This window comes from Macrotis lagotis, chromosome 1 (assembly GCF_037893015.1).
Source record: "Macrotis lagotis isolate mMagLag1 chromosome 1, bilby.v1.9.chrom.fasta, whole genome shotgun sequence".
Taxonomy (NCBI): Eukaryota; Metazoa; Chordata; class Mammalia; order Peramelemorphia; family Peramelidae; genus Macrotis; species Macrotis lagotis.
The window spans coordinates 273,742,656-273,814,744 of NC_133658.1; the positions used below are offsets into that span (position 1 = coordinate 273,742,656).

The 72,089-nt window shown below is 36.9% G+C and overlaps 1 protein-coding gene across 10 annotated transcripts in view; it reads right to left on the bottom strand.

Annotated features, from left to right (window-relative positions):
• Nucleotides 1-71,873: 71,873 nt before the first annotated feature.
• KCNQ2 (potassium voltage-gated channel subfamily Q member 2) overlaps nt 71,874-72,089 on the bottom strand; it is a 129,857-nt gene continuing 129,641 nt past the window's right edge. For all 10 annotated transcript variants that reach the window (XM_074227476.1, XM_074227453.1, XM_074227470.1 and 7 more), the window contains one exon: nt 71,874-72,089. This exon is cut by the window's right edge and continues 586 nt beyond it. In XM_074227476.1, coding sequence (XP_074083577.1) covers nt 71,941-72,089 — 149 coding nt within the window. In that variant the 3' untranslated portion in view covers nt 71,874-71,940.

Here is a 72,089-nt window from a genome sequence, read left to right on the forward strand (position 1 = left end):
TATACTCTAACAACATTATTAAGATGAATAATTTGGAAGAATTTTTAAGAATTCTGGTCAGTGCAGTGCTTAACAGTGATCCTAGAGAACTAATGATTTAGAATGCTGCCCATCTCCCACTTAGATATGTGCTAGACTACATATGTAGAATAGAACACAACATTTTAAATATAGTCAGTATCAGAATATGTTTTGCTTAATTATATTTAGTTGTTTTGGGGATTTTGCTTTTCTTTTTTTTCCATTTGTGAGAGAGTGGGGAAGAAAGGACAGAAACTGTAAGTTGAGGAAAAAATAACTTTTAAAACCACAAAAGGTAAAAAAGAATCCCTGATCCAGATCAGTCTGCTCATTTAGTAAATGAAAAAAACTGAAGCCCTAACAAGTTGTGATTTATAGTGTGATGTGACCCCTTCAAAATTTGAATATAGATGTTCTACTCCAAATCTAGTGCTCTCTTCAACTTTCTACCATTTGTCAGGGCAATACCTAGGTCCACTATATGACCACAGAAACTCCTGGATTTTCAGACAAGGTGCAGTTGTGTATTAGTGATTTCTAGATTGAAGATTCCATATCCCCCAGAGAAATATGAAGGCAAAATCAAGATTACAAAGAGAGGTTAAATCTAACCCAATACATACAGAAGAAATGTGATTTTAGAGTTGAAAGAATTATAAAAGGTACTCAAGTATTTATTTTCAAGCTTTCTCTTAAAAAAGAAAGATTGCAAAAGAATGAAAAAGATAATGGACTCTATTGTTAAAAGTGACTGAAGACCCTCTGTCCTATGTGTCTTTTTTCTCATCTCTGCAAAATCTTCATGAGAATAAATTATACACTCATGAAAGATATCCTTGGTAAATTCATGAGAAGGATACAAAGGATTTTATAAATTATTTTATTCTGTATACCACATGCTCATATTTTTCCCAGTTGACTGAGCTGTATAGAAAATATAAGAACCTGCTATTCTAATTAGTTCATTGATGAAGAAAATGTATTTTACTTAGGGAATCTACATGTAGCCTTGGGTGCCCTTCTTAAAACAAGATGTTTCATATCCATCTGTTAAGATTTTGCAAGCTCTTATAGCAGATGCATGCTAAGAGTAATTTTGTTATGTCATTCTCTAAAGAATTCATATGAAGAAATCATAAAATGTGGAGAAATGCATTCACCATAAATGTTTGTCAATGCCACAGAAGTTGTCTTAATCAAAGTCCAAATATAAGAGGGTTATCTCAAAATTATGAAATTTTTCTGATGTTTCTATCTAACATAATACTATGATGAAGACATCAAGCCCCAGAATATAAGGTCTATGCATTGAGAGCTATAATCACTGAAAGTAAATTGATCTAACAATCTTTATAAGAAAAACCAAGTGATTGAAAAATATTTATTGTCTCTATTATGACACAAATTTGGATAGACTGATCATTGAATTAAGCCTTCAGTACGTTCGCTACATGGCTAATGAGTTGAGTCCAACACAGAACAAAAAGAATGGATTGGACAGGATCACATTTAAGAAACTGAATAGGACTTTCTGTGATCCTGAGCCAGATCCAACTATAAATTCCATCTTTATAAGAACATTTTCCCAGAAATGTTATACAATTCTGAATGAGATGGTATCAAGATCTCAGAAAAATTAATCATGAGTGACCTAAAGGAAAATGGAAAAAATCTACAGTGAATGTAAGAAGTCTGTAACATTGCCAACAATGAATTGAATATGAGAAGTGATAATAAAAGACATTCTTGAGGAAATGTATAATCAGAAAAGGAAGTGAGTCAGAGCAAAAAATGGACAATCTTATTTCAGAGGACTGAAGGTGAAAATTCCCTCTCTTCCTTCAGAAGGATAATAGACTATAGGCATACAATTAAGCATGTATTGTCAGACATAGAAAATATGTTGGTTTCTTTTCCTTAACTAATTCCTTGGGACAGGGCTTGGGAGAAAATTCATTGGGAAATGACAAATTTTTTTAAGGCATCAATGAAAATAAAAGTAGCTACCATTTTTGTAATACTTTTAAGTTTGTGAAGTGCTTTGCAAATATTTCATTTTATCCTTATCACAGTTCTGAGAAGTAGATGCTATTATGATCCTTATTTTACATATGAGGAAAATGGAACTATCCAAGGTTAAGATACTGGACAAGATCATAGCTAGTAAATGTCTGAGGTAAAATTAGAATTTCGGTCTTTCTGTCTCCAAATCTTATCAGTGTTATAGCCACTGTACCACTTTTTTAAAAGGAGAATATAGCCACCAAAAATATTAGAAGTAGTAGTAATTGTTGTTTGTCCTTCATTCTCAAAGAATGCCATTGGTATTACGTGTGATTTGGATCTGAGTGAGGGGGTGTTGTGCAAAATGAGCCTCACTTTGTCCTCCAGAGTCATCTGAGTCCAGTGAACAGATATGAATCAGGATGACTGGAGTTAGCTCTGTATGTGAGGTAATGAGGGTTAAGTGACTTGCCCAAGATCACCCAGCAAGTAAATGTCAAGTATCTGATTTGATTTGAACTCAAGTACAATTCAATTATATTTATGAAATATGAAAAGAATCAGAGGAAGGTTTTCAATATGTAGGTTACATCCTCTGTATATGATTTCTGGAAAGACATAAACAAGTATCACAAAGGTAGGTATGCATGGGTTGAAATCTAAACTGATGGAAATATTACACATGTCAAAGGGAGAGGTTAGAAATAAGCATTTATTGAGCACCTGCTGTTAACCTTAGGTTATATGCTATCATCATCTTTATTTGATAGTTGAGGAAACTGAGTCAGACAGAGGTTAAATGACTTGTCCAGGGGTATGCAAGAAATAAGACAGGATTTTAACTTGTCTTCTTGATTCTAGGCCCAGTGTTCTATCCACCACACACTCCCTAGCTGCCAAAGAGTTCTTAAATTTCATGATGGAATTGTATTAGGTTATTTTTGTGAATTTAAGGATGGCAGTGAACAAAGGGGTGTGCACATATTTCTCAATGAATTCTGAATGTCAAAGGATAAATTTCACCCCTGCTATGAGAAAAAAAACTTGTCTACTTTAGAAATGAATGGATGCTATTTCTGTTCTATGTTTAGAATTTGACTAGACATTATTTTTTATTTTTTTCCTATTAAAGATTTTATTTATTTTGAGTTTTACAGTTTTTCCCCTAATCTTACTTCCCTCCTCCCACCCCCCCCCACAGAAGGCAATTTGTCAGTCTTTACATTGTTTCCATGGTATACATTGATCCAAATTGAGTGTGTTGAGAGAGAAATCATATCCTTAAGGAAGAAACATAAAGTATAAAAGATTGCAAGATCAGACAATAAGATATCAGTTTTTTTTTCTAAATTTAAGGTAATAGTCCTTCAAGGTCTTTGTTCAAACTCCACAGTTCTTTCTCTGGATACGATGGTATTCCCCATTGCAGAGAGCCCCAAATTGTCCCTGATTGTTGCACTGATGGAATGAGCGAGTCCATTAGGGTTGATCATTGCTCCCATGTTGCTGTTAGGGTATACAGTGTTTTTCTGGTTCTTCTAATCTCACTCAGCATCAGTTCATGCAAATCCCTCCAGGCTTCCCTGAATTCCCATCCCTCCTGGTTTCTAATAGAACAATAGTGTTCCATGACATATATATACCACAGTGTGCTAAGCCATTCCCCAATCGAAGAACATTTACTTGATTTCCAATTCTTTGCCATCACTAACAGGGCTGCTATGAATATTTTTGTACAGTGATGCTTTTATCTTTTTTCATCATCTCTTTAGAGTATAGACCAGTAGTGGTATTGCTGGATCAAAGAGTATACACATTTTTGTTGCCCTTTGGGCATAGTTCCAAATTTCTCTCCAGAAAGGTTGGATGAATTCACAGCTCCACCAATGTAATAGTGTCCCAGATTTCCCACAACCCTTCCAACAATGATCATTATCCTTTCTGGTCATATTGGCCAGTCTGAAAGGTGTGAGGTGGTACCTCAGAGAAGTTTTAATTTGCATTTCTTTAATAAGTAATGATTTAGAGCAATTTTTCAAATGACTATGGATTGCTTTGATCTCTTCATCTGTAAATTTTGACTAGACATTATTAAAGTACAAACATGTGCCTTTTTCTGTTTTAGGAAGAGGGTCAACTTGACCCCAGATAAAAGGAAATCTAATAAATTGTTCAAATATATATATATATTATATATATAATATATATATATATATGTTATTTACATAAAGATCATACCTCATAGGATTTAAAACTAGAAGGAATATTAGAGATTACTGAGTTATTTTATAAAGAAACTGGACAACCATAGAGGCTAAAAATCTGACCCAAGGGGCAGCTAGGTGGCGCAGTGGATAGAGCACTGGCCCTGGAGTCAGGAGTACCTGAGTTCAAATCTGACCTCAGACACTTAATAATTACCTAGCTGTGTGCCCTTGGGCAAGCCACTTAACCCCATTTGCCTTGCAAAAGCCTAAAAAAAATTTAAAAAAAAATTTGACCCCAGATCACATAGGTCATAAGTTTCAGAATTTCCTTTAGAGTATCTGTCTGTGAAACACTTTACACGCAAATAAAATCAGATTTAAATAACTGGGAAAATATCAGTTGCTCATGCATCAACCAAGCTAATTTAATGAAAATGACAATTCTATCTAAATAAAACTATGTATTTAGTGCCCTACCAATCAAACTTCCAAAAAATTACTTTAATGAGCTGGAAAAATATAGCTAAATTCATATGGAGAATCAAAAAGTCAAGAATATCCAGGGATTTAATGAAAAAAATGCAAAAGAAGGTGGCTTAGCTTTACCAGATCTAAAATTATATTAAAAAGCATCACTCATCAAAACTATCTGGAATTGGCTAAGAAACAGAGTAGTGGCTCAGTGGAATAGATTAGGTATAAAAGAGACAATAGGAACAGATTATAGTAATCTGCTGTTTGATAATCCCAAAGAGTCCAGCTTCTGAGATAAGAACTCTCTCTTCCATAAAAACTGTTAGGAAATTTGGAAGTTAGTATGGCAGAAACTTGGATTAGCTCAACATCTCACAACCTATATCAAGATTAAGATCAAAATGGGTAGAGGATTTAGACATAAAAGACAACATTATAAGCAAACTAGGAGATCAAGGAATAGTTTATATGTCAGATCTATGGAAAAGGAAACAGTTTATGACCAAGGAAGAGATGGAGAACATTATTAAAAGCAAATTAGATAATTTTGATTACATTAAGTTAAAAAGCTTTTACACAAACAAAACCACCGTAACCAAGATCAAAATAAACGTAGCAAATTGAGAAACAATTTTTACAACTAGTATTTCTGACAAAGGACTCATTTCCAAAATATATAGAAAACTGAGTCAAATTTATATAAAAAGTCATTCCACAATTAACAAATGGCCAAAGGATATGTAAAGACAATTTACTGATGAGGAAATCAAAACTATCCATAGTCATATGAAAAATTACTCTAAATCATTACTGATTAAATTAAAGCATCTCTGAGGTACCATCTCACACCTATCAGATTGATCAATATGACCAGAAAGGAAAATGATCAATGTTGGAAGAGATATGAGGAATCTGGGACATTTATACATTGTTGGTGGAGCTGTGAACTCATCCAACCTTTCTGGCAATTTAGAATTATGCCCAAAGGGCAATAAAAATGCACATTCCCTTTGGTCTAGTAATACCACTACTAGGTCTATACCATGAAGAGATGATAAAAAATAGTAAAAACATCACTTGTACAAAAATATTCTTTAGCAGCCCTGTTTTGGGTGACAAAGAATTGGAAATTGAGCAAATGTTCATCAATTGGGGAATGGCTGAACAAATTGTGGTATATGTATGTTATGGGATACTATTGTTCTATTAGAAACCAAGAGGGATGGGATTTCAGAGAAGTCTGGAAAGACTTGCATGAACTGATGCTGAGAGAGATGAGCAGAACAAGAGGAGCATTGTACATTGTAACAGCAACGTGAGGGTGATGAACAGCCTTAATGGACTCGCTCATTCCATCAATGCAATAATCAAGGACAATTATAGAGTACCTGCAAAGGAGAATATCATCTGTATCTAGAAAAAGAACTGTGGATATTAAACAAAGAATAAAGTCTATTTCCTTCATTTTTTTTAAAAAAAGTATCTTATGTACTACATAATTTTACTATCTCTAATATTTTATTTTCTCTTCAAGGATATGATTTCCCTCTCAACACATTCAGTTTTGATCAATGTATAGCATGGAAACAATGCAAAGATTATTAAACTGCCATCTGTGGGGAGGGGGTGGAGAGAGACAAAGAGGGTAGTGGGAGAAATGTAAAATTCAAAACCTTACATAAAATGATAGGTAGAAACTACTATTCTATATAATTATAAAACAAAATATTAAAAAAAGATGAAACTTAGAAAAGAACGCCTATTTCTGACAATTAAGTTTGCTGGATGCAGTAGAAAGATGATGATTAAGAATAAGTGATAGGAGAGGCAAAGGAATTCATTTTTGGATGTGATTTGAAATAAACTATTTGAATGGACAGTCCTTGTCTACTCATGGAAGAGGTAAGTATAGTTGATGGAAGAGTGGAACTGGATTCAGGAAAACCTAGATTTTTAATCTTGCATCAAACAGTTATTAACTGTGTGTTACCAGGCAAGTTATTTACTCTCTCTGAGCCTTGGTTCTTTCATTTATAAAAAGAAGTCAAAATAGTACCTACCTCTCAGATTTTCAGGAGGGTCAAATGAGATAAAATACCATATAAAGTTAGGTAAAGTACTATTTAAATACCGATCATTATTAATATTTGCCCTATTGTTCAAGGCTCAGTCAATTGTAGCCCAAGAAAATGAGGATAGGATGGGAAAAGCCTGCTTAACATTCCTCAGCAGACTCTCTAGTCCAGACTGAGTCCAGCAATTGGTATTCAGTCCATGCCTCTCCTTTAAAAGTGCGCAGTGAATTTCCATCCCCCCACATTGTCAGTTGTGGGCAGGGCTTTCTGATTTACAGAGTCTTTTCAAAACCAAATAAAAATGCATAAAATATTTACCAGGTCATTTCTAGCTGCCTGACAAAATAAAATCCATTTTCACTTCCTCAAACCCAATTGTCCCTTCAGTCCCCAGTGACAGAAAGGCTAAAGATATTCCTCCTCCCTGCACTAATTCAGGAGATAGAGCTTTCCCAGAGTCTAATTTGGGGAAAGATTATCATCACAGGTTCTCTGATTGGGTCTTGACTTTTGCTCTTTTTTTAATTCCATCTTCTCAGGGTATAACTGACCTGGCTCTGACTCCAACCCTGTGACCATTCATTCCCAAAAGCCTCTGGTCCAAACCCCACTAATCTAACAAGGGAAGTTTATCCAAATTCCTTCCAGCTCACATTTTATGAAGCAAAAGGGAAGATGAGCCTTCACCAAAATCAGCAGGGAAATCAGAAGGAAAATATCCTGTATTTTACCCTGTCTCCAACAGATAAAGCATGTGGAAAAAGGAGAGGCAATGAGCTGAGAGAAAGCCCTTCTGATTTAGCCATCTTGTACATTCCATGAGCTGTGGGGAAATATGAGTAGTGTAGCCTTATATAGTAAGAAGAGTCAGGTTATTTTCTTGGGTGCTAGGGGTAAAAAACAAATTATTCTCATCTTGGACTGCATTAAGATGCAATAGTGTCTAGAAAAAGAGAAAATTATTCTTTTGCTTCCAACCTTGGTCAAATGTGAAATAATGTGCTCAGTTCTAGGTGCCACATTTTTGGAAAGACATAGACAAATTGTATTGGAGGAGAAAGATAATGCAAACACTAGAGACCACCTCATATATGGGTGAGTCAGAAGGAAGCAATGGACTATTATAAAAAGAGCTTTGAACCTGGATTCAGAGGAACTGAATTATAATTTAATATCTACTAGCTATGTGACCTTGAGGAAGTGATTTAATTTCTCTGAGCTTCAATTTTTTCCTCTGTAAAATGAGAAAGTTGGACTAGATGACCTTGAGGGTAGGGATGTTGTCCTTTAAGGGTAGAGAAAAGTGTTGGGGATTTCATGGGTCTTTGGGTATTTTTAGATTCCTCATGTTGAAGAGGGTTTCATCTGGTTTTATTTGTCTGTAAAAAGACTAGAACTAGAAGTGAAGGGTTGAAATTGTAGAGAAGCTAATTTTTGGCTTCATATAAAGAAAATTTTCCTGAGTGTTGGACTGCTTAGAAGGTGATGGATTCTCCTTTGGGGTAACTGCTTTTGAAGGTTATTTTTTGGACAGGTTTAGGGCAGCTAGGTAGCATAGTGGATAGAGCACTGGACTTAGAGTCGGGAGAACCTGAATCTGGACTCGGACAATGGACACTAACTAGCTGTGTGACCCTGTATAAGTAATCCGGATTGCCTTGCATTCAGAGCCATCTCCAGTCATCCTGATTAATATCTGGCCACTGGATCCAGATGACTCTGGAGAAGAAAGTGAGGCTGGTGACTTAGCCCAGTACTCCCTTACTCAAATCCAATTCATGTGTTTATCATTCATCACCTCCCTGATGTCATAATCTTTCAAGAATGAAGGACAAAAATTATTATTGTAGAAAAATTTATTCAGAAGATGGCAGAAAGAAGACAGGCACTGTGTTAAGGTCTCCTGATTTCCCCTCATATATAATATGAAACAAACTTATCAACAGAAATTTGATCACAAAACCCAGAAAGAGAAGCTAGGAGAAAGAACATCTACCTCAAATTTTCTCTTCCATGATTGTGGGTGAGCCAGGCACAGAAAGCAGAGACTTTGCTGGGAATACAGGATTGGATGAGAGCCTGAGAGCAGAACTAGTCTGATTAGCCATGGAGTGAGAGCCTGAGAGCAGGATTAGCCTGATCAACAAAGGAGGTATGAGCCAACTGGGGAGTAGAGGCATTGACTGTGGAACTGATAATCTGAGGCTTACTGGCAGGGCTGGAGGGCAAGTTCCAGTGTAGGAGAATTGCAGATATCACTCTCTGGGCTCCTCTGGTCTGGAGGAATTCAGAGTCCATACCTTCATTTCAGCTGAAGACTCTTCCTAGAACAAACACAATTACAGCCCCCCCTCCCCCTCCCACCCCACCCTCACCCTCAGGCTCAGATGTGAGCAGCAGAGCTACCTCAGCTATGAATAGGGAGAGTATGCCTTAGGGCATACCTTGCCACTGTTCAAAGATAAAAGTATTTAGCAGCTTCACCCACCACCCTCAGGCCAAGGAAGAGAGGCCACTCCAGAGAAAGGCTACTCCAGAGAGAGGCCACTCCAGAGAAAGCAACCAGCACCCCCTATTGGCTGGCCCACTGGAGTTACTAAAACCCAGTTAGTAAAGCCTCTAGGGATTTCAATACCAAATCTCTGTCCCTCCAGAAACACAATATCTTAGGAAAATGAAGAAAAGCCAGTGCAAAGGAGGGTCCATAAAAAAAAATTCCTAGAAGGAAAAGACGTAACTCAGACCTAGAACCTCTGAGGAGAATATGATGTGGTCTCCAGAACAGAAAGACTTCCTTGAAGAAATCAGGAAGGAGTTTAAAAATCAATTCGAAAATTTGGGAGAGAAAATTAACACCTTGCAAGAAGAAAACAAATCTTTGGAAAATACAATTGGACAAATGCAAAAAAAATAATTCTCTCAAAACCTCAATTGGTCAAATGGAAAGCTCTTTCAAAAATATAGAATTGACCAATTGGAAAAGGAGTTGCAAAAAGTAAATGAAGAAAATTCTTCTCTAAAAAAAAGAATGGAGGCTGTGGAAACTAATGACTTCATGAAACAACAAGAATCTGTTAAACAAAACCAAAAAATTGAAAAAAATAGAAGAAAATGTAAAATACTTCATCAGCAAAACCACTGACCTTGAGAATAGATCAAGAAGAGATAATCTAAGAATTATTGGTCATCCTAAAACTATTGAAGAGAAAAACAATGTTACAGGATTCAGAGATGGAAAAAATACCCTGATATCATAGAACCAGCAGGCAAAATAGTTATTGAAAGAATACATTGATCAAATCACTATAACCAAGATCAAAAGAAATGCAATGAACTGGGAAAGAATTTTTACAGCTAATGTTTCAGACAAAGGACTCATTTCTAAAATATACAGAGGACTGAGTCAATTTTTTTTAAAAAAAATCTATTCCACAACTGACAAATGGTCAAAGGCTATACAAAGGCAATTTACAGATGAGGAGATCAAAGCAATTCATAGTCATATGAAAATTCTTCTAAATAATTACTTATTAGAGAAATGCAAATTAAAACTTCTCTGAGGTACCACCTCAGGCCTCTCAGACTGGCCAATATGACCAAAAAGGATAATGATCATTGCTGGAAGGATTGTGGGAAATCTGGGACACTATTACATTGTTGGTGGAGCTGTGAATTCATCCAACCTTTCTGGAGAGAAATTTGGAACTATGCCCAAAGGGCAACAAAAATGTGTATACCCTTTGATCCAGCAATACCACTACTGGGTCTATACTCTGAAGAGATGATGGAAAAGGGTAAAAGCATCACTGTACAAAAATATTCATAACAGCTCTGTTTGTGATGGCAAAGAATTGGAAATCAAGTAAATGTCATTTGATTGGAGAATGGCTTAGCACACTGTGGTATATGTATGTCATGGAACACTATTGTTCTATTAGAAACCAGGAGGGATGGGAATTCAGGGAAGCCTGGAGGGATTTGCATGAACTGATGCTGAGTGAGATGAGCAGAACCAAAAGCACTATACACCCTAACAGCAACTTGGGGATGATAATCAACCTTGATGGACTGGCTCATTCCATCAGTGCAACAATCAGGGACAATTTGGGGCCCTCTGCAATGGAGAATACCATCTGTATCCAGAGAAAGAACTGTGGAGTTTGAACAAAGACCTAGGACTATTACCTTTAATTTAGAAAAAACTGATACCTTATTATCTGATCTTGCAATCTTTTATACTTTATGTTTCTTCCTTAAGGATATGATTTTCTCTCATCACATTCAATTTGGATCAATGTATACCATGGAGACAATGTAAAGACTGACAAATTGCCTTCTGTGGGGATGGGGGGAGGGAAGGAAGATCAGGGGAAAAATTGTAAAACTCAAAATAAATAAAATCTTTAAAAAATGAAAGAAAGAATACATTGATCCCCTCCAGAAAGTGATCCCAAAATGAAAATGCCAAGGGTTATTGTGGCCAAATTCCAGAACTAGCATATAAGGATAGCCAGAAAGAAACAAGCAGTCAGAAAGAAACAATTTAGATACCAAGGACCCACAGTAAGGATTACACAGGACCTGGCTGCATCAACATTAAGGGACCTAAGGGCCTGGAATGTGATATTCCGAAAAGCAAGGGCACTTGGAATGCAGCCAAGAATTCATTATCTGGCAAAATTGAGCCTTCTCTTCCAGGAAAAAGGATGGATATTTAATGAAATAGGAGACTTCCAACTTTTCCTGATAAAAAGACCAGAGTTTAATAGAAAATTTGGACTTCAAAGAGGAGATGAAAGAGACACATGAAAAAGTAAAAAAAAGATGGGGGGTTAAAAAAAGAAAAAACTGCTATCCAATAAGATGAAATTGGCTATATCCCTACCTGGGAGAAAGACTTTAATAACTCTTGAGAATTGTAACTCTAATAGAGAGAATATATTTAGCTAGAAGGGATGGACACTCATAACTTATTCATGGAAACTGCTATTCAATAAGATGAAACTGGCTATATCCTTATCTGAGAGAAAGACTCTAATAACTCTCAATAATTGTAATTCTATTACAGAGAATATACTTAGCCAGAAGTAATTGACACTCATGACTTTTATGTGACTCAGACATGATTTAAAAACAATACCTCCTTAAAAAGGGGGGAGTAAAGAGATGGGAGGATGGAGGAGCCTGAATGGGGGTAAATTGCTTTACATTAAGAGGTACAAAGGACCTTTTACAATTGAGGGGAAGAAGAGAGGAGGTGAGAACCACCTGAATCTTACTCTCATCATATTTGGCTTAAAGTTAACATACACACATTCATTCAAGTTAAGAAACTTATCTTACCTTTCAAGTATTAAAAGAGGGAAAAAGGGAGGGTGGAGGAAAAGGGGAACTAACAAAAGGAAGGGAAGTAAGAAGGGGCAAAGGCAAAGGGGTAAGAAAGAGGAGGGGGTTGGATATAGGATGACAAATACATTGAAGGTGGTGGTATTCAGAAACAAAATACTGGGGAATAGGAATAAAGTGAAAAACAGAGGAAAGATAGCATGGAGGGCAATAAAGCGTTAGCAATTATAACTTTGAATGTGAATGGGATGAACTCTCCCTTAAAACATAAGTGTATAGCAGAGTGGATTAAAAACCAGAATCCTACAATATGCTAAGAAACTCATTTGAAGCAGATAGATACATTTACATATTTAAGAAGGTATTTAAGAAACTCATTTGAAGTAGAGAGATACATTTAGAGTAAAGGTGAAAGGTTGGAGCAAAATATATTTTGCTTCAACTGAAGTAAAAAAAAGCAGGGGGTAGCAATCCTTATCTCAGACAAAGCAGCTGCAAAAATAGACATGATTAAAAGGGATAAGGAAGGAAACTATATCATCCTAAAATGTACCATAGACATTAAAGTAATTTTAGTACTAAATATGTATGCACCCAATGGCATCCACATTCTTAGAGGAGAAGTTGAAGAAGTTACAGGAAGACATAGACAGAGAAACCCTACTAGTGGGAGACCTCCACCTCCTACTTTCAGATTTAGATAAATCTAATCCTAAAATAAACAATAAGGAAGTTAAGGAGGTAAATAGATTGTTAGAAAACCTAGATATTATAGACTTATGGAGGAAATTGAATGGAAATAGAAAGGAATATACTTTTTTTTCTGCCTTACATGGCATTTACACAAAAATTGACCATGGACCAGGACATAAAAACTTAATGATCAATTGCAGAAAGGCAGAAATTAGTGAATACATCTTGCAATAAAAATCATATGCAACATTAGACCAGTGAGATATAGATCCAAAACTAATTGGAAACTAAATAAACTCATTTTAAAGAATGAGTGGATGAAACAACAAATTATGGAAAGAATTAATTATTTCATCCTAGACAATTACAATAATTAAATAACATACCAAAACCCATGGGATTCATGTCAGGGGATATATTATATCTTTAAATACTTACATGAATAAATTAGAGAAAAAGGAAAACAATGAACTAAATATGCAACTAAAAAAATTAGAAAAAGAACAAATTAAAACTCCCCAATTAAATACTAAATTAGAAATTCTAAAAATTAAAGGAAAAATTGATAAAATTAAAAGCAAGAAAACTATTGAACTAAAAAATAAAGCCAAGAGTTGGTTTTATGAGAAAACCAATAAAATTGATAAAACTCTGGTCAAATTGATTTTAAAAAAGAAAGAATAAAACTAAATTTCTAGCATCATAATTGAAAAAGGTGAACTCACCACCAATGAGGAGGAAATTAAAATAATAATTCAGAATTATTTTGCCAATAAATTTGATAATCTAAGAGAAATGAATGAATAGTTACAAAAATATAAGTTACCCAGGTTAAATGAAGAGGAAATTAAATAACTAAATAACCATATCTCAGAAAACAAAATTCATCAAGCTATTATTGAACATCCTAAGAAAAAATCTCCAGGACCAGATGGATTCACAAGTGAATTCTATCAAACATTTAAGGAATAATTGGTTCCAATTCTATATATATAAACTCTTAGGGAAAATAGGTGAAGGCAGAACTCTACCTAACTCTTTCTATGACACCAATATGGTGCTGATACCTAAACTAGGAAGATTTGAAACAGAGAAAGAAAATTATAGACCTAATTCCTTGATGAATAAATAAAATTAAATAAATTAAATTTAAATAATTAAATAATATTTTAGCAAAATGATTACAACATGTTATCACTAAGATAATACATTATGATCAAGTAAGATTTATCCCAGGAATGCAGGGTTGGTTCAATATTAGGAAAACTGTCAGTATAATTAATTAATTAATCAATAACAAATCTATCAGAAAGCATATGATTTTATAAATAGATGCTGAAAAAGCTTTTGACAAAAGACAGCACCCATTCCTATTAAGAACACTAGGGAACATAAGAATAAATGAATTGTTCCTTAGAATAATAAACAGTATCTATCTGAAACCATCAACAAGCATTATATGCAATGGGGATAGGCTAGAGGCATTCCCAATAAGGTCAGGGGGGTGAAACAAGGATGCCCATTATCACCACTACTATTCAGTATTGTATTAGAAATGTTAGCTTCAGCAATAAGAGGAGAAAAAGAAATTGAAGGCATTAGAATTGGGAAGGAAGAGACAAAATTCTCACTCTTTGCAGATGACGTGATGGTATACCTAGAGAATCCCCAAAAATCATCTTAAAAGCTACTAGAAATAATTAGCAACTTTAGCGAAGTCACAGGATATAAAATAAACCCTCATAAATCATTACCATTTCTATATATGATTAGCAAGATGCAGCAGAAAGAATTAGAAAGAGAAATTCCATTCAAAGTAACTTCAGGCAATATAAAATACCTGGCAGTCTGCCATTGCCAAGGCAGCCTCAGGAACTTTTTGAAAACAATTACAGGGGCAACTGGGTGGCCCAGTGGATAGAGCAGTGGCCCTGGAGTCAAGAGTACCTGAGTTCAAATCTGGCCTCAGACACATAAAAATTACATAGCTGTGTGGCCTTGGGCAAGTCACTTAACCCCATTTGCCTTGCAAAAAAATCTAAAAAAAAAAAACAATTATAAAACACTTCTCACAAATAAAATCAGATTTAAATAACTGGGCAAATATCAACTGTTTATGGACAGGCCAAGCTAATATAATAAAAATGACAATTCTACCAAAATTAAACCACTTGTTTAATGCCCTACCAAGCAAAATTCCAATAAATTACTTTAATGAGTTAGAAAAAACTGTAATTAAATTCATAGGGAGAAGTAAAAAGTCAAGAATCTCCAGGGATTTAATGGAAAAAAAGTGCAAAAGAAGGTGGCTTAGCCCTACCAGACTAAAATTATATTATGAACCATCAGTCATCAACACTGTCTGGTATTGGCTAAGAAATAGAGTAGTGATTCAGTGGAATAGACTAAGTGTAATAGCAAGAGTTGATTATAATAATTTGCTTCTTGATAAACCCCAAAAGTTCAACTGTTGGGATAAAAACTGTCTCTTCAATCAAAATTGCTGGGAAAATTGGAAGTTAGTATGGCAGAAACTTGGATTAGACCAACACCTCACACCCTATACCAAGATAAGATCAAAATGGATACAGGATTTAGATATAGAAAACAATATTATAAGCAAACTAGGAGATCAAGGAATAGTTTACCTGTCAGATCTATGGAAAGGGAAGCAGTTTATGACCAATGAAGAGATGGAGAACATCATTAAAAATAAACTAGACAATTCTGACTACATTTAATTTAAAAGTTTTTGCACAGACAAAACCACTATAACCAAGATCAAAAGAAATGTAGTAAATTGGGAAACAATTTTTACTACTAGTATTTCTGACAAAGGACTCATTTTTAAAATATGCAGAGAAATGAGTCAAATTTTTAAAAAGCCATTTCCAATTGACAAATGGTCAAAGGATATGCAAAGGCAATTTACAAATAAGGAGATCAAAGTAATCCATAGTCATAAGTAAAAGTTTAAGTGGTCTGCAGTCTTTGACATTTCCTATTTATCTGTCCCAACCAAGAGCCTAATTTATTTCCCTTCCAATATTTCTCTATTTTATCAAAATCTTTTCCTGCATTGTTATCCAGAACTGTCTTTAATACTCCAAATATGTCTGGAATCTGTCTGACCAGTGTTGGAGACAATAAGACTGAAACTTTTCTCATTCTGGACACTGTACCACAGCTCATATAAGATGAAAGATTGCTAATGCTTTCCCTTGGATCAATTCAATAAGCATTATTAAACAACTGCTATGTGCAAGTCACCATTTTCTTCTGGGAAGAAATTTTTCATACATTTCTCCAGCCCTCCACATTCTGTTTACTACTCTGCACTCCATTCTACCATCTATTCTCTCTTCATTATGATAGCTCTAGTTAGAGACACCACATGGCCCATATTTCCTAGGATTAATCCAATTGCAAATATTCAAGTTCACTTAAAAATTCATGAAAATATCCTTTATTGGATCTTGTATGTATATCATGTGTCAGTTTATTTAGGGGACAGAAAGACAGCAAGTGCTGCCAATATTTCTACTTTGGCATCAATCTCTCTTCCACTTTGATCACAACTATAGGAAGAAGATAAAATCAGGGAGACACAGAGACTTGAACCATTGGTTTGGATGTGTGCCTCTTATGACTGTAGAATGAATTTCTTTGCTCAGAGAAAGATACAGATGGCCCAGTAAGACCTCTTTATGGTAAAAGAGTATTATTTTATGGAGTCTGGTTACTTAGGTGACTTACACAGTGTGTCTATAGTTTTGTTTTACTGTGTTGCAGATGTCCTATGGAAAGTCTTATGATAGATGAATGATGAAACAACAAATGACTGATTATATTGTAGTATAGGAAATACTGGATCTGGGCTCAGGGAGATTTGAGTTTGAATCCTGCCTTAGCAATTTACCTGCTGTGCCATCCTGAGCAAGTCATTTTATCTTTCTGAATCTCAATATCCACATTTATAAAATGCTGGTTTTGGAGAGCTTTCAGTTCTAGATCTATAATCCTATGATTTTCTGACTTTCTCATTTTGGTCACAAACACGTACATATCCTTAGATATGTAACTTGGATTTCTCTGTTCCAGTGTTACCAGAATTAGAAGTTATGGGACTGTTATCTTCCCAGGGATCTGGGAGACTCAATTGAAGTCTGAAAAGCACTGTAAGGAAAGTACTTCTATGTGCAAAGTGATAACTTATTTTGGACTGAAGTGTAATCACTAAAAATGGTCCATTGCTTTAGGCTTTGTCAGCATGATCTGAATGAACAGTTAGGAAGGCTAGAAACCTGATTCAAGAACATGATGGGCAAAAAAAATGAAAGGATTATATCTTTGAAGTTTTTAGGTCAAGCTTCATTTCAGGTGCAGGGGAAATGTTTGTCTGGACCCAAAACTTTGACAATTGTGGTTTTCCCAAACTTCAGGTTGGTGCATCCATAGATCAGTTCAAGGGAATAGAGCCAGTTAGACCACAGTCCAGGGTTTTAACTACATGAGGCCTTAGTATCTTCATTTGTTCCTGAGCCCTAAACCATTTACAGATACATACTGCATCTCCAGTCTTGACCATAGATTGACCACAAACACCAGCCACAGACTGACCACTAACCCTAGATGTAGACAAAGCTCTTACTGCAACTGTCAGAAATCTGTGACCTTGGTCAGTGCATCAATAGAGGAAGGGAGTGTGGATGACTTAGCACTATTCATAACCACATCTCGAAATACATCAGACCTCAAATTTTCCTTGTAGCAGGTCAGAAGTATCATCTTTCCACACAAAGATCACTAGAGTGCCATCGCTGACACTAACAGAATATCTAAAATGTAGTTTCAGGGTACTATCTTATGTAAGAAAGTGAAACAGGAGCCATTGAATGGAAGGGTAAGAGAAGGCTTCAACATGAAGCTGGCCCTCTGGGATATGGCCTCCTCTTCCCCCTCCATTTTTAATGTCTTGGTCCTTAGCTGGTTTCTGTCTATCCTGACATTTATGAGTCATAGTTCACTTCATCCTGTCCTCTTTATCCTAGATACACACATTCAGCAATGACACATCATTAACCTTCAACTCTCTGAGCACTGATAATCAATGATTGATGAACTTCCGTGAACAGGACAGATCATAGTCTTCTCTAGACTTGGTTAATAAGCTAAGTCATTTAGGGGCACACATATAAAGTCTCCTCCCTGCCCAGGCTTTGGTTGGAGCAAGGCTTAGAGCTCAGATCTTGAGCAAATTGACAATATTTGCCATAGGCCCAAACAAAAGGGAGAATAAAAACCAGCATTTCCAGATGAAATGTCAAATTTGTCTGTAGGGGGTATGGAGCATCCCCTTGAAATTCCAAGTAGAAACTCAAACAGAAAATGTCTTCTCAGGGCTTGAACAATTCTGCTCATGGGAAAATAGATGCCCAGAAATTCTGTTCTCCTGTTAAGAGGCATCATGTCATTATGGAAAGAATGCCAGATTCAGAGTTGGTCAGATGGTGTTTGAATCCTATGTCTGACACTTGTTAACCATATGATCTTGGGTAAACCATTTAATTAATCAACAAGCATTTATTTCCTAAGTGCAAAATGCTAAGGATTCAAAGACAAAAATGAAACAAACCTTGCTTTCAAGGGTACTTAGGGGAAAACAGCACATTTAACTATAAGTAAAAATGGGATCAATACATAAAAAAAATGTCAGTTGATTAGAGAGAGAGGAAGAAAATAAATTTTTATTAATCTCCTACTATGTGCCAGACACTGTACTTTAAAAATATGATCTAGTTTGATCTTTACAATAATTCTGTGAGGTAAGTACTATAACTATCGCCATTTTACAACAGAGGAAATGGACATAGATACAGGTTAAATAAATGCCCAAGGTCATACTACTAAGTGTATGAGACCTGGTTTAAACCCACTTTTCCCTGGCTCCAAGGAAACTTACCTGATGTGCCACCCTGAGCACCACCTAGCTGCCTCAACAGAAAAGGAATTGTGTAGAAGGTGATACTTGATATGATTGTTGAAAGCAGTGGAGGATTCTAAAAAGGTAAGGGTGAGTGCATTCCAGTCATAGAAGATGGTCAGTACAAAGACAAGATGCAATGGTGTGCATGGGGAACAGAGAGAATGCAACTTTGACTTTTTCATCTCTCCTGATATATAGACCTAGTAATGACACCACTAGATCAAGGGCTAGACCTGGTTTTATAGCTTTTTGGTCATAGTTCCAAACTGCTCTACAGAATTGTTGTCTCACCTCATCTCATCTAATATTTGTCACCTTTTCTTTCTGTTCCATTAGTAAATCCAATAGGTGTAAGATAGTATTACAGAATTGTTCCAACCCACATTCCTCCTAACAAGAGTGAGTTAGGACATTTTTAACCTCATCTGAAAACTGCTCATATCTTTTGATCATTTATCAATTGGGGAATAATTTTTGTATTTTATAAATTTTACTCAGTTCTCTATGTTTGAGAAAGGAGATCTTCATCAGAAAACTTGTTTCAATATTTTCCCCCACAGTTCCTATTGATAACTATATTTCTCTCCATTCTAGTACCCTCACCCTCATTTATTCTTTCTCCTTTTACTCTTTCCCTCCTCAAAAGTGCTTTGCATCTGACTACCCCCTCCCACAATCATACCTCCCCTTCTGTCACCTCCCCCTTTCCCTATCCCTTTCCTCTTCTATTTTCCTCTATGATGAGATAGATTTCTAAACCCAGTTGAGTTTGTATGCTTTTCCCTCTCTCAATCATTTTTGTTGAGTTAGACTCCCTCCGTCCTTCTCATGTCCCCACTCTTCCACTCCACTGAAAAAGCTTTTTCTTTCCCCTTTTATGTATAGTAACTTACCCCATTCTATCTCCCTCTTTACCTTCTTCCCAGTATATCCCTCTATCACTCATTACTTCATTTTTTAAAAAACACATTATCCCTTCAAATTCAACTATCACTTGTGCCTTGTCTTTAGATGCTCCTTCTAACTGCTCTAATAAATGGGAAAGTTCATATGAGTTATCAGCAACATATTCCCATGCAGGAATATAAGCAGTTCAACATCATTAAATTCCTTTTGATTTGCCTTTCCTGTTTACCTTTTTGTGTTTCACTTGTCTTGTATTTGAAGAACAAATTTTTTGTTCAGCTCCAGTTGTTTCATCAGGAAAGTTTGAAAGTCCACTACATAATTTATTGTCCTCTTCCCCTGAAAGAGTATGTTCAATTCATCTGGGTAGTTATTGATTGTAATATCTTTTGCCTTATGGAATATCATTTTCCAAGTCCTACAATCCCTTAATATAGAAGCTGCTAAATCTTGTGCTATACTTATTGTCTCTATGATATTTGAATTTTTTCTTTCTATCTGCTTGTAATATTTTCTCCTTGACATGGGAGCTCTGAAGTTTGGCTATTAAATTCCTGACAGTTTTCATTTGGGGATCTTTTTCAAAAAGTGGTTAGTGAATTCTTTCAATTTCTATTTTGCCCACTGCTTCTAGAATATCAGGGAAGTTTTCCTTGATAATTTCTTGTAAGATGACATATAGTCTCTTTCCTGGCTTTCAGATAGTCCAGTCATTTTTAAATTATCTCTCCTGGATCTGTTTCCAGAACAGTCATTTTTGCAGTGAGACCTTTCACATTTTCTTCTAGTTTTCATTCTTTTGGTTTTGTTTTAATTTTTCTTGATTTCTCACAAAGCTATCAGCTTTCTTTGCTCCATTTTATATTTTAAGGATTATTATCTTCTGTGAGCTTTTGTATATCCTTTTTCTATTTGACTAATTCTGCTTCTTATTTTATTTTATTTTATTTTATTTTTTTAGTTTTTGCAATGTAATGGGGTTAAATGATTTGCCCAAGGTCACACAGCTAAATGATTATTAAGTATCTGAGGTCAAATTTGAACTCAGGCCCTCCTGACTCCAGACCCCGTACTCTATCCACTGAACCACCCAGCTGCCCCTAATTCTACTTTTTTAAAGGAATTCTTCTTCTCATTGGCTTTTTGAAGCTCTTTTTCCATTTGACCCAGTCAAGTTTTTTAAGATTTTCTTTTCTTCAGTATTTTTGGTATCACCTTCACCAAACTGGTGACTCAGTTCTCATTATTTTCCTATATCATTCTCATTTCTCATCCCAATTTTTGCCCTGTCTCCCTTACATGATTTTCAAAATCCTTTTGTAATTCTTCCATGGAATGAGACCAATTCATATTTTTCTTAGAGGTTTTAGATGTAGAAGTTTTGACTTTGTTGTATTCTATGTATTTTGAACTTCCTCATGACCATAGTAACTGTCTATGGTCAGATTTTTTTCTTCTGTTATTTATTCAAGTCAGCCCATGACTTGGTTTGACCTCTTTGTTAAGGTCAAGTAAAGGATGCACTATCCAAAGCCATGGGGGATTTTTGCAGCTTTTTTCGGAGACAATTCTAGGAACCTACAAGTTTTCAATTCTTCCAAGGTCTTATGATCTAAGGAGAGGTTTGTATTATTTCCTAGCCTGTGCTCTCCTCTTCGAATGACTACAAACACTTCTTTCTGCCCTGAAACTGTGAGAAGGGTCACTGTTCCACTGATGCTGTAGGCTCTGTTGTGCTTTGGCTCTGCTTCCTGGGACTATGGTCCCAGACTGTGACTCAGATCTGGTCAAACCAATAGAGTCCTGCCTCAGAGATAGCAAAGATACACTTGTAATATCTTTCTGCCCTCTTATCCATGGTCTGAGAACTACAGAAGAAGCTGCCTCTGCTGATTCAGTGGCTCTTAAGCCTGCTCCTGGAGTCTGGTCTGCCCTGCTGAGACCTGCACTAGACTGTGCTCCACTGTCTCAGTGTGGCAGTTTTCCTGCTGACTTTCCAAGCTATCCTTGTCAAGCTCTGTGCCAAAGAGGTCTGGAAACCAACACTGCTGCCACTGACCCAGGCATCTCATCTTGCTGGATTGCTGGGATTGTTTTGTTCCAATGCAGTCTGTTCTCTGCACTCCTTTCTTACCCTAGGGGAAGCAAAATCTTTTCCTGGATGTTCCAAACTGTCTTGGCCTGGAGAATTGTTTCACTCAGTCTTTTTTGTGGATTGTGCCATTCTAGAATTTGTTTGGGGTCATTATTTAATGGTATTTGGAGAGGTTTGGGGGAGAGCTTGGGTAAATTCCTGTCTTTACTTTGCCCATTTCAAAGATTTTATTTTTTAAAGCTGCAGTGGGATGTCTTATTCAAGTTTGGATTGAACTGTGTCAATTTAGAGCTTCTTCCCCATTCAGTGAAATTGAAAGAAAACATTGTCTTCTAGCATTTTTATACTATTTCAGCAGTTTGGAATCTAATTGGTATGCTTTGGTCATAATACAAATGACCTTATTCATTAAAGCAGTCAAGATAACCTTTACTTGATAGTGCTTAGTTTCATATGTAGAAAAGGGGGTGTGGTAATGGATAGAAGCTGTGATTTCATTATTTCAGGCAAATCCTGATGGATTAACTCCCTTTGTCAATGCAGATTGGCAGAGTGTGTGACGATTTGGGATTGGGACTGGATTTGTGATTTAATTGCTATAGGGATCTAGAACCAAAGATGGAAACACTTTATGAATTCATGTTGCCATCTTCAGCTCAGTTTTTGAGAAGTTCCTTAGAACATTGACAGATTAAACAACTTATCCAGAGTCAAAAATCAGTCTGTATCAAAGATGGGACTCAAACCCGAGTCTGAGGTTACAAGACAATGCGGCACTGAATTTTGTGTTGCTATTTATAACAAAATTATATTTTCTCCAAATATTTTGAAAAAATATCTTTCTTTTCCACCCTTCATGGAAGCGATCCTGAATCCTCAGATATTGCTCCAGTAGAGAATAAACTGGAAAGATTTTTCATATGGCCAAGTACTTCTGAGGACCATCATCTGTTTTCTATCTGTCTGTCTGTCTTTGTCTATTTCTGTCTCTGTCTCTGTCTATCTCTGTCTCTATCTCTATCCTTGTCTCTGTCTCTGTCTGTTTCTGTATCTCTGACTCTGTCTTGCTGTGTCTCTGTGTCTCTGTCTTTATCTCTGTCCCTGTCTCTTTGTTCTCTCTCTCTCTCTCTCTCTCTCTCTCTCTCTCTCTCTCTCTCCTATTTGTGTGGGTCTCTTGTTTCTCTCCCTCTCTCTCACTCCTCTCTCTCTTGCATTTGTCTATTTCTCTCTCTCTCTCCCTCTTTCCTTACCTGGTCCCTCTCCCTTTCTGCTTACTATTCACAAAATGGAGTAGAAAGAGTATTTCCATTTAAAATAACCCCAGAATCTCTCAAATACTTGTGAGCATATCTCTCTCTCTGTCATTTTGTCTCTCTGTCTCTGTCTCTCTGTCTCTGTCTCTCTATTTCTCTGTTTTTCTCTGTCTCTCTCTCTCTGTCTGTCTCTTTGTGTCTCTCTGTCTCTGTCTCTCTCTCTCTGCCTCTCTCCCTCTTCCCTCTCATGTACTGCTTAATAGGTGAATTCCTGTATGCATGTATGATATGACTTTGTAATATTCTGTCATAGAGAAGCAGTATATTACAGTGGAGACCTTAACAGTAACTAGTAGTTTCTGCTATTGTAGCAGTCCTACAAACCACACCTAGGAAAGTGGCACAAAGAGCCCCCTCACTGAGTGGAAAGGATCCTCACACTAGTACAACACCACTGCTGAAGAGGTATTCTTAAAGCTGACAAAGGGAGAGGTAAAAACAATAAGAAATGAAGGAGGAGCTCATCCTAGTTATCATCCCTATTTAACAAATTATTCTGGTAACCAAGAATCCAATATTGCTGAAGGACTACAACTGCTGTCCATACCTTCTAAATGGGTTTCCCCTAGAATAAAGATCCAGTCCTTTGTCCCAGTGACAACTAGTGGATAACCCAGGATTCAGTCAGAAGACTTGGTTTAATTTCCCAGATATTATGCTTATTTTGTGATTCTGCCAATCTCTCAGAAACTCAAATTCTTCATTTGCAAAATGAGGCTGATAATACCTTGGTGCCTACTTCACAGGGTTGATATGAGAAAAGTGTTTTGCAAACCTAAAAATCTTATGCAAATAAGTCTTATTATTATTAGTCTACTTGGGGGAGGGCAGGAAGTCTCTCCCTTAGTAGTGACACAAACCTTGAACAATATTAAACAGAGGAGATATCAATCAAAACTGTCAGAATTTCTATAGGTTAGTAATATCAAAGAACTTTATAACTAATCTAAATAATGCATAACTATAGTTAATGACATCAAAATAACAATGAAACCGAAATTCATGTCAAGAATGTTACTGCTTTATTGCAACACTAACCTAGAAAATAACAACATTCCCAGCTACAATGTTTATACTAGAGGCCTTTCTGGTAAATTATTCATTTTCTCTTTTAAAGGATCTGAAAGTCAGTTTTAAAATCCTATGCACCTTCTCAGCAACCTTCCAAAGATCTAAGGGATGAAAAACCAGGGGTCTGAGAGGGTGTGTGAAGAAGGCACTGAAAGAAGAAAGTCATATTAACAGCAATCCAATAGGTAGAAGATGGAAACCTGAGATAATGGGAGCTCTTTTGATGAGGATTCATTGCAGGTCATTGTTAATGACCTGTGGTTTGATGGGAGAAATCAAGCTCTCTCTCCAGGCAGAGAGAACTGTTCACAAAGGCTAAGGTCTTCATCACTGGCAGTCTGTTGGAACCAGATAACTACACGTAACTAGATTACCCATCATGATCTCCTCACTCTCTGTCACCTGGAGTGTTCTCATTTGACACATTTGTACCTAGTTCATCTGGGGTCCTTGAGAGGTGGCTAGAAAATGCCTATAGGAATTTTCTATTGGATTGCAAGATCCTTTAAAGAGAAATTATCTGATTTTCAGGAAGGAAACAAAAATATGACTTTCAAAAAGAGTCAAGACTGATATGAGTGCCAGACTAATTTTCCTTAAATATAGCTTTCACAGTGTCCCTTCTCTTCTTAAATCCTTGAGTTCTCCCCATGACCTAACACACTCAATCTAAATCTCCTCAGATTGCAAGGCCTTCCATAAACTCACTCCATCCTTATCTGGCTATTCATCTATCCAATCAATCAATAATTGAAGATCAACAATTATTGAGGATCAATTCTGTGGAAGGTGTGATGAGGAGTTCAGAGACCACACACCTGGTATGGAGGAATACAGAAGCAAGTGTTCTTGGGTCAAAATCCAGGACTCTACACATTAAAGACTACATAGCATCTAATAACTAAGATAGATGAACCACAAACCTCAACAAACCTATGTCTATTGACATAGACTGACTTAAAAATGAATCTAAAACTTTAAAACTAAAGATTCACAAAAGAGAACAATTTAAAATGGAAGAAATGATGAGATTTTGTGCAGAGAAACTGTCAAGATTTTTGAAGTCTGGTGAAAAAGTGCAAATAAGCAGGTGTAGTTGGGGGTGGGGTAAGTTTCTTGTTCTAGTCAGTAAACTTTCTGTTCAGCACTTTCAGTTTTGAAATTATCATAAAGAGAGATCACATTTCATCTTATATACCCTGCCTATTTCCCTATGATCTCTGCAAGGTAAGAAGAGTGGTGAACTACTGTGTGCAGCACAAGGAAACCTAGAGCATGGAATATGAATGACAGAATTGGTGGTTTCTAACATGATCCTTTCTTTGAACTTTTTGATATTATCTCTTTCAAAATCTAGGCTGTGCATCAAATAACGTCTTTTTTCTTTTTATTAATAACAAGATATAGATTTACTACTGGAAAGGACTTTGGAGGTCATCTTGTCCAACTCTCTTACTCTACAGATGAGGAAACTAACACCAAGAGAAATTAATTGATTCATCCAGAGCAATTTGAATTTAAGCCTTCTGACACCAAATCCAGAACTCCTCTCTTTCACAAATTCTTCCTCTTAGTGTTCCTATCACTTGTACCTCAGCAGCCAGTGTCTTCATATCATGAGCAATATTTTGCATTTACTTTAAGGTTTGTAAATCACTTTACATCTATTACTTCATTTTTCTTCATAACAACTCTGTTGATAGGTACCATTATTTTCCATATTTCAAAATTAAGGATTTTAAGTGATATTAAAATTAAATGTCAAAATATAAATGTTAAATGATTGACCAAGGTCATACAGCTAGTAAGATAATACCTGGGTCAGGATTTAATTAGATCATTTTGATTTCAGGTTCAACATTCTAGCTACTCTGCCATTAATCTGCTCTATTAAAAAGGTGACATTTTTGATAGCTCTTTATTGTTTGCAAAAATAACCTTGCTTAGACAGCACAACCAGCATATGAGGGAGGGGCTAGTATTATTCCTATTTTATAGATAAAGAGAATAGTGGAGATAAATGACTTGCTAGTGGTAACACAGCTAGTAAATGTGCCAAGCAAGATTAAAATTTAAGTTTTCCTGACTCCAGGTTCATAGCAAGCCAAGACTCTATGCTGCATTGTTTATCTCCACTTTTTAAAGAAAGAAATTATTGGTAAAGTTAGTCAAGGGCTTATCGGTTGTTCTGTTTTAGCTAAAAAGCTTCAGCATATGTCTGTATTACTGAGAAGAGAAGACTGTGAGTTAGCACTGAACTCATTAAGTAAAGAAGGAAAATGTCCTAGAAAATGTCAATAGCTCCTAGAATTTTGATTAGGTGTTAAATATGGATTGCCTGAACCTCAAAGGAAGCTAGGTTATTGAATGATGAAGGTAGAGAGTTTGGAATTGGCAAGAGGGAGCAAAGAGTTTTCCAAGCCTCCCATGCTGACCAGTGGGTATGGGAGCAGGGAATAGGAGAGAGGCAGGAATGGAAGTGCAACAAGTATCAGACATGGTGGCCAGGGAAGTTGTGCCAACAGGGATAACCAGGTCTCAGTAAGTATAAGAAGATGAAAAGAATGGGAAAGGAGGTTTAAGATGGACCCAGATTTGTTACATATGGAACAGGCATTCCAAAGAGCATAGTGGAAGGGATGGCTAGTTTTCAGTGGGATGTTTAGTAGGGGTGGAGCTTGGTTGAGAAGTATAATAATTGATCAGGCAGTGGGTGATGGAGGATGCAGTGTGAATGATGATACCCAGAAATTTCAAGTCACTAGGACAGAAGAGGGTATGATGGGGAGCAAAAATAGTATCTTCTTTTAGCTGCTCTTTAAGCATTTTGATGTCAGGGACTATTTCATTTGTTTTCTTGAATACTGCTATCTGACATAGTGCCTCAAATGTAATAAATATTTGTTGAATTGTACTGAATCTACACCAACTTATATCTGAACAGAAATCTCTTTGAGAAATCTTCTTCAAAGATCTTTAGCAATGAGAAAATTATCATTTCTTCTGGCAGCTCATTTGACATTTGGAAAGTGCTAATTGTGAGGAATCTCTATCTCTATTATTTTTCCTAACTGGGATCATAATAATGCCCCCTAGAAACAAACACAGTAATCAATGTCTCTTTTATATGAAAACTTTTTAAATATGTAAAGACAATGGTTAGGTTTTTTCATGTGTGACTTTTTTCCCAACCTAAATATCCCCCATTCAATAATTCCTCATATTCAACAAATCCTCATATGTGGTTTCAAGTTCCCTCACCTTCCAGATTGTCTGTGTCCTGTGTTTATAAATGTCTTTCCTACATTGTGGCATCCAGAACTGAACACAATACTCTAGATATGTACTTCCAGGAGAAGAGGAGAAAAAAAACCTTACATTTTCATCATTCTTGAGACACTTCATCTATTAAAGTAGCCCAACTCTTAGAAGTGCCTAATATTGTATTTGAATCTTTTGCTCCCTTATCAAAATGTAGTGCATAAATAAGCTCGCAGTCCACCAAGACTGTCATCTTTTTCACACTTGTTGCTCCTCCCCTACCTGATATTAGTGCAAGGGATTTTTTAACTCAAGTCTAGGACTTTAAATCTATCCTTTTTTTTAGGTTTTTGCAAGGCAAATGGGGTTAAGTGGCTTGCCCAAGGCCACACAGCTAGGTAATTATTAAGTGTCTGAGACCTGATTGGAACCCAGGTACTCCTGACTCCAGGGCAGGTGCTCTATCTACTGTGCCACCTAGCTGCCCTAAATCTATCCTTCTTAAACATCTCCTCATTAAATACAATCTACCTTTCTGGATTATCAAGTTCTTTGGGGATTCTGATCTTGACATATATGTTAACTATTGTTCCCATTTTTGTTTTACCTACAGATTTTACAAGCATGTTTCTATCTATATGTTCTCCCTGGTTTTTGTTAATGATCTTTACATGGCACTGAAAATTAGAGAGGTGTCACAGAACCAGAAATGGGGAAATGTGTGGTTTCCTTAAACTATAGAACAATGGGTTTGACTTTATTTCTTGAGAAAAATTTTAGAATTATTATTTAAATTTATTTGAGCATTTATTTAGGAAGCAAGTAAGCATTAAGAGTTAACATATATTCATCAAAAATTTATCATGCAGGGGTGGCTAGGTGGCAGAGTGGATAGAGCACTGGCCCTGGAGTCAGGAGTACCTGAATTCCAATCCGGCCTCAGACACTTAATAATTACATAGCTGTGTGGCTTTGGGCAAGCCACATAACCCCATTTGCCTTGCAAAATCCTAAAAAAATATATCATGCAAAAATAACTTAAGCGTTTTTGTTTCTTGGACAAGATTATTAGAAAAGTAGACTGAAGAAATTGAATATGTGGCTTTCAATTCCTACTGAGCTTGTCTCTTATCTGATCTAACTATAATCTACTCTGGGAAAAGGAGTGGCATTCTCAAAAGTTATGATTTTTATATTGATTAATATTATATGTGTAACAAGTTTAATAATAATAATGATTTAGTTTCTAAAAATCCTTTTCACATGCAGGTTTTGGGCCAGGGAAACAGTGAAAACAAGGTAGTAATTTGTTTTGCTCCTGACAAGGCCTGCATTCTTTTGCCTGTATTAAATGAAATGTATCAGAATAACTTGTACTGTACTATATATAACCCTCAAAACTATACAATTAACCAAGTAATTCCCCCAGGACTCCTTCTTGCATGGTCACAGTGGTGTAATTGTTGTATTGACCTGCATGGTGGGTCCTTGGAATATCACTCAAGCCCCAAAACTGATTGTTCTAGGATTCATCTTCCCAATTATGATCATATATAAAACATCTGGCTCCACAACAACAAGGTGGAGTTCTAAGGAATGGAGTAATCCCATGATTTGCAAATTGGTTCCTTACAAAAAAAAAAGTAGCTAATAGATCACAATATGATTTACTGGCACTTTGTCTCTGGTCTGTTTTGCCACTCTTAGCTTAGAAGCAGCTCAATAAAACTCAGTTAACAGTAACTTATAATCAATGAAAAACATACTTAAAATCTGATCATAACCTTCACATACCAATGATTCTAAACTCTGGTTGGTTATTATCCAAATTCTATCCCCTTTCCTCTCTAATTGATTTCTTATTTTATCCCCCTCAACCCTCTCACTCAAAAATCCCAATCAAATACTGCCTATCCTTTCTACTTTGTAGCATGCCTGTTCTATATGCAGCAAACTTGATCTCATCCTAAATCTTTTCCTCTCCCATTCTTTCCATCTTATAGCAAACACTGAAACTTTGCTTCTCTCTGATTACAGTTTCCGTGACCATACTCTCCACTACTGGCAGTATGTTTAGTCATTCCCTTCAGCTCACTGATAAAGATGGAAAAATTGAAGTAATCCTTACTCCTGACTTCCAGTTCCTGGCTTTTCTTCTTCTATAACTCAGTAACCTCTCCTCCTTTGAGATTCATGCAATCTATATCTACTTCCTAATCAAGATCCTGGTAACTGTTGCCTATAGATACTTCTCTTCCACTCTCAATGAGTTCATAATTTTTTCCTCCTCCCTAGATACTGCCTTTGTCCAGTCTTATATTTGGTTTGGAATGCCTTTCCCCTTCCTTCTAAGTCATGATAGGTCAGGGGTATAATCTAATTGATATGCCACACCATATCACCCCCTTAATATGTCCTCCTCCTTGGTCATACAATGTATGTTATGCTGATGAACCTCAGTCTTCACAGGGGGTGTATAAATTACAATGTATGAAGCTTATTAAGCATGTATGCTTGTGAAAGGTCAGAGACCCTGGGTTGATCCAGACTAATTTGACCTAGTTTCAGCTTAAATTTGACACAAATCTTCAAATAGGACAAGAAGAACTCTTCCAGTTCAGTGATTGGTCAGGATCAATTCTTTTATCTTTCCTTTTTTCTTCTATATTCTAGCATATAGGCTTGTATCTTTTAACCTTATCCACAATCTCTGCCTTTGTAATGTAGTGTTCTGACAGATACCTGTGGCATCCTAACAGCATTCTCTCATATCCTGTAGAAACCAAACACTCAGTAATTTCTCACATCCTAAATTCAGAAGATGTGGAAATGTCACTTTGGTACTTTAAAAGTTACTCTGGTTGTTTTCCTTCCACTTTTGTATCTCTAATGTTTACTAACTGATCTGGAACACTTTTGGAGGGTGACTCTGATCTGACAGTGTCTGAGAGAAGGAGGTTAGGCACACTAAGGGCACCACCCATAAAGGGCCTGTGCTCCATCAGACATTTTACTTTGAGATGGTTCAGTGTTCTGGACCAAGAACTCTTGCATGTCTGTGTGATTTACCATGAGGCATGAGAACAAGACTGACAGGCTTCCCTTGAGCAGGGCTCACCAATCTCTCACTCAAATTCTCACTGACCCCAAGAGGTTCCAAAAGGTCATCTAGGTTATCATCCTGAGTCTGAGGCAAAACAGAAATCAACAACTTTTCAAGTATACTCTTCCTCTTCCATTTTATGGGTCTCAGTTTCTTATGTATAAACTGTAAAGGATAGAAGGAATTAACTAAAAAAAGGGAGCAGCAGCTAAGAGAGCTAAACTTGGTATCAGGAAGACCTGTGTTCAAGTCATGCCTTATTTACTTAATTAATAATTGTGTGATCCTGGGCAAGTCACTTACTTTGTCTTAGCCTTCATTTCCTCATCAATTGAATTGGGACAATGATAATGTTTACTGTATAGACTTATCATGAGGATTCAATGAGGTAATATGTGAAGCACTTGCAAATTTATTATTGATAAAATTCTATTCAACAAAAAAAATGTCTTATAGCTGTCATGGGCAAAAGTACTATTAGATAGTGGGATGTTACCACTTCTTCCCTCAAGGAACTTACATTCTACTAGGGAATAAAACATATATCCATATAGAGGAATGTAATTTAAAATAATTTCAACACAAAGAGAATGTTAAAACTAAGGAGGTCAGGGGACAGCTAGATGGCACAGTGGATAGATCACTGGCTTTGGAGTCAGGAGGACCTGAGTTCAAATGTGACCTCAGACACTTAATAATTACCTAGCTGTATGGCCTTGGACAAGTCACTTAACACCATTACCTTGCCCAAAAAAACCCACAAAAAATAAAGAGGTCAGGAAACATACCAAGTAGGAGTTAGCTCCTGAATGGTTCTTTGAAGAAAGCTGGGAATTCTACAAGGTGAAAATAAATAAAGGACACTTTCTAGTCATGGGAGACCAGTAAGAAAAGGCACAGAGGAAGAGGATGGAATGAAATGCTCAGGAACAACATAGTAAATCAATTTGACTAGAAGGATGAGTACATGAAAGCAAATAATATAAAATGAGAGTCGAAAGTTAGATGACAATTATATTGCAAAAATATATGTCAAATTGAAGAGTTTGACTGGTGAAAGAATAATATGATCAGATTTTTGAGGAATCAATTTGATAGCTGTAGTAGATGGGAAAGGGAAGAAACTGGAGATAAGACCAATCAGATGGGTATTTCAATGGTCTAGATGAAAGGCACTAAAGGCCAGAACTAAGGTAAATAAAAAGGAAAAGAGGGCAGCAATGTTGTATAGATGGGATTGAAGAGACATAAAATCTCATAGGAGAGGGAGGGGAGAGTAGAGAATGAAAAATATAATCAAGGATGATTTCTAACATCCCTTCTAGCTCTCTTTGACATTCTATGGTTCTGTGATTCCATAAGTCCAATTTCCTTTGGTCTGGACTGGGCAGTCACCAACTGAACTAAACCTTGGGATTAGACCAAGGGGAAGAAGAGGGAACCAGAATGAAAATATTAATTTCAAAACATTAAAATTCTTTGTGAATCACAATGTCAGAAAAGGCACCTAACTATGAAAGCTCATCTTCCCTCTTGCAGATTGGAATTGACTCATCTTCAAGCAATGTCATAGAATCATCAGTTCTCTCTCACTCTCCTCTCCCATTCCCTTTGCAATTTACTGGAGCACAGAGTTTGCAAAGAATTCAGATCAATTCACTTAAATCTAATAAGCATGTATTCTGTTTCCACCTTGCAGAAACAAGGCTCCAACTAGGCTCCATGGGTGATGAAAAGAAATGAGAGAACACAGCTCTGCCCTCAAAGAGCTCATAGGTAAGGAAATAAAGTGAGGTCCTTTATTACTCTCATTATGATCCTATAATTCATTGAACAGGAAGTAGCCAGAATAGTCTTTATTGTCTAACCCAAAGAACCTTGAACTTGAGGATCAGAAAAACAGCTCTGCTTCCCATGATAGCTGTATAATCTTGGATAAATCATTTAACTTCTCAGGATCTCAGGTTTTTCTACTACTAAATTGTGATTTTTCTCTAGGTGATTTCACTAGATAATTCTTGCATCTCTGACAATGTACTTTTTGTGAGTCTCTTACAAGGAAACATATGGATTAGAACCTCCACAATGTGCTGGTAAATGTTTAACAACAGATTCTCTTTTTATCTCCATTGTTAACATTTTTCTCTATCAGTTTTTTACATTAAGTAAATTTAAAACCATACATCAATCTAAATTTGCTGTGACTGCCAAATTCCCAAGTGTAAATACACACAATGAAAATTTAACAATTGGCTCTCAAGAGCCAGTTCACATTCATGGTTATGAGAAAAATATAATGCAAACCAGCATCATGAATTCTGAGGCATTCAAAGTGAACATTTGGGCAAAAGGAAAGAGGTTGGAGTTGAAAGGAAATGTACAAAGAAATCTGGTTAGCCAAAGTCTAGACAAATCAACAAGCCTTTATCTCTCAGCCACTATGCAACATACCAGTTCTGTACCAGATGTTATGAGGGAGACAGAGGAAGGAAATAAAGTCTTGGCTTTTAGAGAATCTTGTCTTAGAAACGTGACTTACATAGCTGACAGAGAGCAATGCAAGATAGTGAAATTTTGTATATATTAAATATAACATATTTTATATAAAGTATTTGTGTTGTTTTTGCTTTTTAGCATATAGACATTCTAAACAGTATTTCTATGTATAGTACTATATTTGTATAGATAGTGTGTATACTATATGCACATATTTTGCATGTGAGTAATATATGCATTATATTACTATTATAGCATATGTTTTCCTACTAAAGATACATTAAAAAGTTTCTAGAAGAGAGAATTACTCTATTTGAAGCTGGTAATTAGGAACTAATATGTAGCCTTCTGTATGGCTATTTACATTATTCATTATATATATACTAAATTAGAACATTTGTAACATGGAATAAGTGGCATATGTTCAATATAAACTATCTGTGTGGAACACATGATTAAAATATGGAGAAAATACTCATCTCATATATATTATGTACAGCATATTTAAATACATGTGCTAGGCATCTAGGTGCTCCAGTCAATAGTGTTGGACTTGGAGGCAGGAAGATATGAATTCAAATTTAGCTTCAAATATTTTCTAATTGTGTGACCTTACCCAAGTCAGCTAATATCAATCTGATTCGATTTTCCCACCTGCAAACTGAGGATAATTATAATACCTACACATGTGAATTTCTGTGACAATAAAGTGAGCTAGTGTTTATAAAGCATTTAGCAAAGTTTAAAGGGCTATATGGATGCTAGTTACTTATTATTTGTAACATATATGAAAATGTATGCATATGTACATACTATTTAGTGTGATCCATATTAGCATGCACTATGTAGATTATATACAGCATTTATTTTGTGTAATATATAGATGTGTGTATCATTGTGATACGTGTATATATATATATATATATATATATATATATATATATCATATTAAATGTCCTATGGCTAGATAATTAATGCTTTGGGGAAAGTCTTGCATGAGGGAAAGCTAATCAGTGAAAAGTTCCAAGGAGGAAGTTGGACTTAAATTGAACCTTGAATGATTGGAAAGAGAAGAGTTGTGTAGGACATCCTGAGGAAGAAGAACAATAAAAAATTCAATGTGGAAAATAGCATAATAGAATGTAACTTACAGGTAAAGCGGCTAACTGGAATAGAGGACCTAGAATCTTGAAGTTCCTATCTTCCTGAGTTCAAATTTTATCCTAGACATTTTCTAGCTGTGTGACCCTGGGCAACTCACTTAACTGTGCTTGACTCAGTTTCCTCATCTATAAAATGAACTGGAAAAGGAAATGACAAACCATTATGGCATCTTTGCCAAGAAAAACTCAAATGGATTCATAAATAGTTAGGTACAATGGAAAATCAACTAAATAACAATGAAAACAATAACAGCCAACAAGTAACAGAATAGGTAATTTCAAAGGTTTGGAATTAGAGGATCTAGTAAAAGCCTGGAATATCTAGTGGCTGCCATAAGCCAACTTTACCTTCCCCTTGTTAAATCTGGTTATCAGTGGTATACCATTTAGTAGCCCCAGTGATTATAACAACATCATCATCATCTTTACTTGTCATTAGCACTGACTTTTTAAGAGTGCTTTAAAGAGACTATCATTGTATGAGATAAGCTTAAGACCTAAGTGGAAAATAAGACCTTCTCATTTTAAAAAGAAACAATATGGCTAATAAAATTTGTCAGCAGTTATTATAATGGTTGACATTTCTAAGATTTGGAGCCAACTCCCTCTCACTTTTGAGTGGCGTAGTGGATTCAGCACATTAAAGCACGGATGGAGTTAATGTAAATCTATTCCAATGCAAATGTCAACCCAACCACTCGAATGAAAAATTAGCAGTTCTGAATGTCAAAGAGTGAGTCCCACAGCCTGCAGCTGCCTCACTGAGACTGGCTGTGCAAATGTGGGCTGAGCTGCTATTTCAAGCTACCTGTCTTGGGCATGGAGTCAGGATGAAAGAAGCAGGCTAGGGTTTTAATACAGACAGTAGAACGGGTAGGTATTTAGAATGCTACAGTATAACAAGCACATAACATCAACAAATAATGAGAGACCATTCTGAGAAAAGCCACTTCTGGTAGCAGACAGAGCTATCTCATATAACAGGCCAGGGCAAGGACAAATCTCAGGTCTTTTCCATAGCTCTAGCTATTTGACTTCTGTGACTTAAAAGAGTATTAGAGATGAAATCAGGTTAAAATCTACTTCTGCACCTCCCAGTCCCACCCACATCCATAAGTGGCTGCTGCTGCTGCTGAGGATAAGACCTGCCATTACCTGAGGCTGGATCATTCATGGAACAGGATGAAACCTACCAAACCTGGAGTGAGTGAAGGCTATAGCAGAAAGAATTGCAGAGTGAAAAATTGGTCATATAAAAAGACAGGGGCGGCTAGGTGGCGCAGTGGATAGAGTACTGGCCCTGGAGTCAGGAGTACCTGAGTTCAAATCCAGCCTCAGACACTTAATAATTACCTAGCTGTGTGGCCTTGGGCAAGCCACTTAACCCCATTTGCCTTGCAAAAAAAAAAAAACCTAAAATAAAAAGAAGACAGGAAACTTCTGGGAATATAATGTGCTTAGCAAAGGCATAAGATAGTATTTGGATGAGAAGAAAGGGTCAGATCCAGGATCAAATAGTCCAAAGAGGAAATGACCATATATTATCAGAGCTCAGAAGTGACCAATATTAAAATAATATGGAAATCCTGAGTCTTGCACAAAATTTACAAAATTTTTAGTTCTCAGTTTCCTGTATTGATGTGTATGCTTTTATGCTTGACAGCATGAGGTCTATCCTGCCTTTTGAATTCTCTTCAATTGACTGCTGCTGGACAGTTCTCACTGACTCTGACAGCCATCACTTTCTAAGAAACAATCATAACTGAGGAGCAGCAGGTATCTTCTGAACAAAAACAAATACCATCGTTCCAATGTTCATATTGTAGATGATTGAATTACCATTCATTATGATTTGGGTACTGAACTGCAATGAAAAGTGTGCTGCACTTGGATTCTACAACAAATTCTACTATTAGTATTTTTTAGCTATGTTAATGTGAGCAAAATATTTAACTTCTCAGAGACTTACTATCTTCATATGTAAAATAGCAAAATATTTGTATCATCTCAAAATTTTATTTTGAGGAATATCATACATTATTGTTATCTGGAAAGGCAAAAAAAGATGAGTCAAAATCAATCAAAGAGCTGAGCATGATGGTATATGCTTTGCAGTCCCTTCTGTTGAGCTGCAGTAGTGTTAAAGCTGATTGAATATCTGTAACATCTAGCAATAATGCAGTGAGTCCCTGAGACTAGGGAGCTATCAGGCTGCCTAAGTTAATGTGAACTGGTCCAGATTGGACAATCACCAGGTTAGTTTCCACAGCTATCAAAGTGGATAGAAAGATGAGTCAAACTCATTTTCCTGAGTTTGAATCTGACCTCAGATGCTTATTAGCTGTGTTACACCAGGCATGTCACTGTTTTCATCTATAAAATGAGTTGGAAAAGGAAATGGCAAACCATTCTAGTATCTTTGCCAAGAAAAATGTGGTCACAAAGAGTCAAATACAACTGAAAACTACTGAACAGCAACAATGACAAAGTTTCCATGATCATCAGTGGTTATGGTGTAGAGAAAATTCTTATAATAGGTGAAAGGTTCCTTCTACCTTTCAATTCTCTAACTAAACATGCCAACTGGATTTAAATTATAATTGTTTGAATTTGTTTATAAAATCATAGTCTGACCTGGGTTTCAGACTTATTTTGGGCTCTTCCCTATCCCTTATCCACACATGCAATCAGTTACCAAATTCTCTACCTCTAATATCTCTCCTAAGAAGCCCATTCTCTGTATTGCAGAGAACCCGCTGTAATTATCCTAGATTCTAGTTCAGACACTCATCTCTTCTCACCAAACTCCATCTAATGATCTAATAAAGTTTGATGCCCCCCTACCTCTCCTTTTTTCCACTTAAACCTCCATATTGCTGTTAACATCACTATCACTCCACTGCTCAAAGTCTTCCTTGGTTTCCCAAATTAAACTTGAAACTTTCTTTTTAGGTTTTTGCAAGGCAAATGGGGTTAAGTGGCTTGCCCAAGGCCACACAGCTAGGTAATTATTAAGTGTCTGAGGCCGGATTTGAACCCAGGTACTCCTGACTCCAAGGCTGGTGCGTTATCCACTACGCCACCTAGCCACCCCTTAATTGAAACTTTTAAAACTAGTATTCAAGTCCTTCCATAGCCTGGTTCCAACATACCTGTCCATCTGTACCTTATTGCATTTCTCTTCACCTACGCTATATTATAACCAAATTGGATTAGTTGATTTTCTTCATTTTTATTTTATGTCTGTGCTTTATTCAATCATCCTACGATTGGAATAAAAAAACCAATGCCTCTTCCCTATCTCCATAGGTTTTTCAATCCTTTGCAGCCTTTCAGGTCCAACTCAGTTGCCCTTCCTCCATACCCTTTTCTTTGATACCTCAGTTGAAAGTGATCTCTCCCTCTTTATGGCACTTTATCTTTCTTCCTTTCTCATTCTACTTCTATCAGACTTATTTGTGTATATACCTTTATTCTTCTAACCCCCTCAAGGGCAGAAGCTTTGTAATTTTTTTTCTTCCTCTTTTTGTGTCCCCAGCACCCAGTCCAAAGCTTTGCACATAATTGGTGTTCAACAAATGTTTGTTATATTGAATTGAATCTAAAAGTCAAGCATTAAGGAAGATAGGGATCATCTGATCTCATCCTAACTATCTAATCGCATCTCCTATGACTATCTAACACATGACTTCCACTCTAATTAAGCCAGGTTCCTTGCTATCCTCCAAACAAATAAATCTCTGAATCCTTATTTATGATTTTCTCCTTGTCTGAAAAAATCTTTTCTTTCCCCTCCTTTTCATCTACCTAACTTCTTACCCTTTCAGTAAATCAAGAGGGAAGACAATGGCCTATCTGAAACAAAGGATAAATGAGGTGGGGGTGGGGGGAATTACAGAAGCCAAGGTCAGTCTATGGATGGTCATGAATATCAGGCCCTTGCTTTGAACCTCATGAGCAGTCAATGAAGGTTTTGGGCCAAAGATAGAAAATAGTAAACAGTGGTAAATTAGCAAAATTAGAGTAAATGTAATGGGCAGGATGAATTAGAGAGGGAGAGATAGGAGGCAGAGGAGTTATATAGGTGGGCTGTTGCCAGCTAGGAGAAGGAATGAATGTGAGAGACATTTCAAAGAAAAACTGATAGAACTTGGAGATGCACCAGCTGGTGGGGAAAAGCTGAAGAATCTTTTTTTTTTCTAATGTGTGGTTTGTGTGACTGATCATAATTTTAAAAAATCACTTCTGTACATCTATAACTATCCTTTCTGGAAGCTCAGCTTTTGTAGATCACCTAATTATTTGGATAATCTTTGTGAACAAGACTCTGGCATAAGCCTTTTTGTTCTATATGTAAAACTCCTGTTTGCTTCCTGGAAGATGTGCTGCTCTTTATACAGTTGTGACAAGGAACTTTTACAGATATTCACATATTTAACGATCAATGGAAATGTTAATGGATGATGACCAAGGAAGGTAGTACTGATTAGGAGCATTTTTCACACTGTTCAGGCAGTTGGAGAGAAAGGCATATGAAAAGTTCTGGAAATCTGCATCAGAGATCCCATTAAGAAGCCTTTTATAGTCTCATTGGTTTGAACCTTGACTAAGCAGTGAATCACCCAAATCTTTCTGGTTTTCAGTTTTACTTAAATAAGAAGACAGCTGTAGCATAATAGATTAGGAGTCAGAACATCTGGGTCCTAGTCTTATCTTGACCATAAGTTTATTATGTGACTTTTGGTAAATCCCATCCCTTCTCTGGGTCTTAGTATCCTCATCTATAAAAAGAATTAGACTGCTAAAAACCAACAAAAGGATCTCTAAAAGGGGGACTTTTGGAAGTCAGTACCTTTCTGCAACTTTCATTGTCAAACATATAGAGGAGACTTGTCCCTAATATGGAACATGAAGATATTATTGCATGACTCAAAGGAAGGAAAAATAGATTTTGCAAGCTTTTTCTCTCCCTTTCCCTCTCCAAGGGAGACTTAATTCCTGCCAGGAGGGAAAGCAAGTGGTTGAAACCAGAAACTTGACCACAATGATCTCATCAGAGAATTAAATCTATCTGTTCCCTTAAATATCATTAGTCCAGGAGATGTAATTTTCAGATTCATGCTAAAACATTTAATTGCCATTCATTATTGAAGAGAAGGATCCTAATCTTCATAACCAAAGTTTGATGCCCTTCCCATCACATATCAATTCTATAATGAACCAGCATAGCAAATATCAAAAGAATTCATTTATCCAAGTTGAGAAAAAGTAGAAATCAGAAAAGTATTCATAAGAGAATATATGCCAATAATGCAGAGTGAAGGAATTTTCCCACTGAGAACTAGGTAACTTACCCCAACCAAGAGAAAGAGTCCCAGATCTCACCAGAGCATTATGGAGACTGTTAGCCACTCTCCTTTCAGCTTCTTCCTATCTGTTCCTTCAGCAACCTGAAGTGGGATTGGCATCCATCTTTTCTCTTGAAGTTGGAAGCCAAAAGCAACTACAGAATCTAAAGAGACCAAAGAAATTCCTGAATAAAAAGGGCAAATCTCTCCTCTTGCCCACCTCAACAATTCCACTTTACCCTTCTTATAGACTCAGGTCATTGAACTCCACCAATGAAGAGAATTCCATTCCAGTGATGTCTAGGCTACACAAGTAGTCATGATACATTAATAGCTTACTGAAAATGATTGATTAAGTTATGTTATGCTAGGCTGTTTTATGGAGTCACTATTGTAAAAGACTCAAAAGGATGAGAGGAAGCAAGTCTGTGGCAATGCTAAGTCTTCCAAAGTAACCTCAACAACAAGGGGACACTTGGGGAGGGGAAGGGTTAGAAGGAATGGAGAAGATGGAACTCAACAGAGAAAGGGAGGGATTGTCTTAATTGTTTAAGATTTCTTATGAATCTTTTGTTTTTTTCATTGCTGTAGCAGGGACAAGGAACCTTAGAACAGCAGGCAGTATTGGTGTAGTGTTGTTAAGGCAACCATAGGTAGTTAGCTTTTTTATTCTTTTTTTTAATCCAGAAGTTTTTTAAGGGTAAATTAATTAAATATTTAACAATCAAATATAGCCCATGAATGATGTTATAAGTATCCATTGGCCCTTGGCAGAAAAAAAGTTTCTCACCACTGGCTTATGGGATGAAATAAAGGCTTTCTTCTATATAATATATATTGTTAGTTTGAGTGCTTTCATAGGAGATGGGTGCTCTTTTATCCATATCTTTAGAAACTTAAATAGGAGGCATATTATAATATTTCTGAGGGACAATCTTAATGGGAGCAAAAAAAATCAAGTTCTGAGATTCCCCTGATAAATCCTGGCTAAGATTACAAGGCAAAATATGATTTATGTGAAGCTCCCAAGATTGAATCATATATATATATATATATATATATGGATGCATACATGTTTGTGTTTATATAAAAATATAGTTTCTTTCAATCTTAACAACATATAAAGAAGTTAGTCCAAGCATTTGGGCAGGAAGGAGGTAAAGGGAATCAGTTCAAACCTGTGATTTCACCAGAGTAAGGAACTCCTAACATAGAAGCCCCCTCAAATCATATCAGCAACTTTTCTGAAATTTATAGTCTTAAGAGTGTTGCAATGGACAGAGAAGTTAAGTGGCTTGTTCAGGGTCACAAAGTTACTTACTAATTAAAGGATCTAGGATTCAAATCCAAGTTTTCTCATTCCCAGTGCAATATTCTTCCTGATACATGATATTAGAATCATGAATCATGACTAGGAGAGGGTTAACAAGGCTTTGACCAAGGGCATAAAATTTGTCTTAGGGAGGGAGATTTAAATAGTCGATGGCATTTATATTCCTCAATGGAAGAAGACAGGAGCAAGGGCTGGTATAAGAATGGGTTAGAACCTGATATTGGGGTAGATCTATGGCTGCTGGTGAGAGGATTAAGAGAATGGTAATAAAGGGAGCAGATGCTCACTGGTGGATCATCTTCATCTTGATTACTATTTTCTTTAGTGAGAGACCCAGGCTAGCTGAACTCAAGCTCTAGTCTGGTCCTGGACTGACCCAGGAATTCAAACTCCTCAACATCAACCTAAGTTCCAAGAGAGAGGGAGCTGTTCAGGAAAATTTACTCTGTCTTGCATAGGATTCCCCCAAGGGATATTCTTGCATGGGGACAGGGAAAGAGAGAATGTAAAGGGATTTGTAGGAGGATAGCAGAAAAGCAAAGCTGAAGAGACTATATCTCTATCTTTTGCATTCTTGAGGATATTCCTGCTTCATTGTTTCTGGGGACTTTGATTTGCGCCTAAAGTGTTGTCCTCTTCAATCTCTCAAACTTTTCCAAAGCCCTGAACCCAAATGCTGGCCAGAAAGGTCAGGTTGAAAGTATGATTTAAAGTATCATTATTAGGAGGGAGCTTTCTAAGGATTCAGAGCCTTGTAAAGTTCAGGCTGCTCTAGGGAAGAGAAAATGCCTCTCTAAGAAGGATTTCTATGCAGCTTCTCAATATGGTACTCCATAGCAGAAAGAGAGGAAGGTGGAAGGAAATATAACCAGTTAGGTAAAGCATAACAAGGCAATAGAGACAACCTGAATCAAAGTCATTATGCTTCTGCTTCCTTCACATCTAGGCCTTTTCTTCACATTGAAGCTTTGATCTCCCAAGCTGCTTAAACTTTTCCCATAAGTGGTGGGGTATCTAGGTTGGTGACCAGAATGCACCTAGAAGGAATAAAACTGCCAACCCCTACTACATTTTCTTCTAAGTTGCTTATTCTGATATTCATGATATGAGGGACCAATGCCCTGGAAAGGTCTATGTCTCCAAGACTTTTTGTCACCATGCCATATAAAAGGTCAAATTTCAACAACCTACTGAAAACACAAAACCTGTACTTAGGAAGTCAACATTCTCTAAAATTCTGCTCTTACACTAATTCTAGGTCCATGTCCTCTTTCTCTGTAATGTCAGGATTGGACAAGATAACCATGAATGTCTCTGCCAACTCCAAACCAAGTCCAGCTGAAATCAATTGCATGACATGGGAGACACTGGTAAAGGACCCCCAAGCCTGGTGCACCTGCATCAAAGGTGCTGTGCTCTGTTATCAAAATAGAATTGCAGTAGCTCAAAAGAAATAGGACATGTGCAAATTTAGATATCTTTATTCACAAATGGTCAGAAGTCTATTTGTGCCCAACCTCAGATAGAATATTCATTGGTCACACTATTTATCATCAGCTTAAGTCCAACATAGTGATGTCATTTTGGTCCTCTTTGAGAACTAAGAACAGAAACTAATTTAACAGCCTGCTCCAATAGACCATGAATCTATGAGACTGAGTTTGGGTTGCACCTGACACTACCTCAGTTAACTTTCAAATTCAATCAGGGGGAAGAGCCTTCCTCTGAGAACTCAAAATTATTTCCCCTCTCTTGAGTCTCAGTTTCCTCCTTTGTAAAAATCAAGAAGTTGGCCTAGATGATCTCAAGAGTCTCTTCCAGGGGCAACTAGGTGGCACAGTGGCTAGAGCACCGGCCCTGGAGTCAGATGTACCTGACTTCAAGTCTGGCCTCAGATGTTTAATAATTACCTAGCTGTGTGGCCTTGGGCAGGCCACTTAACCCCGTTTGTCTTGTAAAAACCTAAAAAATGGATGGGGGGAGAAGAGTCTCTTCCAGCTCTACCATGATATTTTTGAGAATTTGACCATATTACTTTAAATCCTCTTTCAACCCCATCTCTAAGATGCATTTATCTGTTCACTGTAAGCTTACCACTCTTTCCCTCTAGATACTTCCCACTTTCATCCAAAATACACACACACACATACACACACACACACACACACACACACACACACACACACACACACACACACACACACACACATCCCAATAATCAAGTTTTGGATACTAAATGTAAAGTATCAACTGGCTTTAACACTAAATTATAAATACTTCAAATGGAGATAGGGTGCAGGATCTGGACCTGAAATCTCATTTGAAGGTGAAGTTACTATGGTCACACAGCTGGTATACATTGGAGGCAGAACTAACATTCAGGTCTTCCTGTTCCCAGTTTATTGCCTCTAGGTTATCAAGAATAATTATCTTAAATAGGAAACTATCAAATGATCCTGATATTTGTGAGGAAGGGCTCATAGGCAGATGGATAGACAATCTTCCCAGCAATAGTTCCATGGTATCATGAGGTTATCAATGGAGTTTAGAAAGGAAAATTTCTTAGTTATATTTATACTAGATTACAATGCTTGTCCCAAATTCCTAGCGATATCTCTAAATATTACTACCCTAGCTTTTAAATCCTGAAATAGAGTTCTAACATGCATATAACCCTATCATTGTGTTTCTATTAAGCCTTCTCTGATTACTCCAACCCATACTAATATTTTTCTTCTTGGAATTCTTAGATTACTTAATATTCAAACCCAGGATGTTTGACCCTGAGGAGTCTTGTCTTCCACCCTGCCTCTACCTTCACTTTCTCCACACAAAACATGCATCCTCAATACCAAACCCTAGTGATCATTCTGGACACTGTGATCCCTGAGAGAATTTTTTTTAAAAAGCCAGAATTGGAAGGGACATGTATTCTAATAGTTTCATTTTATAGGTGAAGAAATTAAGAACCAGATATGATAAGCAGCTTGACCAAGATCTGCCTTCGATACATGTTAACTTTTTTTTTAGATTTTTGCAAGGCAAATGGGGTTAAGTGGCCTGCCCAAGGCCACACAGCTAGGTAATTATTAAGTGTTTGAGACCGGATTTGAAACCAGTTACTCCTGACTCCAGGGCCAGTGCTTTATCCACTGCACCACCTAGCGCCCCATGCATGTTAACTTTTTAACCATAAGAAGGTTATCAGCACCACACTGGGAGATGACATCACTGCCACTATATTTAGGAATTCCAGGTCATCTTTCCACAACTCATCTAGGCATCCATCTTGCCATATGCCTTGTTATCATATACAAGCCACTACTACAAATGCCATCCAACTCTTGCTCTGGGAATACTAATCAAATCAATAGTAAAATTACTTTTGGGGAAGATATGTCAACTGACTCTGTACTTAGCATTTTTCCAGTACCCCAACCCTGAATTTCCTTTCCCTATATGTGTTATCTTCCATTATAGAAAACAAACTTCTTGAAGACAGGGAGTCCTTTTTTATTTTGCTTTTGTTGTTTGAGGGGTTTGCAAGGCAATGGGGTTAAGTGAATTGCCCAAAGTCACACAGCTAGGTAATTATTAAGTGTCTGAGGTCATATTTGAACTCAGGTCCTCCTGACTCCAGGGTTGGTGCTTTATCCACTGAGCCACCTAGATGCTTTTTTTTTTTTAAAAATTATTTCCAGCACTTAACATAAGACCTGACTGAGATTAGGTACTTAAAAATGCTTTAAAAATGCTTTTTCATTCATTCATTCATGTATCTAAGTAAAGAAGAAGAGCAGCAAGTATACTGACACCATAAAAGAACAGTGCCTCCAAAGCAGATGATCTTATTTGCACCTATTCTTTGAACAATTTTCTTTCACATTGTATTATCTGATAAATTGCATGCTAACCTCTCACTTCTCCTTCAGTTATCCCCATTTCCAACCAGATTTCTTGCTTTTTTTGCTCCTTAGACCTAATGGCATAAATGAATTCCTTGACTTCAATATTCAACCAACTTGAATTACCCCTCTTTTGTCCCAAAATAGTAATAACTGAGCTAACACATGACCTGATAGCATGGGTGTACAAATTGATTGATCTGATGTGCTTGAGTGTTATTGGCACACACTCTGATGGAAGTGGAACTGTGTTTTTTTCTGTTGGTCCTAGAAGACACAACAAAGAAGAAAATGTCGACTTGATATAAAGAAAATAATTCCTAACAATTAATTATGCAAAAGGTAATGGGTTGACCCAAGAGGTTATGGATTCTATTCTTTGAAACTCTTCATAGAGTCAGACACACTTATGGTAGGGATTCCAGGCAAATATGGGTTGTATTAGATGGTGACTGTAGTCCCTTCTAATTCAGAAACTCTCTGAGTATAGAGCATCAAAATTAGAAGGGAACTGAAAGATTATCTAAATCAATTCCTTTACTTTGTGGATGAGGAAACCAAAGCTCATAGAGAGGAAAACATTTACCTGAGATCACATAGCTGGTTAATATTAGACAGGGTAAAGACTAGAACTCAGGTCTCTTAACCAAAGTCTGACATGTGGCACACAATCTTTCATTTGATTATATTCTGCTCTCTGTTTCATGTATGTCTTTTCCTTCCAACTAGATTGTGAGCTCTTTTGATTTACTCCATCTTGTCTTGCACAGTGGGCCTCTGATTGATTATTTGGGGCATGTTTCCAGATATAAACAAGAAGGAGAGTCTTAGTTTATACCCTCTTCTATGGAACTTACTATCTATGGAATTACTAGCCCCACTGACTCTAGCTCCTCTCCCTTTACTAGTCTAATCATCCAGCATGTGGACAGTGCTGTTTCAGTGAAAATGAATAAAATCAGCCATCAGCAGAAAGTATTTGTCCTCTGGTTCATGTTGAATAAGACCCAAAGGTCCTCCTTCGAAGCTTTAAATAATACAAGGAACATTATGAATAAATCATGGCATAAAAGCAAAATGGTGCTCCAGTCTCTTTCAATTGCCCTTGGTAGGAATCAAGAAGTGGGGGGAGGGGGGAGAACAGAGAACTAAAGGAAAGTCAGAGACTCTACTTTCCCTCCAGAGAGCTTTAGTACTGAGCACATAGCAACTTCGAAGGAAAATGATTAATTTCCATTTCAGATTCATCTTGCTTTAAGATAACATCCCCCTTAATACGAAAATCCAGATTTACAAACAAGATAAAGGAGAGTGTAAAAATTTCCTTTACAAAAAAATAATTGCTTTAAAAAAAGATTCTTTCATTTGGGATTCTTTTAATTGGCAAATTCTCATGCAGGCAATTTAAACATGAGATAATTTGCAAAAATTGAATACATATAACAAAAGAGAACATAGTCACGGATGGAGTCAATTCTCTATTTTTTAGGGACTAAATATGCTTTTAGTGGATTATCCAAGTTATTCATTCTTTACTTAACACTCACTTCTCTGTGTAACCTTGCACTTTGGTAGACACTAGAAACAGAGATGAGGTAGGAAACATGAGAAAATCAAGATAAAAAGATTACATCCTCATGGCACTTATTACAGGCTTATTCTTAGATTGTGAAAGTTATGGATGCCTAGTGGTACCAGCTGATGTAATTCAGACAGGATATATACTAGACTTAACATGATAGCACAGCTTTACCTTTGCTTGTTTCCTCATACTTCTATGTACAATTGGGGTGAGAGGGAACAATCAGTGCTCTACAGTTTGAGACATGGCCTAGATTGGATGCTGAAACTCATGAACATCCTCATACTTGCTACAGTGATGAAACAAGGATGGATAGACATTATCTCTTCCAAACCCCTTCCAAACCAACCTCAGAAAGCATTTAACCTAACTTCTGCTCAACCAAACTATACTTCAAATAATGGTGTCTCTTCATCCACCACCAACTCATATACTAACTTCCTTTCCTACTCTGTAGATCCCTAAAAATACCCCCACAGAAATATTTTCCCAACCGCCATTGCTCTTGTATTCACTAAAGTTGTGAAGGAAATTTTTCCCTTTGAGAAATCAAGGTCATTGAATCTTCACATCTCCATGACCCAAGCAATTGGTGCTAGAATAGTACAGACTCTAATGGTTCCATAAGGTAAATAAGCACATTTGTAAATACCTGTTGTATTAAAACAAAGTGGTATAAATGAGTTCACTGGTGTTGAGGACTCCTTGGGGAGTAATCCAAGAGGGATTCAAGAAAAACTTTCTGAAAGAAGAAGACTTGAGGTTTGATAAGATGAGCTGTCTACAGGTGGGCAGAGAAGATAGCAAGGCATATTTTAAATGGGAAAATGGACTATACAATAGTTAGGAGCTGACTCAAGTCCTATGATAGAGTGGGTATCAGGTTAGTCTCCTAACTACTCTAGAATCAGCAAAAATACAAGCTAGATCAGAGACACAAATTCAAAGTTTTCCTAAGGAAGGCTGAAATGATTTTCCATGCTTTTATCTTGCATTCCAAATCACTGAATCCTAAGGATATAACATAGTCAAAGTCTGGTTCCCTGAGATGCAACCCGCCCCCCCCAAGTAATTTGGTTTTTTATTCATTAAGATTCCAGACAACCAGTGATATAGTGTTACACATCTCTTAACAGAAAGGTGATAAAATTAATATGAAGAAGAAGACACATGTTTTGGAACAGGCCCAATGTGGGGAATTTGTTTTGAATGTTTGCATGCACACACAGAGACAAAATTTGTTACAAGGTTTTCTTTTTTTTTTCTTTTTACAGGGGAAGTGAAATGTGAGAAGAGAAAGAAAACATATATTAGTTAATTGAAAATTTAATTTTTAAAAGATTCCACTGACCATTCAGTACAGGTGGAACTTGAGTGTTTTTTTAAGGATAGGAGTCAGGAAATAGCACAAGAAGAAATCAACCTATGAATCCCCACTTCACCATTGTGAACTTGGGAAAATTACAAATTCTTTCATTCTCATCTGCAAAATGAAAGGGATTGGAATAAGTAACCTCAAAGTTCCCTACCAGCTCAAAGTCTTGATGAGGAAACCTAAGGAGGAGTTATAACTACAGGTATAGACAACTTTCAAGCAGAAGCCCGAAGCTGGTTTTAACACATAGTTTGTCTCTTCTGGGATAGCACTGCCATCTAGTGGTAAAAAGGAAAATAACAGTAGCCTTGGGTACCCCACAAAGCATAGTAGGATCATAAGATTTAGAGATCAAAGGAAATTTAGAGATAATTTGATCAAACACTTTCACTTAATATGTTAAGGCTAAGAAGCACATATTAATGCAGTCAATGGCATTCTTCTACTGACTATAATATTGTCATATTCTTCTTCTAATGCCTAATTGTGGTCTGGAGTATCCTGGGGTTCTTTCTCCGTAGTTCTGCTTATGAGCACAAACTCTGTCTACTGTCTGAGAATCTGTCTCAATAAAGCATCTGAAGGCTGGTCATCAGACTGATCATAATAACTTATCTGTCTATTAAGATGCCCAGGTCCAACACCAGACTCACTATAGGATGTAAGGGAGAGATTCCAATCAGCCAGAGAGTTCTTACATAAGTCCTCTACTTAGGACCACATCCAACACCAAGTTCCATCTCCAGTACCACCCCCTGAAGGATTACTGCCTGCTTCTTGCCTCAACAGTGGCTTTCCCCAAGACCATCTGCCACACTAAGTTTCCTTATAGGGACAAGAGTTTTTCCATCTCCTGGACCTCTCTAAGACATGCCTCCTTACTAAAAAATACTACTTACCTTGAAACCCTTTCCAGTATTGTCTAATCTCTCATACCTCATAATCTCTGGTTAAAATGGGAGAATTAGAAGACTCTTTGCCACTTCTAGGTGCCTTCCATCACCTTCACTAAACAACCTCTTTTCCTTTAAGTTTCATGATATTTTATGATGTTTATACTAATTTATCATCTATTCCAGACACTGAACATTATTATCTAATGACCTCCAGGGAATTTTTTCCTTCCTCATTGAATTCAATGTCACAATCATGGCCTCTCTCCCTAGTCCAATGCTTGTTCCCATACTAGAAGACTTGAACATGTGTATCAATACTCCCTTGACTATCCTAACTTCAGTTTCTCAATATACTCAAAGACTATGACCTACTCATCTTCTACCACAGGTACACACAAAGAGGGTCACACCCACAAAATTCTGAGCTTTTTTATTCCCAAACTCTTAAATTCCTTTATCTTACTATAATTCTTTACCTTCCATCTTCCCCTGAGTTTTATGATCTCTTAACCATCACTGTGATCACCATTTCTTTTGCCTCTCAGGTTTTTCCTCAAGCCATCATCCATGCATGGGCTACACTCTCCTCCCTTTCCTACCTCAACACTACATTAGCTCTAATAAGTTCAATTCTACATTGTCTATAATAAATTTCCATGCCAAATTGTCACTTATCACACTGAATATAAGTTCTGGATTACTTCCACCATCCATCTCCTTTGCTCCTTCATGTGCTGATTTCCTTTAGGAAATCAAGAAACTGCATCTATCACAAATTTATATTATCTCATCTCAACTGAACCCTTACTGAAGCAAAATCCTTTCCTCCACTCTCCACCATAGCTATTCTATGTCTATGTGTCTCTCCCATTTCCTCTCTATTAAAAACCTCCTTTCAGGCTTTATTGAAAAAAAACTGAGACTATCTATATCAAAAGCTCTCTCTTCCACCTCTCCACATCTCAACATCATGCAGTCATTTCCCCCACTATCTCCAACTTCACTTATATTTCAGATGAAGAGGTGACACTTCTCCTTATCAATATGAACCCACCATATTCATCCTTGTTCCCTCCTCTTCAAGTTTCTCAAGGAAATTTCACCTACTTTTTTCATTTTTTAATATCTCTGTGTCTAGTGTCTCTTTTCCATCTGCCCAAACATATCCATGTCTCTTCCATTCTTAAAAAAGGCCTTCTCTTTTTCCTCCTACCCCTGCTATCTCTATCCTCCTCTTCATGGCAAACTTCATAAGAAAGAAATCTAGACTTAATGCTTTCATTTTTTTCTCTCTCATTTTCTTCTAAACTCTATAAAATCTAGCTTCATTCAACCAAAACTTCTCTCTCTAAAGTTAACAATAATTGCTTAATTGATGAATCCAGTGGTCTTTCTCAATATTGAATCTTCATGATTTCTCTGCCCTCTTGTATTTTACTCTCTAGGTTTTCATGATGCTATTCTCTTCTGTTTCCCCTAACTTCTGTCTAACCACTCCTCAATTTCCTTTGGGGGAATCTTTATCCATGTCATACTACCTAACTTTGAACATCCCACAAGGGTCTATCATAGTGTCTCTTCTTTTTCTCCCCATATGTCTTAATGATTTCAACCACTCTTCATAGAGCATATTATCATCTCTCTACAGATAATTCTCAGATCTATATCTCCAGCTATAGTACCTCTCCTGAACTATACTCATAAATCTCCAACTGCTTGGAAGTCTTGAACTTGACATCCTGTGGGCATCTCAAGCTCAATCTGTCTAAATCAGAATTCATAATTTTCCCCCCAAATCTTCCACTTCCAAACTTCCCTATTGCTATCAAGGATATCACCAACTTTCTAGTCTCCCCAACTTGCAACTCTTCACTCAAATTCATCCTACATATCTGAGCCATTGCCAAATCTTGTCAGCATTTGTTCTTTCTATTCATGTAACCACGATCTTAGATCAATCCCTCCTCACCTCTTTTCTGGAATAATGCTGTAGTGTTTTCTAATGGTCTCCTTTTTCAATCTCTTCCCACTCTAAACTTTCTCTGCTCAGCTGACAAGATGATATTTCTAAGGAGTAGATTCTGACCTTCACTTTGGGGATAGACCCAGGTCAGTCACTCTTTACTTTCCTGCCATTTTCTGCTTCTAACCATGCCTCAGACCATACTTCTGACCATGTTCACCCTGCAACTTTCCTCAGTATCTATGGTCTAATTCTGGAATATTCTTCCATCTTTGTAGCTCCTTTTTTCCATTAGCTAGTTCTTCCTGGAGCCTCTATTTTGGAGAAGGGTACAGGATAATCATCCTTCATTTTTCTGCTGGATTTACTTCTGACTCTATCATTTTCATCATATCATTCTCAAGCTTCCCCCTACCCCTATTACTTCTCAGTCCTCTCTTAAGTTTTTCTCTCCACTGGAAGGTTAAGTTTCTTAAGTACTAGAACTGTCATTGTCCTTAAGTTTGTATTCTCAGATCTTAATGTGTATTGACTGACTGACTATATCAACACCCTGCTTAATGAGCTCCAGTAGTTTCCTAGGTCTTCCAAAATTAATTATAAAGTCTTCTATTTGGCACTTAAAAGTCTTCATAACCTGCTGCCTTCCTATCTTTCCTTTCTTCTCAAATCTTGGTCCTCATCAAACACTCTTTGATCCAGCTACTGAACCCACATGCAGTTTCTCTAATACCACCTTCTGTCTCTCCTCTTCATTCCTGTACACTGACTGTTAATAGTTTATCCTTTCCTGATTGCCTTTCATCCATATGATATCTTGTATGTGCCTAATTATTATCTTCTCCCCTACATTAAAATATGAGTTCACTTAAGATGAAACCAGGTTACTGAGCTCCTTTATCCTCCTAACACTTATATTTTATTGTATTTTTATTTTTTTAATATTTCTCAATTAAATTTTAATTTCATTCAGGAGTACTTGGGAGAGTTATAGGCTTTGATATTCTAAACTAAGAAAATGCTTTTAACAACACACTTAGATTGTAAATATTAGAATTTAAGAACTGGAAAGAATGTTATGGTTTCTCTATTCCACTTCCTCTTCCTGATCCTTCCCATCTCCTCCAATTTAAAAAAGAGGAAACTGGTGAAAAGTAGCTTTCTCAAATTCACATGGAAAGAAATGAATAAATACTTAAATAACTCAGTTCAATTCTTTTCTTAAAGTCACACTGCATTTATGGAAGACACTATCCCTGCTTTCCCCAGTTCTGCCATCTGCATCCTTTCTGTTATTTGAATTGCTCCTGAAACTCTCACTTTCTCAGTACCTTCTCTGGGACTACCCTGCATAATCAAGTTTCTGTGACTGTCCCTACCTCAGTGCTCCACAAACTCGAATGGTGTTCAATCTCATACAAATCAAATAGTATCCCTTAGCTATCTGGTTATCCCAAGCAGCTCTAGTTGGGAGTCACCTTGGATTTGAGTTCCAATTCTGCTAGCTCTATGGGAACTTGAGTGAGTAACTTCACCAATGTGGGCTTGTCTGCTTATCTGTGCAATAAGGGAGCTGGAATCATTTAGAGCTGATAACTCTAATGACCTCATGACCTCTTATAATGGAATCAGATGCCTGTCCTCCATATCAGTATGTCTCTTAAAAAGTGTGATCATGGAGGTCATGTTTGGAAATTCTTCCTGACCATACATCTTTGGTAATTCAGCTTATCTGATGAGGAAAAGGTAATTATATGCCGTATTCACACTTTTCTAGCACCATCCTCCTAAGAGCTCCCCAGAACAGAGAACATTTTCTATAAATAGATAACATTCTTTTCCCCCAAACTTTAATCCTGCAAAAGATCAGTTTTGAGACTTGCACACTAGTATGCAATTTTAACCTTTCTTCTGTCTCAAAAAAACCTATCCCTGACTTAGTTGATTCTCTACTGCAACCATCACATGTATGTTCATGCATATATACACACATGTGCATATATATAGTGCATACATACTTGCACACACATAGAATGTGAAATCTGAGGTATATTTCTATATGGTCATGGGACTGTCTATCCAGCAAAAAACAACACTTCAGTGTCCATTGGAGTGTTATCTCCCTTGAAGTCATCCCCATGGATTGCTGAATAAACATTCCAAGAAGATTGTGGCCAGTCAGAATAAGTTCAGATTCTTGTTTAATTGTATTATTTTTCTCATTGAAAAAAGGATGAAGAAGAATGGGGAAAAGGTAAAAAAAGAGAGGAGAAAACAAAGGGGAATAAAAATAGCATGCTGTGTACTGCTCCATCATGCTGAGAGTTGGAAGACTTGAAGATTTCCCTTCCTCTTCTGCCATCATTGCATAATGAGAACCAACAGAACACCAAAAAATTCTATCACTCCTGCTGATGCCTGAATCAGAGACACTGAGCTCTTCCAAATCCTTGCTACCTCCCAAGTAGGAGAAATGACTGAATGAAGGAAACAGGTGAATAAATGAGGGTAAACATATAAGTACCATGTTAAGTACTTAGAATATATATATATATATGAAATACGAACACACACACACACACACACATATATATGAAATACGAACACACACACACACACACACACACACACATATATATATATATATATATATATATATATACATATATATATATAAAATACAGCCCCTACTATCAATGACTTAATATTCTAATTGAAAGAGACAACATATTTAGGTGGGTTCTATTGTAGATTCAATGGCAAGGACCCATGGTCTTTAGCATGAACTGGCAGATCAGATGCCTATGAATCTGAAGGATATAATGGCATTTTTATATTATAAAATCCAGGGGTCTTATATTAGAATAGACTGTTAGTGGAATTTTGAATTGATCCAACCATTTTGAAGAATAATTTGAACTTTTTCCAAAGGGCAATAAGACTGTGTATACTCTTCGATCCAACAATACCACAAATAGATCTGTATCCCAAAGAAATTAACAAAAAGAGGAAGAGACCCACATGTACAACATTATTCCAAGCAATTTTTTTTTCTGTGGTGGTAAAGGATTAGAATTGAAAGAAATGACTGAACAAATTGTGGCATATGAATATAATGGATATTATTGCTCTATAAGACACAGTGAGCAGGTAGATTTCCAAAAAACCCAGAAATACTTATATGATGCTGAGTGAAGTGGTTGAACTAGAACTTTGTACACCTTAGCATCAACAGTGTGCAATAATTAACTATGATGGACCTAACTCCTCCTCAGTAATGCAGTGATCAAAGACAAAAATGACTTGCAATGGGAAATGCTATACACATCCAGGGAAAGAACTATAGAATCTGGATGCAATCTAAGCATATTATTTTTATCTTTTTATTTTGTTTTTTGATTTTACTTTTTATGGTTTTTCCCTTTTTGTTCTGATTCTTCTTTCACCAATATGAAAATATGTGTAAAAAGATTATTCATATATAACCTATCAGATTACTTGCTATCCTGGGTGGGGGAGGGAATAGTGAGGAGAAAATTTTACAAAATTGAGTGTTGAAAATTATCTCTCTATATAAAATTGGAGAAAGATATAAAAGATAAATCAATCAATCAATTCAGGGGTTCTCTATCTTACCATATGGCTTATGGATGCTGATTTTTTTCATCCAAGCCATGTGAGTGGTCATGACAATTTGGCAAGTGGACTAAGGCCCCTGAATTCTCTATTGTGGGAGCATGGATATAGGGATTAGTGTACAGCCAGGAGGTGAAAGAGGAATAGGTTTCCTACAATGACTGTTCCTGCTGGACCCACCAAATTCTATCTAAACTGACTGAAGGACTAGCATCATGAGGCAGAATTGGGGGTAGATCCCCATGGTATATGCTTATGCTAGACCTTCCCAGGTGGAATATAAGTCAATGAGTGGAAGGGCATAGATAAGACACAGGAAAGTTACCTGCAATATGTGCTCCTTCTAGGTCCTAGAGATGAGATGTGGACCAGCTCAATGGAAACTATAGAGTACAGAATTAACTTCCTGGTCTGGAAGACAGTAGGGTTTCTGTGGTTATGGACAAAGTCTCTCTCCACCTTTCCTCTGGATTTAATTGCTTTGAGATTAAACTCTAGATTCTTGGCACTCCAATAATCTGAGTGACAAAAATGAGGTAGGGGAAGAAGATTGTGAAAAATTTTGACTTTGGGATACCATCTAAATCCTAGGTTGTGGCAATACAACTCAAATGGAGAGTGATATTTTGGGGTTATCCACAAGACTAAACTTGGTCCATGTATGTGTAGAGGGGATATATAGGTTGCTTATTCTCCCTTCATCTGCTGCATTTTTTATATTACTATGTTTCACTTTCTAATCTAAGGAGCATATTTTATTTATTATGATTAAGATATCAATGAATGTTCTTGGATGAAACTAAACAGGAATGGCCCTGGGGCTAAGCCAATGTAGAATATTTCCAAGTAGTATTTCAAGAAATAACAATCTGGGGGGGGGGTTGCCCATAAACTACTCAAGAATCTATTTCACAAGTATACTCAATGAGAATAAAACTTTGATAAATGAGTAGGTATTTGAGTTTTTCCCCCCAAAACTGTCAAATATGATTAGTAATTAGGCCAAGAGAATAATCAGAGAGGGGAATCATGGTAAATAATACCCATTTGAGATCCACCAGAAATGTAGCCATCAAGTCATGAGATTGATTTCCTTGTGTGGTGTATATTAATTATGACCCTGAAGGCCATTCCCAGAAAGTATCCAAACATATTTTGAGTGATGGCAACCTCAATAAAATAAATGTACAGGCTCAAAATGGACCATTTTGAAGGAAAACATATTTCAGTCTGTTTTGTGGTGTTTAATAATGACAATAGCTGCTGATATGTACATAGAATTTTAAAGTTTGCAGAGTAAATTATATGTTATCTCTTTTAGATGCTATATCTATTACCATTTTCTTCTTACAAATAAGGAAATGGAAGCTGAGAAAACTGCTTGGGTTTATACATCTAAGAATCTGAGTCAGGATTTGAACCCAGTCCTTTCTGACTACACGTCCCTCACCCTATCCTTTATTCCAGAGGTGACAATGCAACCCACAATTCCCCAAGAGTGGCCCAAACCAGATTAAAATGCAATTAGGAAACATTTAACAAAATAAATAAAAGTATAAAAAGTCATAGATGATATTACATTTTAAAACTAAGCCAGTGTGTCCCACAGGAATCCTTATGTTTGGGTTAGTGGCTCTTGTTTCTATCTGAGTTTGACATCATAGCATCACTGTACCTAAATTAGCCATGGTGAGTCATTTCCTAGCAATCTAGACTATTTTCTTTCTAGTTTTTATTTAGTGACTCCCTCACCACTTTGGCAGTAAGCAAATTCAAGCATTATTCAATAAATCTTAAAAGTCAGGAAGATCTAAGTTCAAATCCTACCTCAGGCATTTACAACTGTGAGACCGTGGGCAAGTCATTTAAGTTCTTAAGCCTCAGTTTTCCTCATCAGTGAAATTGGAATAATGATATCATCTACTTCATACAGTTGTTGTGAGGATAATAATAAAAAAAAAGCTCCCATTATCATCTTTAGTGGGACTGGTTCTATAAGTAGCTCCTGCACTTCTAGCCCGGGTTATATGGTAAGACCAAGTATTTTTAAGTGATATGTAAATGCTGGCTATCATTATCAAGTCCCTTCTGTGTACAGAATACTGACCTAGACAGGCACTTGGAGAGGTAACAATAGCTAAGAGAGGTGTCTTTCCCCCCATGGTGTCTCATAGGAGGACAAGATACATACAAGAAAGTCAATATGGACTGAGGAAGTTGGGGGAAAGACTAAGAGAAGACTTACTGGAAGGGGAAATATTTGAGTAGGACTTTGAAGGTCGGACATTGAACAAGTGACAGGGAACTCTGGTCTAGAGAAATGAATAGTAAAGATGCTAGAGTGAAGGGAGATGGCAAGATGGGAAAAAGTAGTCCTGTTTGGTTAGAAGTAGAGTTCATAGAGGGAAGGCAAGGTTGACAAAGTAGGATAATGCCAGACTAAAAAGTCTTGGTAGCTTGCTAAAATGGGCAATAGGGATCTTGGAAAAAACCTGTTTCTCCTATGCTTGGCTTGAGGCAAGGGAACTCATTGTCAACAAAGTACTTGGAGAGAGGAAGCATCAAGCAATTAATTTTAGCCACCATGTTAAGAACGTCCTGAGACTATATATATTGCATAATGCTATATTCCCTAGAGAAATCAGCATAACCAGTACTATTCAAGAGACAGAGACAAAGTCAAAGGCAGAGAGAGAGAGAGAGAGAGAGAGAGAGAGATGCTCCCTGCTTCTCTCCCAGCCCCAAATCAAACCATTTACTATTTTAAATTGATAATGCAGGAGAAAAAAAAGCAGAAAGTCATTAACAATTCAAATTTCAGACTCTTCTATGGATAGAGAAGGTGTTTTTGCTTCTGGAAAATGCAGTAAACTCTCATCAACTCATGTTTAATTCACTAGCATGGGCTGGGGGAGGGGGAAGGGGGCACTGAGCAACTGCGGAGGCTTTCTTTTTTAAAGAGTTCATGAGAATAATCCTTAAAATGAAACTGTCCCTGACCCAGGTTGGGACTAAGATCATTGGTTCCTCCCAAGGCTAGATTTTAGCAGGTTCTGAGAAGATGGTAATCTCATCTCCAAGGGTCTTCCCCTGATCCCTCCTCCAAACTGAGTTTGCAAAAATGAACAACCCTATTCTCCTTATAAATCTTCTCCATTCCTTTGTAGTATGCAAAGCCAGACTGAATAAATGGAAGTCCTTTTTTATCTTCTTACTGGGGAGAGGAAACATATATTTCTTTTTTCTGTTCTCATCTTATTCTGCCTCAGTCTTTCTTCAAAGATTATCTTCATAAGATTACACTATTTTGTTCTCATTCTTAAGTCTTTTTCTACGTTTCTGTCTGTCACTATTTCTGTGAATTTCTGTGTTCCTTTTTGGTTAAGATTGTTTTGGGTTTTGTCTTTATATTCCCCGGGACAGAGTGTGGCACATAGGAGACACTTAAATGCTCGTTGAAGTGATTGTTTCTCTTTTTGTCTCTCACACCATGTCCTGTTGCAACTTCTTTCTTCTCTCCAATCTGCTTCTATGATAATTTATTTCCCTTTATTGCTACTTCTCTGTCTGTCTTCTTTAAGCCATCTCCCTCTCTCTGGTCTTGTCTCTTTCTAATTCTCTTTTCTCTTCTTCTGTCCCTATTTCTCTATCTCTGTATCTCTCTGCATTTTGGTATTTTATCTCAGAGGTTAAGTAGGAGGTGAAATTGGATTCAGCTTCTGAGCTTCCTGAAACCAGCAATAGAGCTCAAATTCTAACACATATTATCCAACTCATTACATTTTACCACTCTTCCATTCTCATCAACCATTTCCAAAAGCAGAGTCAAGAAATTGAAGAAAGAAAGTACAGAATATTTCCTTTCCTGGCGCTCCAATCAGGTGTCCCCAGAGGGCTGAACTGTGAAGGCAGCTGTAGGAATCGTAATTAGGAAAGGGAAATGTTATGGTGATTAATCACAAGGTAAGATTGTGATAGAAAAGGTGAATCTTTTTGAATGAGGTCTGACTCTCTTTTGTGAGGGATTGATTCCTTTTAGCTTTTTTCTCTGCAGCAGTATATACTCAGGGAAATATAGAGAAGCTGAATAGGAACCTAAGAATAGCTTTCCAGTTTACCTCTGACTAGGCAAAGATCAAAATTTAAAAAAATATTCTCTCCCATCAATGAGGCATAAGGCAACTTTAGCACATGCCATCCTTTCTTAAAAGTGTTTACCTAAGGGCCCACTGCATTTTGGGGTTGGGACAGGGGTATGGAACGGTGACAAGACTGGCTAAGAAAAAGACAATCCCCTTTGACCTCAAGCCATTGTTCCTCACTGGTTGGCTTTGGAACAGGGTAAGGGAGCACTGTTTTTTAAGGAGACCAAATGATCTTCAATGAACAAGAACTGAATTTTATACAGTAAGAAATTATCTCACACAATTTCTATATCTGGAGTAGGATCACATTAATATTGAGCATTGTCATGGACATTCAATGGCAAGTTAAGGCTTTAAAAAAAACATTATGGTTAGTGGATTATACTTTTCCTTATCCATCAGCTGAAGTCTACTTTGAAAGCAATACACATAGCATTATTGGTTTTGGATATAATAATCTGGTGCAATCCTCTCATTTTTCAGATAAGGAAACCAAGGTCCAGAAGGGTTCACTCAATGTCACATAGGAAATACAAACTGAGGTGAGATTCAAACCAGGCAGTCAACTTCAAATCCCATGTTTTATCCATTGTTGGTTGTGTTGGGTTGCTCCCAGGTTTATATGATGTCAACCAGAAAGAAATAGGATAAGACAAAAACTGATTTTATAACTATAGAATCTAAAATTCCTAAAAACTCTTGGGATTATCATAGAATGCCAGAAAGCATCCCATTTAGTGTCCTCATTCCTACGTCAGATATGAAATGGAAGTACCTCAGTGGCATGGTGGACATGATTCAAAACACAACCGGGTACTCTTTTGATCCCACCTACTGAAGATCCCACCCTCTGACTTACCACTGTGATAAATCTGTTCTCCCCAAAAAGGCCTTCTTTAAGCTCAGCTTTTAGGGTATCCATTTATGCCATGAATGATATCACAGGTCTAGTGAATAATAAACACATGAATGTTGCTCTGTTTGTCTTTTGTTAAAAGCCAGTCTTTAAGTAACTCTTACTTTCAGTAGCAATATTTTCAGTATTAACCTCTCTGCCTCAATTTTCCCATCTGTAAAAAAATGGGGATAATAATAACACCAAATTATAGGATTGTTGTGAAGGTCAAATGAGATAATATTTGTATAGAACTTTGCAAATCTCAAAATACTAACTAGTTATCACTCAAATACTTCAAGAAATCAGTGACCCATGGAGACACAAAATAAAAAATAATAATGATAATGATAATAATAAGTGCGCACTACTACTTATCAGGTTGAATCACTGCATTTTACTAAAATGCACATGGTCCACTTGGATGCATGTCTAAAACCATCCCCTTTTCCCTGTGAAGGCAGGATTTCCCCAAGTATAATATAAAGTACTTTCCTGAAAATATTGTAGCCTTCCACATGAATGTACAGGATATCTCATACCGAAAATGTCCATGGAGAAAAAAGTCTGGGCTACATCGCATTCTAGTGGCAATCAGTGAGTTATATGATTTAATATCTTTGCTATTCCATTAGAAAACTAGAGTTCATTCCCTGGGCATCTACCCCTATAAAATGTACAATGCAGAAAGGCAGAAGAGAGAATTTACAGAGGAAAGAGCACATTCACAAAAAAGTCTAGTTGCTATTTTACAAGAGAAGTGTGAACCATCCAATACATACAAAATGTTTCAAGGTGTACGTCAGTACTGAAGGCAATATGAAATATTCTTTGGAGCACAAACAAAAGTGCAAAACAGCCAAGGCAACAGAGCAAATGAGAGGAAGCAAAGCAGCCATCTTTGCTGGCCAAAAGACAACCAAATGTTAATGTTCACTGAGGAATACAAGTGGGACTTAGGAAATGGAAGAATGATTGTGTGTATGTGTGTGTCTGTGTGTGCAAAAATAGACATAAGTGTGTGTCACAGCATGAAATTATGTGTGTAAAAGGAGAGGGACTAGCAAAATTACCTCATGGTGTGTAGATTAAGATTCATCCAAACAGGTTTAAAATCATGGCAGGGTAAATCCAATATTCTGATCTGCCTCTATTTTTAAGTAAATATGAACTCACAGACTCAATAGAAGATATAAAGGGACCAAAGGCTGGCTCAGTGAAACATTTGTTATTCATGTAGAATGGATTTTCAAGGACCCAGAGGTCACCCCTCCCACCCGCAAATTGGCTGGGCTAGGCCTTCCTTCACTAACCACTACCCTGTCACATCCTCCATAGGAGATCCAAATCACTGGTCAGAGTCTATCAGTGAATAAGTCATAGCATCTGGGAAACCTGACTTCTTTGAGGCTCAGAGGGATCCACTTAGACAATGATGTCCACTCTCCAAATGGTGGCAGCTGAGAGTTTCCACCAAAGCACATTAAGGCAATTTGTCCAAAATTCTGTACAGTTCCATGAAAAATTACATGAAGTAGAAATATATTAAATACTTGGCAACTTTAAAACCTTTTCTCTTCTCCCCAGGACTGAGGGATTTTTGTTATCTGGCATGCACATCTCCTCGGGGTCTCAAAGAAAGAATTCCCTCCTTTGGTATCCCATGGCTTCCTAGCATTACTCATTCACTGACAGTATTGGACAAGCCCAAAATTTCCTCCCAGAGTCAAAGTCAAATCCCAAACTGGGGGCACAAGGAAAGTGCTTTACTGAGAAATCTCTGTTCAACCCCGATCTTAAACCCCACTTTTGTGATTTGTGTGATCTCAATGCACTAGAGATTTCTTGTGATTCCCTTTGGTACATATTTGATAAGCCAAACCAGTTCAGATCCTTCAGACCACCGATTCTAACTACTTTAGATCAGTCTGAGGGCAACACCTTGCTTCTGTCCATCTGGTTTCCTGAGCCTTCTTCCCCAGACTAATTATGCTAGTTCCAACTTCACGAGATGCTATCAAAGGATAACTTCATTCACAAGACAAGAATGAAGCATATTTGAATTAGTAGGGGCTAGTTAGCACTTACCATCTCATAATGAGAGGGCAAAACCTGTAAAACCAATTTATGTCAATGATCTACAAAACCAAGTTCAAAACCACCTCCTTCAAGATTTCCCCTAATTTACCCATCCCACTCTACTCCTGGGGCCCCTCAGCATACTCAGCCTCATTCTTATGACTTTAAGATGCACTTGCTGATAGGTTATTTCTAAGTTTTAGTTTCTTAAGCATGTCTCCTGCCTCCCCACCTAACCTATAAATTCTTATATATCCCCAAAATGCTATGTACTAGAGACCTAAGGAGACAATCTTGTGTTGATTGACTGGCAGATGGTAAAACAAAAACAAACAAAAAAAGAACATTTAAAAGGGTCAAGGAATTGCAGAGGCAGTGAAGGGGACAAGAAGGAATCCTGAAAAAAAAATTAGATGAACCATTTTCTTCCTCACTTGATCAATTTATAATTGGGTTGGCACATGTACTCAAAAACACACAATTATTTGCAAACACAAACAGGCATAAACACAGTCACTATTCTTATTTTGACTCAAATTCATATACTCAGCAATCAGTCCCACATTGAATTTTAGCACTTATAGTGTCTCAGACACAAACATTTCAACGCACAGTCATACCTATTCACAATCAGCAGATACACACAAACACAAATACACACTCAGTAAATATAGTCACATTCAAAATCACATGCTCAGCATGGTCACACACAAACTACTCAGACATACATCATATGTATACATACAAACCCATATATAAGCACATATTCATTATATGCAGTCAAATGCACACAAATATATTCAGAATACCAATACGCAAATACAGATGCAAACATCTCATGTCACCTACATACTCAAACACACATACATGCAGTGATATAGCATTCAATTACATAGACATATATGCATATACATGTAATGTATTTGATCATATAAACACATATAACAACAATACAGCACACACTATAAAGACAATTGACAAAATCACACATGAACACACACTCACATGTATATTTATATGAATTATATGAAATACTGAATGACCCTAAAATCCCAAGCCATTTCATTCATTCATGAAATTTGATGCTCTATTTTTCTGCATTTGGGTGCTTACACTGGAGAGTCATATCCTCCTTTATTTTGACATTAGTCTGAATGGAGAGACATGAAATGAATGAGTTGCTGCCATCACTGTCCTCTCCCATTTCTTATTAACTCAATTCTAACCTTAGAAGTTGTATTGAATTTTTTTTTAAAAAGAGATACAAAGACTTCTCAGCCTTCTAGTCCCCAAGCTAAAGGTTGGACTCTAACTTGGACCAATAGTGTTTAGAAGGTCATTGTGTCACAACAAAGTGTGACCTTACCTGGAAGAGTCCAAATTTTATATTCCAACTACATGACCTCTAACATTTATTTTCAGAAGAGAAGTAATCATGATACAGCATACAATATGTCTTATTATTACTACACAACTTCCAATCCACTAGAGGTCAAGTCACAATACCCTAATATCCTAAATTATTCCATAGCTTAGGCCTGTCTACACACACACACACACACACACACACACACCCACACACACACACACACACACACACACACACACATTCCAACACCCCCCAAAATGTATTTCCACTGAACCTCCTTCATATACCTACACTTAAGACCATTTCTCTGAATGACAATCGGACCCAATTAGAGAATGATGGTCCCACTGGTAATTAGGAAGGTTAAGACAATGCTACCCTGACTCATCAGGCATGAGCTCTGAGCTTCAAGCATATTTTTGTAGAAGAGATTGAGGGAAGGGGTGGAATGAAGAGATGTGGTTACACAGCTAAAAAATAGCTCCTATTTTACTTCAGAAAATTATGCTCTGGGGGAGGGATATCAGTAGCAAAGGATAAATGGGCAGATGTGGAACCACTGGCAGACAGGAGCCTTCCACTTTGATGCACTCAGTTGGCATGGAATTTATTCAGCATGGGGATATCAGTTCAGTAGTCACATAATCAGTAAATCACAGAAGCTCAGGTTTGGAAAAGAACTTCAGAGGATGCCTTGTCCTATATCCTATATCCAAGTAAATATTTCTCTAAAGCAGGAGTGGGAAACAGTGGAAGTATAATGCCCATGAAATCATTTGGTCTGGTACTGCCAAAGCAACCATAGGTAGGACTCAAAATTCAATAAATCTAGGAGCTTTTTAGCAGGCTAATTTTTAAGTTGATAATTTTATATGGCCCACAAATTATATTATAAATATCTAAATGGCCCTTAACAGAAAAAAAAATGATTCCTGCTCTACAGTAATCCCAAAATATGGTTATCTAATCTCTACTTGAAGTCTTCCAGAAAAGGGGAACTCACCTGAGGTGTAGCCCATTCCATTTTTTGTCAGGCAGTGTTTTCTTATAAGGTTAAAATCAAAACTGCAACCTAATTAATGTGTTTAGCTTGATCCATTGCAGTCAAGAAGAATTAGACCAAACCCTCTTCCATCCAACTTCTTCGAATACTTTAGAAACACTAAACAAATTGTGGTATATGTATATTATGGAATATTATGGAACATTATTGTTCTATTAGAAATCAGGAGGGATGGGATTTCAGAGAAGCTTGGAAAGACCTGCATGAACTGATGATGCTGAGTGAGATGAGCAGAACCAGAAGAACATTGTATACCCTAACAACAACATGGGGGTGAAGATGAAGCTTAATGGACTTGCTCATTCTATCAGTGAAATAATCAGGGGCAATTTAAGGGTATCTGTGATGAAGAATAACATATGTATCCAGAGAAAGAACGGTGGAGTTTAAACAAAGACCAAAGATTATTACCTTCAATTTTTATGTTCTACATAATTTTGCTATCTCTAATATTTTATTTCTTGCTCAAAGATTTTTTTCTCTCAATGCATTCAATTTTTATCAATGGAAAAAATGTAAAAATTATCAGATTGCCTTCTGGGGGGGAAGGGTGGGAGAAAAATTATAAAAATTCAAAATCTTTTAAAAAAATGATAGGTAGAAACAGCCAGCACAGCCCTCTTAAGTCTTCTCTTACCAAGTTTAAATATCCCTAATTCCTCCAACTGATGTTCATATGGTAGGCTTTAGGATCTATTCACCACTCTTATTACTCTCCTCTGATACATTTCAGTTTATCAATGTCCTTTTCCAGATGTGATACTCAAATGTACAGGTAGAAATACAAGCAGGAAAATTATCTCCCTTATTCAGGATGTTCTGTCTCTCTTTAAAAAAGCCTAAGATTTTGCTAGGTCTTTGGGAGATGGCATTGCTATTATTGACTCACTGAATTTACAAAACACTCAAATGACTATTTTCGTTATGTCTTTCACCTGATATTAATAGATCTATGCAGTATATGAATGGATAACCTAATGGAATAGAATGGGAAAACTCCCAGATTTTTGGCTTAATTTTTCATCTCTACTTGCTTTTTTTTTTTCCATATGCAAGGAGAGGAGTGGATAAGTTAACTTTAAATATATGAATACAAAGAACAGAATAAACCAAGGTTGTACAAATTCACAAGTTACAAAAGGTAGGCCTATGTTGTCCTCAGGCAAGAGTATGGCAGTATTCCATTTCTATCACAGAAGACACTGCAATCCACATATGGCCTCTGAAAGGGATGGTATACTAGAACATGGCAAACTAGGTCTGAAAGAAAATTCTGAGGCTCCAAAGAAATTATCCTTAAAATGTTTTCCATCTGGGTGGGGGGAGTGAAGTGAGATTGGGGGAAAATTGTAAAATTAAAAATAAATGAATAAATTTTTTAAAAAAGTGTTTTTCATCCACTCATAATGAATAGCAATTGCAGCGGGTGGTTTAATATGATGAGAACAAAGGCACCAGCTCCAATTACTACTTTCAAGGACAATTCAAAGACATGAAATTGCTTTCTGACAATGGAAAAACAGGCAAAATAGATGTCTGCCTAGAATGTAACATGCTGGAGGCTCAAAGAGGGTCACTTTTAAAAATATTTTCAGTCATATACATATATATATACATATATTTATGTATATATATATATATATATATATATATATATATATATGTTCTCTGTGGATTATAGGTATTTACTTGGTGGTAAGACATTTGTGTTAGAGTGACAGTTCAAAGGCTCTGGTGGATAGTAATAAGAACAAGATGCAAAATTTTCAAACCTTGCCTAAGGCACAAAATGCTCTATTCTAGGTCTTGATTCTGAGGAACCTCCCTACAAATCAGTTCTTGCACAGCCCTAACTCTAGTCTCTTTCTTCCAGCTCAGGGACTGGACCATGTGCCAAGAACAATAAAGAAGAAAAATAAAACATGTTACCACTGTGCTAGAGACTTAAAACCACCAATTGTCCTCTCTGTTAAGCTCACATGCTCATTCACAGCGCTCATGTATTATTCAAAGCCTAGTGCAAGTATAGGCTCAAGCAAAGGCTTTAGGGACACACCTCTGCAAGATGATGACTGGGAAAGACTGCCTCTCCCTCCTCTCCTCACAAAGATACAACATGAAGACCTAGAGTAAGCAAACAGCTCTCTTTTTAATTTTTCTTTTGCTTTATATTTTTCATTGCCTTTTTGAACTGTGGATACCATTTTCTTACTTATTTCTATACACATACACACCAAGAGACACAAATAAGCATTTACCGCTATACAAATATACATACACATATACATGCATTCACAACTGGAGACTTCTCACGTTCAAACTCACATTCATTCTCACATGCTTGGTAATTTGTGAGGAGAAAACAAGAACCCATTTCAATACCACAAAGAATGTGGATCTGAAGCTCAGCTCCTCACTCCTTTAACAGATCTGCAGGAGACATGATGACTGCATCAGTGAACGTACACAACTGACCTAAGACAAGATCGCAACTTTGAAGTAATTTAAACAAAATAGCTAAACTATAATGAAGGTGTTGCTAGATAACATTCTGGGGGTTTAGGTGCTTGAGAGGACCCTAATTAATCTCTCTAAACACAATCGATCAGGATTCCCTAGCAAGCACTTTGTCAAAGTATCCCCAAAACATAGCTGTACCCAAAGGATTAAAAAACCTCTTGGACAAAGAGACTTCAAACACAATCCTTGCTAAAATCTTGCAAGATGTCTCAATCGTGACAGTGTAACCTCAGTTCCCTCTGCTACAATCTTAGTCTATAGACCCTTGATTTGTCCTTGGTGAAAATAGCTATTTAGCATTTGGATATCATTTCTCTATCTGCTAAAATATTGTGATTGGATAAAAATGATCTAATAAAAATTATTAGATTTTTATTAAAAATTAGATAAAATTGTTCTCTCATTCATTCACTGAAGTATAGATAGCAATTACTTCAATTGGACACATACTAGAAAAGTTTTGTTCCATGAAATAAAATCCATATATTTGTATGTTCATGCATCAGAAACTAGTTACTTCAATATTTCCTATAAAAAAGTCATTGAGTTGTCAGAGTTTTGCTTGACTATGGGGAAGCATGATTTTAAACCTGGAGTTTTCATTTACCATTTTGAAAACCTACATTATTTCAAAAGAGAAGACATAGTTGCCAAAAGCAGTTATCTCTACCCATCTCCAATGGCATGCATAAGCAGGCAAAATTGAGAGTGAGATAGGGTGGAAAAGTCATTCAAATGTGTAAAATATACTTTTCTCTTCTCCTTGGATCACTGAATAGGAGCTAGTTGCAAGTGATTGGTTCTGGCCTAGAGATATAATATGAGCTTGGTTAATATTGTTCAAAATACTGAGTATTTTTCTCCTGCTAGAGGCAATCAGGCTAAGGCAAGCAAGAGTGTGCAAATAAAATGTTGATTACAGATATACATATGGGAAGAGTTATGCATATTATATATATAAACTATATTTTGAAACCTTCTGGAAAAATAATGCCTATTCTAGGACAATACAGAAGAAATCCTAGATTGTCACAGGGCTAGCATGTGCTCTGGTCTTACAATCAGATTTTAGTGAGACCAAATTACTTCTGTGAGACATTGGGAAAAAAATAATAAATGAGTTCTATTATCAAAAAAAAAAGCCTGGTCTGGGATTTTATTTACCCTAGCTAAAGTGCTTTCATTGAGGTCTACATTGACTGGTGCATTTGTTCTTCTAATGTGAAGGGTGGTTATGACTCAAATAAAGCTATTGGTTCCCTGATAGCTTTTGTTGATTAAGGAAAATGGCATGCTTGGGAACAAATAGTCTTCCCAATTGCCATAAATAATTTGCATGGAAATCTCTTGCTTCATTTTATGGATTTTGCTGGCAAGAAATTTACTTTAGTGCACTGAGAACTTCCACATTGTGACTCTAATAAGGGAGGGTATGAATAGGGAGATGTCAATGCAAGTCACAATTGATCCAAGAGAGAATTTTCTTAGAAGATGATAAAGTCAGAGAATGCAACTATCTCATGTCCATTCAAGTCAAGGATAGTTCCATAAGGCTCCATGAAAAACAAGTACAATATCCTTGGAAAATAAATTTAATTAACAAATGTAGCTATTGATCCTTAAGGGTTCTTGAGTTGGTAGAATAGAAGAATATGGTATTTTGCAGGTTAATATAAAATTTGGTCTTTGGTCCAAACCCTCAAGGCCACAGTTTCTAGTGGTCAACTTGGGTGACAAGAGTTCAGTTTCTCCCTCATAGTATTCCCCGGAGTAGCCAATTCTAATATTATCCCCTTCATTGGAATAACTTCAACTGGTACATCTGGCTTATTGCATAAGCCTAACAGCTATTCTGTTGCTGGGCATGGGGGAGGGAAAGGAAAGAGAACGGAATAGCTCTATTTGCCTTACAATCCCACAGAACCAGCAGAAGTATGGAAGGGGTAGTTAGGCCATCTCCTTTTGGTAAAAAAAAAATGGTGAACAGGAACAAATTTTTGAATGAAAGGATGCTGTACAAGCCCTGCCCATCCTGGAATATAGGGGAATGGGTAAGGCATTAAGACTTTACTAAAGAAGTTGAAACTTGATGTTTCAGGTAGAGCTACTCTTTATCCCTTTCTGCCTAATACCTCCCAAAAGCAAGGGAAATGTAGCTATCCCCCAGGAGTTGGTTTCCAAAGGACATGCTATTGTGCCAGATGCAAGAAGCCAAAATTAGAATAAAAATTTTATCTGGTAATAAGCATCCACTACGTACTCTAATGTTATGAAACTCCATCAGAATGGGTGCTCTAGTTCAATTCAAGACTGATTTAACTAACATATTTTGAAGGGGAAAAATGGTATATTTGCTGAAAAAAAATATTTGAAAAGAATTCATTAGCTTCCATCAGCCCCATCGGACAAACAGATAAATCAAAAAGCAGGACTTAAGTTTTAGTCCATGGCGGGGAAGGAAATTATTTTGTGAAACTCCTTTGCCTGTCTTAAAAATACAATATATTGTCTCTTCAAAGGAGACTACTGAAGTTACAAGATTACTGAACCCATTGTTAGCTAGTCTGTAGGGGCAGGGGCTTTGCCCTGAAGAACCAGGGTCCTTCAACAGTCACACTCATTCTAAACTATGTCCCTGCACAATTAAATATTGTTTTCCTTAATAATTCTTTAAAAAGTTTTCCTTTAAAGGGGGCATTAACATGAACTCCAGAAAAGACATTCCCAAAGTTAACACTGATGGTCTTTAATTTAAAAAAAGAGGAAAACCCATAAGTAGGTCTTTTCTTTGGCTTGAGGCAAATTTCTCAACCTTTAAAAATGGGCTACATCTTTCTCTGCTTCATCTGTTTCATGTTTCCATTTATGAAAGATAAAATAGGGTATATACTTTTTAATGATAAGGTTATCATCAGAGATAGTTAACTGGGGGGGGGGGGGGAACAAAAGAAGATGGTAACAGTCCAAGGGCTTAGTGGGATCCAAAGGAAGATCTCCAGTACATTGGGTGCTACTTGCTCCATGACAGATTTCTAGGGGGGGCATGAGCAAGATTTGCATAGAATGGGTAGGCATGGAGGAGTCATCTATAATGATGAAGAGAGTATCCACATCAATAATATCAAAGGCACATCAAAATAAATATCTCTATTTTATGTTGTAAAACCAGTTACAAATGGGATATTCTGAGCTAGCCAGCTCTTTACCAAACACAGGGAAGAAATGATAAATCTCTGTTCCTCCATCTGTATAGAGAAAGAAGAGGAAGCGGGGGAAAAGGACTGAACTTCTCTCTGGTCATCTGCATTTTGTTTTGTTTCGAATGGAAGATAACAAACTAAGAAAGGGCTTCCATTGAGTTGTCTTTTCAACATAGTTTCTTCACTGTGTGGTAAAGGTAGATAAAGGGGAAAATCGGAGATTCTATTTCAGTGGAAGAAAAAGGAGGGGGATCAAGGACATTCTGATCCTTACAGAGCCTCCTGTATTACTTATGTCACAGCTATTAAATGACCAGGAATCCTCTCTATATATCAATGGGAGATAGACAAGAATGGTCTACTGTCCTTATAGCATGTAACAAATTAAAAAGAGATTGAGTCCTTGAGTCCAGAAAGGTACTATTTTTTGGGATGTGGAAAAAACTTCCCAAATATCCTGCAGGTTGGTTACCTTGCTCAAATGCAAAAACTACAAAGGTGGCCACTAGCTAAACTAAAACATGAAGTTGATTGTAACAATGAATTTTCCTAATATTCTTCAGAGTCTAAGTTACCACATTCAGAAAAATCTAAGTCATATTATAACCATGAGAGACAAAGTCCAAATATTTTCATTCCCATGTCAAGTAATTTTAGTGAAAGTACCTGAGGAAATCTCTTCCAAAGGGTTGATCATGATTTTATAGGGTTATTACTAACAGAACTGAAATGATCTTTGAATCTTAACCTCTGAACTCTTACCTGTTGATATCTTATCTGCATGCCCCCGGAGGGTTGATTGGAGAATGTAAAGTCCAGGTCAGGGCTCAGAAGTGCCCATAATTTTAGACTTTAAGAAGACCCCATGATCCCAGAGATAGAGTACTTTAGTTAAATGAAAGGATTGAAGGGCAGGGAAACTAAGTATATGAAGGTCTGGGGACATTATTACTTCATCTCTCTCCCTACCTTCTCTTCCCCATCCTCTATCCTGGTGTGAGTCCAGTGGATATTCATAGAGTAAAAAGATAATTTTGTGGCTTTGTTTTGTTCCCCAATGAAATCTGTCTCAGTGATGCTCCTGCCTGTCCTCGGCTTTTGACAGGGTCCTGAATAGGTCTAGCATCCATGATAGCAATACTGTTTCGGGAATGAATAGATAAATGGGGTGGGGGTGGGGAGAAGTCAACTGGCAGTTTGGTAGACTTGTACTCAAGAAAAGGAAAGAAGATTCTCTCTCTGTGCTTCATGATGATGTGGGAAGATTCATTTTACACAGGGAGAGAGTTGAGGGAAATCTGAATTATGGGACCAGGCAAACTTTTTTTTCAGTAAGTTAATGAGGTGCAAATACTTTCAGGCACAATCATGAATATGTCCAAAAAAGAATTGTGGTAAAGTGAGTCAGTCATCTGACTGTTCATCACTCACCACATTAAAAACCAGCACCCAGGGGAGCTACATTAAAAGAAAAAAAAATTCACCCTCTCTACTTTTTTCCCTACCTTCCTCTTATTCCCTTTTGCTACAGGTTATGGGTAAGAACCATATAGAAAAATTAAAATCAATAATCCATCAATGCATAGTCACACCCTAAATTGTCTGCACTATTTGGAAACATCCAATTTTGTAAAATACATGCTTTAAATGTAACCTCATAATCCAATTTTTAAAATCCAATTTTTAAAATTTTTATGTCTCTTGGATCACAACTGACTCACAATTTTGACCTTTCCTCCCAATTTTCCTAAACCATTCACATTTTCCAGCTTTAGGAATCTCAAACCAAACATCCAAAAGCCATAACCGGTTCACTTTACAGGGCCACCTTCAAGGGTCCCTCACCTCCCACTGTCATCATCCCCACTCTCTCACTGATAGATGTTGTTGAACTAAACTTTTGAATCCACTTAAAATTCTGCCACTTCTGTAAAAAACAAACAAACAAAAAACTGTGTACAAGACAGTGGGGATTGTGTATTCACTTTGTCCTCACAGAGAACCCCAGAGGTAATAAATAAACATCTACCCATGGGACAAGTAATATCTTATAAGACATTTTATAGAACCTTGCTTGGCTGATACCAAGAAACTCCACTTGTCTACCCTGTATCAAGACATGGTTTCACACCCCTCCCTTAAATAGTGCACCCAGAAAGATGGGACAAAAATGATCCAGTCTCATATGGATATTATTATCCAAATAACCCTTCTGCAAGGAAGAGAATTGCTGAGCCAGCCTCTGTCCCAACCTTACTACCCTCCCCAACCCTCCCAACCCTATGCACTCAACACAGCTATTAGAGAATGTCCCAGAGCTAAGCAAATTTCTGAAACACAAATCCTTGGTGGTCAGTCCCCCGGAAAAGAGTTCATGTGAACAATGTGAGTCAACAGCTGGTTGTGTAGCAGGTACTTCATTTTCGAGGTCCTGACCAGCCCATGTCACTGAAGGGGCCTTCCCCAGTGGCTGACCGTGGTGGAGGGCCACAGGGTGTACAAAGATCAGAATCAGTGTCAGATTCTCCTTCTGCAATGTAGGGTCTGATTTTTGCACAAGGGGCCA